The sequence below is a fragment of the Balaenoptera borealis genome, assembly GCF_965194805.1.
Source record: "Balaenoptera borealis genome assembly, contig: HAP1_SCAFFOLD_1173, whole genome shotgun sequence".
Taxonomy (NCBI): domain Eukaryota; kingdom Metazoa; phylum Chordata; class Mammalia; order Artiodactyla; family Balaenopteridae; genus Balaenoptera; species Balaenoptera borealis.
The window spans coordinates 137,310-208,445 of NW_028123040.1; the positions used below are offsets into that span (position 1 = coordinate 137,310).

General features: G+C 44.5%; 1 protein-coding gene and 1 long non-coding RNA gene across 2 annotated transcripts; one reads left to right on the top strand and one right to left on the bottom strand.

The window, feature by feature from the left end:
- Nucleotides 1-12,168: 12,168 nt before the first annotated feature.
- LOC309621921 (uncharacterized protein) lies at nucleotides 12,169-48,929 on the bottom strand (the record flags this gene model as incomplete). The annotated part of the gene is given in 9 exon segments (XM_082409205.1): nucleotides 12,169-12,315; nucleotides 12,373-12,538; nucleotides 12,544-13,092; nucleotides 30,107-30,225; nucleotides 30,283-30,448; nucleotides 30,454-31,002; nucleotides 48,043-48,161; nucleotides 48,219-48,384; nucleotides 48,390-48,929. Coding segments are annotated over 9 exon segments (2,521 nt in total), but the record flags the coding sequence as incomplete, so codon positions are not given.
- Nucleotides 48,930-53,149: 4,220 nt separating this feature from the next.
- LOC309621919 lies at nucleotides 53,150-60,744 on the top strand. Its single transcript, XR_014240332.1, has 2 exons — nucleotides 53,150-53,278; nucleotides 59,068-60,744. It is a non-coding gene; the product is annotated as an uncharacterized lncRNA (long non-coding RNA).
- Nucleotides 60,745-71,136: the final 10,392 nt, after the last annotated feature.

Genomic DNA, 71,136 nt, shown 5'->3' on the forward strand with positions numbered 1-71,136 from the left:
ATGGTAACAGCCGTACTGTTTTCTAATGGACAAAAAAAATGCCTATATTATAAGTTCTATTTCTCCTGCTTTCTGGCAGTATCATGCTCAGAGTGGAGTCCTGGCAAGGAAGTCAGGATACTTAGGTTCTGAAACCTGGTAATGATACTAACATAATGAGAGAACTTGAACAAGTCAACCCGACCTCTCTGAGCCTCAGTTTCCTTACTCACGAAATGAGACTGAGAACATCGAAGTTCTCTAAGGGCCTCCTAGTTCTAAAATGCTTCCAGTCTAGGAAATAGCATAGAAGTCAATACGAGTGCAGGCTGAAGGGAAAGACAGGGCAGGGAGAAGGTTGCTTCCAGCCTAGAGAACAATCTCTGAACCACACCACTTGGCTCTTCTGCCCGTCTGTGCCCAAGATGGGAGCACAGGCAGTTAATAGAGAAGAGTGGAAAACTGCTCAGTCCTTACAGCCATCATCAACTGTCTGATTTTGGGTTTCTCAGGAAGTAATGATAGTAGAGGTGTCCTGATAGCAAGAACCTTCAGATGATGCCGTTCCTCAAACGTAGTGAGAATTTCTCAACCTCCCTGAGTTTTTCATGACCCTCTTGTTCTTACAGAAAATTTCCAACATCCATCTCTACTTGGAACTCTAGATTCTCTGCAGCATTCTCCTCCTGTGGTGAGCAATGCAACTTCCCTAACACGAAGTGTCTGCAACTTCTCCAGAGTCTCTGCCCCTGCCGTCAGTTCGGCATCGGCTACCGGTACCCCTTTCCAGACACTCATGGGTAGTGCCTACCTTTACCAACATTCTAGCACGACTATGTTATCTGGAGTTACTGACCACAGCCAGATCTCCACTTCAGCTGCTTCCTATCCAGGTGTTCTTGAGTGGGACATCACAGCAAGCACTGAAAAGAATTCTTCTTCACTCGGAGACTTTACTCTGGCACTCACTGACCGCCACACAGCTGCCTCCTCCATGTTTCTGGCAGCCCAGTATGATAAAACTTCAGACGCCAAGAACATGGTCCCTCTACATCCATCGCTTTCTGCCAGCCTTGCTCAGGGAACACCATCTCAGATTCCAAATCAGGGGCAGAGCCGCCTGCCACTTCCCTGCCAGGAAGGGAGCCAGGTATATTACTATAACCAAGGCACACTGGGGTCTTTACTGTATGGAGAACTTGGCTCCTGCCCGCAATCCTACGGCTCGGCGTCATACACAGGAAGTCGGGCCTCTGGGCAACCAGAAATGGGAATGGGACTGAAGGAGATTCAGCCCACAAATATCCGACCACCAGCTTCCACCTCTGCAGTCTGCCACCCTGTGTCTGCTCAACGCATCACAGAAACAAGTTTTCAAGGTGAGTATAACAAACGCCAGAGAAAGTTGAAGAATGAGGTCGGCATTCAAAAATGGGGTCAAATCGACAGCTGGGAAGGGGTGTAGAGGCCGGTAGAATTTAGATCCTGAGCCTTTAATAACCACTACCTTCTCTCAGTGCTCTCTGTTTTTAGACTCTATATGAGAACACCTAGGGCTTCCCTGGTGGCGCCTGCCAATGCAGGGGACACGGGTTCGAGCCCTGGTCTGCGAAGATCCCACATGCCGTGCAGCAACTAAGCGCATGTGCCACAACGACGGAGCCTGCATTCTAGAGCCCGTGAGCCTCAACTACCGAAGCCCACGTGCCTACAGCCCATGCTCCGCAACAAGAGAAGCCACCGCGATGAGATGCCCGCACACCGCAACCGAGAGTAGCCCCCGCTAGCCGCCAACTAGAGAAAGCCCGTGCACAGCAATGAGAGACCCAGTGCAGCCAAAAAAATAAATACGTAGAATAAATAAGTTCAAACAGTAAATAAATACATAAACATAAATTACAAAAAAAAAGAACACCTAATGCAGGTGGGAAGGTGGGAGGGCCACTGCAGAGGTCATCTATGCTACATGTACAAGAACCCCGAGAGCACACCAATCGGTACCACACTTTTCACTGCTGTAGCCGATCATTCCCCCTGTACTGCCACACTGTAGCACTCCCTTCCCTCATCTACTGCTATAGTCTCTTTGGAAGGTGTTTCAGAACTCTTGTTATCAGAGTGCCAGTTGAACTGTCCTCACTTCCTTCATTTATACCAGGATTGAAGACCTTGTGGTCCGAGATCCTGTCCAGAGAGCAAGCAGGCTAAGACTCTGTCTTTGTTGATGTATTTCATCAGAAAGGGCTCTACCCCCTCTCCTAGTTCATGGTGTGAAGTGTTCTTGGCCTCTCGGGAAAGTGGGGAGAATGGAAAGGACCCTATATGAGAATGCTAGGCTCTGTAAAACATTTCAGGTTTTTAAAAATAAGACTCATTTTGTATTGGACTGACAACAGTCCTATGAAATACAAAGAAAGCCGAGAATCAGTGACAGGAAAGGATCACCAGTAAGAACTACAGCAGTCACCGCTTACCTCGTAGCATAGGGCACTGTCCGTGATCCTTAAGAAGAGTTAGTAGAAATGCCTTGCCCATCTTGCCCCTGAACCCCTTGAAAGGTACACGACTGCTGTGTTGGTGTTTAGGGGGAGCATCTCACTTACCAGGGACTGACTTCTCCCTTGATTCCTCTGTAGTGATGGAGACTTCCCCGCTGATGAAAAATTCCCTGGGATTGCAACCTCCAAGCCAGACAGCTTTCCTATGGAATGACAGAGAACTTGTCAAGGTGAAACACCAGTCTGCGGGAGAAAGGGAGGAAGAGAATGATGGAAATCGTTTCTGGGAAACTATTTTTACATTATGTGTTGTTTGTTCCCGGTAAATAAACTGAAATCTTCTTAACAGTAAAACAAAATCTAAACCACTAAAGCCAATAATACAGGAGTATAACGTTTGAAAAAAATTTCTTTGGCTGCGCAGCATGTGGGATCTTAGCTCCCCAACCAGGGATTGAACCCACGCCTGCTGCATTGGAAGCGCAGAGTCTTCACCACGGGACCACCGGGGAAGTCCCAGGACTATCACTTTTAAAGGAGAAGGTACAAACCCCTCGGTTCTATGAACTGGAGATTTTTAGTAAGAAGTCAATATATTTGTTGTTAGGCACATTTTATGTTAGGCTGTCGCCCTGCACAGGATGCAGGCGCCTTGAAAATGGAAGTCATATCCCTCTATAGTACGTCCCTCTTCTTTCTGCTTTGCAGTTTGCTGCTCCACTTGTTCAACCCCACCTAGTAATAACCTATACTTCCCTTGTTCCTGTTTTCCCATCTGGAAAACAGACAAAAGGCAACCAAACAACGCAAAGGTCTCAACAAATAAGGGATATCCAAAACCAGAGATGGCCAGAACTTCTGTACCCCTGATGAAATAGTCCTCATACAAAACCTGATAATCAAATTCCTTAATGCTAGGAATCACAGTGAAAAATAGTATCTGAACTGACTTCTGTCAGATGAGTGAGAACTAAGGTTAATTCAGTGTATCTGAAGCATAGAAAGTGAGGGCAAAAGTGGCACAAGATGGGGCTAAAGCAGAGAGGATTCTAGACCACGCAGAGTCTTAAAGGCCAACACTGTGTTTTCTATTCTCAAAACAATGCTTGTGAGCGATGTTTATGAGCAATGTTCCAACTTGCTTTGAAGGTTTTTTGTGTGAAGAATGGATTGGAAGGAAACAAGATATATGGACACCAGTTAGGACCTAATCACAACACACAGGCAAGTTCAGTATTAGGGTGTTGAGGGAGAGCTGACAGATTCCAAAGAAATTCAGGAGATGAACTGAAGCGGGCTTAATGGGGTAGGAGATGGAGGAAAGGAAGGTCTTAGGGAATTAAAGGGTTTACTGCACACATGAGCAAAGTCTCAAAATTAATCATTTGAACGTACAGAGGTAGATCTCTCAAATGACTCCGGTTAGGAAGCAACGGTACGCCCTTTAGAATTCCTAGAGACAACACAAATCAACTGTTTCGATGGAAAATTCGGCGGGACCGGTGCGTTTTTTCACTCCAACTTAGCTCCAGTTCCTATTACTCACATCTTCTGTGCCAAAACAACACAGCTGGAGGAACTGAAGGGGATTCCGTTTTGGTAATTAAGGAGTGTCCCCAACACTGACAGTCCCATCTTAAAAAGCACTCCCTCTGCATTTTACCCGAGGAGCAATGGCCAGAGCCTCCCTTTGAAAACGATGGGCAGAAATGAGAACATCACACACTGTCCCTTTCAGCTACTGTGAACTGAGCCGCGAGACGACCAATACCCCCTGGCACAGCGCGGACGGGCCAGCGCGCGGGGGCAACAGGGACAGGAGACAGCACAAGAGACGAAGCCCAGGCCCAGGGGCCAAGGCCTATTACCTTTCCGGCATGTGCAAAACATAAAACAGAAGCAATATTGTAACAAATTCATTAAAGACTTAAGAAAAAAACAAAAATCAGATGCTAAAGTGCCTACTCTAACCACTATACTATATTGCTTCTATAAAACAAGCACTAAACCTCAGATACAGAAAAAAACCCTTTTCGTGTCCTCACACCTAGGTCAAAATTACAAAGCGTTAATTCAGGAGACAGAAAGGGAAGGAATAAATCTGAATGAATCTGAGTCAGAACACAGTGCTATATAACCTTAGGCAAATTCCACAATACCCATGCCTCAACATGGCAAATTCCACAATACCCATGCCTCAACCTCCCTATCTATAAAGGAGTTAACCACACCAGCGCTAACCATTACTTGCCTCCTGGTAGCTTGTGAGTGTTAATTAATATTTGTAATAAATACACAGATCATCAGTTGAAAGAAACAAGGAAAACTACAGCGTTATTATTATTGCCTTGTTGCTAGAGCTAAACACCACAAATCAACATAAATAACTTATGTACACCAAGAATGTAGGGTTTGAATATGTACTTTGAAAGGCCATCATATAATTAGTTGTTTCACCTCTAATTGCTTTTCCTTTTTTTTTTTTTTGAATTTAAAAAAGCAATACAGGGACTTCCCTGGTGGTTCAGTGGTAAAGAATCCGTCCTGCAATGCAGGGGACGCGGGTTCGATTCCCGGTCGGGGAACTAAGATCCCACATGCCGCGGGGCAACTAAGCCCTCGCACCAAACTACTGAGCTCGCACACCTCAATGAGGTAGCCCACGTGCAGCAAACTACAGAGCCCACGCGCTCTGGAGCCTGCACGCCACAACTACAGAGCCCACGTGCCACAACTAGAGAGAGAAAACCCGCACGCCACAACTAGAGAGAAGCTCTCATGCTGCAACGAAGAGCCCGTGCGCCGCAACGACAATAAAGATCCCACATGCCTTAACGAAGGTCCCGCGTGCCGCAACTAAGACCCAATACAGCCAATCAACCAATCAATCAATCAAGTGGGGCGGGGGGAGCAATACAGGAATTTCCCTGGCAGTCCAGTGGTTAAGACTCCAAGCTCCCAATGCAGGGGGCACGGGCTCGATCCCTGATTGGGGAACCAAGATCCCACATGTGGCACAGCGTAGCCGAAAAAAAAACAAAAAAAGCAACACATACCCTACGGCATTTATCCCAGAGAACGCATGTTCGCACAAAAAAAGGTACACAAATGTCCACAGCATCTCTATCAGTAATAGTCAGGAAATGGGAAAAAAAACTCAGATGTTCTTCAATGGGCAAGTGATTAAACAAACTGAAGTACAGCCAAACCATGGAATACTACTCAGCAATTAAAAAGAAAGCGGCACTGGGACCTCTCTGGTGTTCCAGCGGTTAAGACTCTGCACTCTCAATGCAGGGGGCCCAGGTTCCATCCCTGGTCAGGGAACTAGATCCCGCATGCTGCAACTAAAGACCCGCACAGCCAAATAAATAAATAAATAAATATTTTTTTTAAAAAAGAGGAGCACTGTTGATTCATGCAATTTGGATGACTCTCCAGGGAATTACACTGATTGAAAAAGGCCAATCCAAAAGGTTGCATACTGGGAATTCCCTGGCGGTCCAGTGTTTAGCACTCAGCACTTTCACTACCTGGGCTGGGTTCAATCCTTGGTCGGGGAACTAAGATCGCACAACCGGCAGCGCAGCCAAAAAAAAATTTTTTTTACTTAAAAAAAAAAAAAGGTTACACACTATATGATTTTATTCACATAACATTCTTTTTTTTTTAATTAATTAGTTAATTTATTTTATTTTTGGCTGCGTTGGGTCTTCGTTGCTGCGTGTGGGCTTTCTCTAGTTGCGGCGAGCGGGGGCTACTCTTTGTTGCAGTGTGCGGGCTTCTCGCTGCGGTGGCTTCTCTTGTTGCAGAGCACGGGCTCTAGGCACGCGGGCTTCAGTAGTTGTGGCACGTGGGCTCAGTAGTTGTGGCTCCCGGGCTCTAAAGCGCAGGCTCAGTCGTTGTGGCGCATGGGCTTAGTTGCTCCGCGGCATGTGGGATCTTCCCGGACAAGGGATCAAACCCATGTCCCCTGCAATGGCAGGCAGATTCTTAACCGCTGCGCCACCAGGGAAGTCCCACATAACATTCTTGAAATGACAGGTTGCCAGGGACAGATAGGGCCGGGGGAGTGGGAGACGGGCCATCTTCCCCAGGGGGTATTTTCCCTTGATCATCTGCACAAAAACTTTATTGCAACTTTATCCACTGCACTATCAGATCATTATGATTTGGTGGGGAGTGGGGGAGCAGCAGTGGCTATAAAATGGCATCAGGAGAGATCCTGTGGGATGGAAATGTTCTCTATCTTGACTGTGTCAATGGCAATACCCAGGTTGTGACAGTATACTATGATTCTGTAAGATGTTACCATTGGGGAAAACTGGGTAAAGGACACACAGGAGCTATCGCACTATTATTTCTTACAACTGCATGTAAACCTACAATAATCTGGACACAAAAAGTTTAATCAGAAATGAAGGCAACACATGCCTCTTGTAACAAGTAAAACAATAGTCTGTGGTCAGTCTCTTTCTCTACCCGTCCCATTCCCTCCCTCTTGAGATAACCATGCAAACTCACTGCTCATACAAACAGGCATGCATTTAATACTTTCTGTTTACTGTATCAAAATGGGATCATACATACTACATATTACCCTGCAGCCTACCTTCTTCACCCATCATCCCTATATCATAGAGAGCTTAAAAAAAAAAAATTTTTTTTTAAGTGCCAAGCAGGATGGCAGGTATAGAAAATTTTCTGACTAGGGCAAATCTGACAAATGTTTACCGTGCTAATGTGCCATAGCTCAGCCAGGTGCATTCAGTGAGAGCACAATATGCAAGTAGCATTCTAAAGAGATCTGCAAAAAATGCAAGGTCTTCAGCAGCTCTTCGAGGATCCCATCCCCCTCTCTGCCTCCTCCATGGAACCATCCCATGGAGGTTGAACAGTTTAACTCCATTTGCCCCTCCTGCTGTTTGTGCTTTCGTTGTATACTTCTGTTCTACATCTCCACAAGACATTATTATTGTCACTTATTTACAAAATAACATATAAATATAAAGGTGTATGTACCTGGGTATATGTACATGTATATATTAGACACACACACACTTTAAGTGCTCTTTGTTCTTTCCTGCAGTTGTGTTCTTTTTTTTGGGGGGCGGGGGGGGCAAGTTTTTATATTGGTAAAGTTCTGTACTACTAGAAATATAAGATTTGAAAAGAAAAGTGAGACTTGAGGATCATCTGTGGAGCTTATCCTCATTCTCCTGCTGACGCATTATGTGTTTATAATTTGAGAACTGCAGATAAATACAAACTGGTCTTCTCCATACTTGCTCACTAAGGAATTCCTCATTTCTAGGAAACGTCTATTTCAAGGAAAGGAAACAAACAAAAACACCTAGTGCACTAGATGATTAAAAGGTACACATTTTATAGCCTGAGTTCGAGAAAAAAATTACCCAAGAAACGGCCTTTTTCCCTAGGAGCCAGCTTCTACTAGGGGAGTCTAGGGTTCTCTAGGCAAAGAAAAAAAACTTGCCAGTTTAAACAGAATAACAGAAACGTTCAGCCAATCAAATATACAGAACTCATCACTTGCAGTGAGGAATGAAAGGCCTGTATCAACAGAAACAATAAATGGCACCGGCAACGTCTGCAACAGAAAACAAACAGGAAATCCTTTAAAAAGCCAAAATTGCAAAGACAGATGAACAGGGTATGAAATTACACGCCGGGCAATGCACCTGTTAAAGGAAAAGAGGCGCACACCAAGTCTGAAGTCTTAAGAATTCGGTGTTTAACACTACTTCTGCATGCTGCCCAGCAGAAAACTCGGGTCCTGGCTTAATCCACAACGCACACTTCATTTAAGGAGGTGAACTGCTTGGTCTGACTCAGTTTCTTATTCTGTAAAATGAATGCAACACAGCTGTCGTGAGTCCCCAAAGAATTCTGCACAAACGCTTTGTAACTCCAAAGTGCTGTGCAAATCAGAGCAGCCCTTCTCTCCTTCACATTCGTTGGACTTAGAATTTCAGAAGTTTAGCTGAAAATACAGACGACTCGGAAGCAAGGGACTGAGAGTGGCCCACACAGGTGGAAAGAAATGCAGAAACTGGAGCACCTCATACAAACCGCAAGAGACCACGTTCACGTGCACACGTTATCAGTGACAGAAAACGCCACCGGTAGCAACTGTAAACCACTGAGAGGACCAGCAACGACATGTGTCCAAATCCAGCCGGCAGCACAGCCTCGTCGGCGGCAATGCCTTAAACACAGCTCCCCGCACTCCGCGGCCTAACAAGATCCACTTTTTCCAAAAAGTTTAGCAACTTGCCAAGTACACTGGCGTAGTTCACCTTTTTTAATTGCTAAGCAAACATGCAGGGGAGTTGAGACAATCAAGGGAATGTTCAGCCTTCCTCAAAAATAAGATCCAGGAAATTCACGTTTTGCTTGAACAGTTTCATGTCTAAAACTGATCACAAACCTCTGTTTGATGTTGTTTTCTCGCTGCTGGCCAATGAGCCCGGGAAAGAGAACCAATTCTTTCAAACAGGGAGGGCTCTCTGCACTCTTCAGCTAAACCAGCGAGGCTTTACCACCGTCACGTTTAAAATAATGAGGAGGATGCCTCCATAGAGTTTACCGGGCTGCGCTAATCACGAGGGGCCTCGGGCGCCCAGGGCGGATCCCAGCGCCGGTGGCCGCGGGACCGGACGCCCTCCCCGGGACCCCCCCAGGACCCCCTCCCCGGGACGCGGCCGCGGGACAGGACGCCCCCCAGAACCCCTGCCCGGGACGCAGCTGCGGGACAGGACGCCCCCCAGACCCCTGCCCGGGACGCAGCTGCGGGACAGGACGCCCCCCAGAACCCCTGCCCGGGACGCGGCCGCGGGACACGAAGCTCCCCCCTCCCCAGGAACCCCTCCCCAGAGCGCGGGCCTCGCCGCCGTCTCGCAGCACCCGCCGCGCTCACCGCGGGCCGGGAGCCCCCTCAGGCCGACTGGCCCCCGCCCGCCGCCCGGCCTCCCTCCGGCCCGCGCCGCCCGCCGCGCTCACCGCGTTTTTCTTCTGCACCATCTTGTCCATCTTCTTGGCAATGCGGACCACCTCGTCCTCCATGGCCCTGGCAGGCCTGCCCCGCGCCGGGCCGCGGGGGACGGGAAACGAGCGGAGCTGGCCGGGCGGCAGGTAAGCCCAGGCGTCGGCGAGGGCCCTCACCAGGCGTCACCGAGGCGCTTCTTCACTCACGACGACTGCGACGGCGGGGGCGGCGGCGGCGGCGGCGCTCCTCCCACGCAGGCAGCGCCAATCGAGCTCCCAGCTCGCGGCGGCGACGGCGGCGGCGCTCCTCCCACGCAGGCAGCGCCAATCGAGCTCCCAGCTCGCGGCGGCGACGGCGGCGGCGCTCCTCCCACGCAGGCAGCGCCAATCGAGCTCCCAGCTCGCGGCGGCGACGGCGGCGGCGCTCCTCCCCCGCAGGCAGCGCCAATCGAGCTCCCAGCTCGCGGCCGCGGCGGCGGCGGCGCTCCTCCCCCGCAAGCAGCGCCAATCCAGCTCGCGGCGGCGGCGGCGGCGGCGGCGCTCCTCCCCCGCAGGCAGTGCCAAGCGAGCTCCCAGCTCGCGGCGGCGGCGCTCCTCCCCCGCAGGCAGCGACAATCGAGCTCCCGGCTCGCGGCGGCGACGGCGGCGCTCCTCCCCCGCAGGGAGCGCCAGTCGAGCTCCCAGCTCGCGGCGGCGGCGGCGGCGCTCCTCCCCCGCAGGCAGCGCCAACCGAGCTCCCAGCTCGCGGCGGCGACGGCGGCGGCGCTCCTCCCACGCAGGCAGCGCCAATCGAGCTCCCAGCTCGCGGCGGCGGCGCTCCTCCCCCGCAGGCAGCGCCAATCGAGCTCCCAGCTCGTGGCGGCGGCGGCGGCGGCGGCGGCGGCGGCGCTCCTCCCCCGCAGGGCAGCGCCAATCGAGCTCCCAGTTCGCGGCGGCGGCGGCGGCGCTCCTCCCCCGCAGGCAGCGCCAAACGAGCTCCCAGCTCGCGGCGGCGGCGGCGGCGGCGCTCCTCCCCCGCAGGCAGCGCCAATCCAGCTCGCGGCGGCGGCGGCGGCGGCGGCGGCGCTCCTCCCCCGCAGGCAGTGCCAAGCGAGCTCCCAGCTCGCGGCGGCGGCGCTCCTCCCCCGCAGGCAGCGCCAAGCGAGCTCCCAGCTCGCGGCGGCGACGGCGGCGGCGCTCCTCCCCCACAGGCAGCGCCAATCGAGCTCCCAGCTCGCGGCGGCGGCGGCGGCGGCGCTCCTCCCCCGCAGGGAGCGCCAGTCGAGCTCCCAGCTCGCGGCGGCGGCGGCGGCGGCGGCGGCGGCGGCGGCGGCGGCGCTCCTCCCCCGCAGGCAGCGCCAATGGAGCTCCCAGCTCGCGGCGGCGGCGGCGGCGGCGCTCCTCCCCCGCAGGCAGCGCCAAACGAGCTCCCAGCTCGCGGCGGCGGCCGCGGCGGCGCTCCTCCCCCGCAGGCAGCGCCAATCCAGCTCGCGGCGGCGGCGGCGGCGGCGGCGCTCCTCCCCCGCAGGCAGTGCCAAGCGAGCTCCCAGCTCGCGGCGGCGGCGCTCCTCCCCCGCAGGCAGCGACAATCGAGCTCCCGGCTCGCGGCGGCGACGGCGGCGCTCCTCCCCCGCAGGGAGCGCCAGTCGAGCTCCCAGCTCGCGGCGGCGGCGGCGGCGGCGCTCCTCCCCCGCAGGGAGCGCCAATCGAGCTCCCAGCTCGCGGCGGCGGCGGCGCTCCTCCCCCGCAGGCAGCGCCAATCGCGCTCCCAGCTCTGTTCTTTTGTTTTTTTTTTTTTGAATTCTGAGATTTTTCATTTGAAGTAAATCTTAAAGCTATTAAATTCACAAATATGCTAATTTAAATACCCAATTCTATTATCTAAAACACACATTGCAAACATACAAATATCTATTCTCTCCACATGTCAGAGCCCATTCATTTCATGGTTTGGAAATGGGGAGAATAGATCCCCTTAAACTGCAAGTCAGCAGGTGTTTCTTTACAGTTAACTTTAGCAAAATTCATACAAAATATTAATGAACAATGATCTTCTTTACTTGTTAACTCACAAGGAAACACCTTCAAAACTGCATTTTGTTAAAGTTTCTGTACTAAAATGTAGAAAAACTGAACTACACAAATATTGAAAAGTTTAAAATTCCTTAATTTTTTATTCCTGGTACCACTACCACAATTTACAGGGCAATATACCTGATGTAATGAAAAGAAAAAGACAAAGCTACAACAGATAAAAGACCTCAGGAATGTACATCTAATTGACCCTCCGTTGCATGAATCAATAGCTGCACTTTTTGCAAACTGTGGCTAGGACAGTCCTGAACAAGAAGGGTTTCCTGTTTAAGCTGCAGTAACTTTTCTGACTATGGATCATCGTTCCTTCTGCGGCAGGTTTTTACAGTTCCTCTAATGCATTTGGGACGACTGTCTCAAAGTAACCTGCAGCTTTCCTGACAACTCCTCGCTCTCTCTCCTGCTAAGAACTGTAGCCCTTTTCTTCTGAGTTTTGAGAACCTTCTGCTACCATATCCACCACTTCCACCACCAGATCCATAACCACCACCATAGGGACTTCCCGAGCTTCTTCCACCAAAACTGCCCCCCTTCATGGGTCCATAATTTGATTGCTGTTGTCCACTATAATTTCCAAAATCATTATAGCTCCCACCACCACCACCATAGTTACCTCCAAAATTTCCTCCTTCATTGTAAGCATCATATCCTCCACCACCGCCACCATATCCACCATCTTGGTTTCCATATCCTGGTCCACCACCACCATAGCCTCCTCTACTACTGTAACCAGGACCACCACCATCGTTACCACCGTCGCCTCCAAATCCGTTTTATCCACCATCACCTCCTCCATAACTACCTCTGCTGCCACCACCTCCACCACCATAGCCTCCTCTTCCACCAAAGTTTCCACCACGGCCAAAGTTACCTCCACCACCTCCAAAGTTTCCTCCACGACCCATAAAGTTGCCAGATCCACCTCCACGACCTCTCTGTGATCCAGCAGATTGCATTTCTTGTTTAGAAAGGGCCTTTTTCACTTACAATTATGCCCATTAATAGTGTGGTATTTCTGAACAACAATTTTATCAACTGTATCATGATCATCAAAAGTTACAAAAGCAAATCCTCTCTTTTTTCCACTCTGCCTGTCTTCCATAACTCCTATGGTTTCAATCTTGCCATACTTTTCAAAGTAGTCTCTCGAATTACATTCTTCTGTATCTTCTTTAATACCACCAACAAAAATTTTCTTCACTGTTAGACGGGCACCAGGCTTTACAGAATCCTCTCTAGAAACAGCTCTCTTTGGTTCCACTACACGCCCATCAACCTTGTGTGGTCGAGCACACATTGCTGCATCCACCTCTTCAACCCAAGAGTAAGTCACAAAACCAAAGCCCCTGGAACGGTTTGTCTGGGGGTCTCTCATCACCACACAATCTGTAAGTGTGCCCCATTTCTCAAAATGTTCTCTTAAGCTATCGTCTGTAGTTTCAAAGCTCAGACCACCAATAAACAGTTTTCTCAACTGTTCTGGTTCCTTTGGATCATGGCCCTCCTCCCCCCGGCGGCGGCGGCGGCCGGAGTCGGGCTGGGGGCGACCGGGCGGCGGTTTTACCTCCGTTTTGAGACCGGACTCGCCTCTTCCAACTCGAGTTCAATATGGGACCGAGAGCCCAGCTCTGTTCTATGTTGGGCCATTTTACTTCAGCCCAAAAAAATTTCTTCTAGTATTCCCTAAGGTCTGCTGGGGATCAGTTTTCTTATTTTTCATTTATCTGTATTTGATTTTTTAAAATTGATTCCAATTTTCTGTTGAGATTCTCCATATTTTAATCTATTAATCCCCATCTTTTACTCTCAATATAGTCATTTTAAAGTTCTGTGCTAACTCCAGAATCTGAATTCCCTCTAAATCAATTTTTCTTGGTTTTTTTTTTTTGTTTTTTTTTTTGTCTTAAGTTTTAGTCACTTTTTCCTGCTTCAGGAATTTCATAATTTTTGATTGTGTGCTGGACGTGGTGAATAAAAAATTCATAGAGACTGAAGATGCTATTACTTTGCACCAGAGAAGATTTACCCTTTTCTCTGTTAATCAGAGTGGCTGATCATTTCAGTCATTTCAGGAATTTTACTAGGTCAGAACTGGGTTGGAGCTTTAGTTGTCTCATCCTACCTATGATTTTTCCTAATTTGTGGCCTCCCTGGATTTTTGCTGTGAGCCTGACAGGTCTTTGATTCTTCAATAAATACAGTCAGTTATTGACTTCAGTCTTTCAGATGTTTGAATTCAGCTCTTTAGGCTCTCAGTTCTCACAGCTTCAGAGTATGGCAAATGTAAGGAGAGACCAGCTATGTATTTGTTGCCGTTACACTTTCTCAGTGAAAATTTGTCTCATAAACACTGAAACATTGCAGATGACTTCACTTTTTCTGACTCAGCCCCCTTCTTGGGGATGGCACTTCTGGGTTTTTACTGTGAGTCTGGTAGGTCTCTAATTCCTCACTTTGGAAAGTTCTCTCCCTCAGGCATTAGGTATTTAGCTTCCTGCTTTATATAGGTTCAAAAACTGGCAAATGTCTTGAAGAGGAGACCTAATGATTGTCACAGGCCCCTTTATCTAGCGGGATTTGGTTTGTTAGTGCCATGACTGTGCAGGAAATTTCACTCTGCTTTCTTGGCTCAGTCCCCCATCATCCTATACCACCCTGACACTAAGGAAATGTCCTGTGGGGGAAATCGGCTTGACATTCTGCTAGATTTCACTCCATCATGCCAGCAAATGAGTTCATCAAAAGATATGGTGATTTCTCTTTTCCAGTGGAGTATGTCTCCCTACACCAAACCCCTGCTCCAAATCTCTAAATGTCCCTCTCTAGCATATTAGTTGATATTGTTTCTTGATTGCTTCCTTAGCTCGATGATCTTTTATTCAAGTTTGTTTGCTCGTTGCAGCAGGAGTGATGGCCTGTGCCTACCTAGTGCAGGCATATTATTATGGAGATATGGCTTTGGTCCCAGACACCACAATAAGGAGAATATCATAAGAAAGCAAGTCACACGAGTTGTTTGGTTTCCCAGTGCATGTACAAGTTATGTTTATGCTATACTGTAGTCTATTAAGTGTGCAATAGCATTATGTCTAAAAAAAGTACATATCTTAATTTGAAAGTAGACTTTAAGAATGCTACCCATCATCTGAGCCTTCAGCAAGCTGTAATCTTTTTGCAATAGTAACATCAAAGATCACTGATCACAGATCATGTAACAAGTATAATAGTGAAAAAGTTTGAAATATTGTGAGACTTACCAAAACATGACATAGAGACACGAAGTGAGCAAATGCTGTTGGAAAAATGGCACCACCAGTAGAGCTGCTTGACACAGGGTTGCCACAAACCTTCAATTTGTAAAAAAAAAAAAAAAAAAAAAAAAAAAAAAAAAAGCATTATCTGCAAGGTACAATAAAGTGAAGTGCAATAAAGTGAGGTATGCCTATACATCCTGCCTCAAAGCAGAAATCCTATTTAGATCACCTTTAATTTCTCTCTATGATATATCAATAGTTTTCTATTCTAATAGGGTTCTTACATTTTTTATTACACTTATTATTAGGTATATGATGTTTTGATGATAATGTAGATGGCATATTTTTTAGTTTTTAATTTTATAACTTTTCAGACACAGAAAAATGTTAGTGGAATTTTTTAATGTTTGGTCTCTTATCTGGCAACTCTTCTAAAAACTAACTGATATTCTAATAAGTTATCTGTAGATGGTTTTGGATTTTCTGTATCCTTAATTATATCAACTATGGAAAGTGACAGTATGATTTCTTCCTTTCTTAGCCTTATATTTCTGATTTCTTTTTCCTGCCTTACTGCTAATGCCATTTAATACTTTTACTAATAGGTTGAATAGAAAAGGTAAGAGTTGGCATTCTTATTTTGTTCCTAATCTTACAGTGGACGTTCTCCACATTTCACTATAAATAGGATGGTGGCTCTAAAGTTTTTTGTAGTTTCCCTTTGCTATGAGTTTTTAATCATACATAATTATTGAATTTTATCAAATGCTTTATCTGACTATACTGATATGATCATATACATTTTCTCCTTTATTTTATGGATGTGGTGCATGACATTTATTGATATTTGAATGTTAACTCACCTTGCATTTCTGGAGTAAAACAACTTGGTAGGAATTCACACACACACACACACACACACACACACACACACACACACATTCACTCACTCACACACTCTACATTTGATTGTCTAACATTTTGTGTATGATTTTTGCTTCTGTATACATAAGGGAGATGGGCCTATTTTCTTTTCTCATAATTGTCCTTTTAATTAGTGAATAGTATATAGAGGGTAGAGATTTAAAAGACCTTTTAAAAGGTCTTCTTCTTCTGTGATATAATACAATACAGTATTACTCCATTTTTTAAAAATGACCTTTTTCATTTTCAAATAATTTCAAATCTGCAGAAAAGATACAAACAGAGTTCCCTTTACCTCTCTCCCAGTTTTTCCTATTGCTAACATCTTATACTACCATAGTATATTTTTCAAAATTAAAAAGCCAACATTTATACATTACTATTAACTAAACTTAAGACTTTTTTTGGATTTCACCAGTTTTCCTGTTAATGACCTTTTTCTGTTCTAGGACCCAATCCAGTATATCACATTCCACTTAGTTAGTTGTCATGTCTCCTTAGTCTTCTCTGGTCTATGACAGTTCCTCATTCCTTCCTTGTTTTTCATGATTTTGACAGTCTTGAGGAATATTTGTCTGATATTTTGTAGAATTGTTCTCAGTCTGGGTTTGGCTGATGTTTTTCTCATGATTCGACTGGAGTTATAGGTTTTGACAAAGAATACCGCAGAAGCGAAGTAACCGTCTCATCACATCATAACAGAGAGTATGTAGTGTCTCCGTGACATCACTGGTGATGTGAAACATCATCACTTGCATAACATGGTGTTTGCTTGGTTTCTCCACTGTAAAGTTACTTTTTCTCCCATTTTATACTGTCTCTGGAATTCAATCATTAAGGCCAGCCCAGGACTGGACTTAAGGGGAAGATTAAGCTTCACCTCCACCTCCTTGGGGAGGAGATGGATGCCGGGGGGGGGCGGGGGGGAGGTTACCTACATATGGAATTCTTCTGTTGGCAAGATTTGTCTTCTCCCTCCCTCCTATTATTTATTTATTTATACACTCATTTATTTACTCCATTATGTTTTAATATGGATTCTTTATAATCTATATACATAATTACAACCTTAAAAACCTCTGGTTCCCCCACTGACATATAAACTTTTTGAGGAAAGGCTCTGTTTCTTTTTTATTTTTGTACACTCTATGCGTTTAGCATAGTCCCCTAATTTATAGTGGACTTCCAGTAATTATTTTTTAATGGATATCTTTCCACTTCAACTGAAAAGTACCCTTTCCTTATATAATAGCATTCTAAATCCAAAATAAAAGTAGATTTTAAAATAAGTAAAAGTAAACTCATGCATGATCACCCTGTAATAAGTATGTAAAAAAGCACAGGGTACTGCAGAAATAACTTAACCATTTGAGTTGGATGTGTCTCCAAAAAATATTGAAGCCACATTTGGAAAGAAATTACAGTATTTGATAAGCCAAGGATATGACCTGCTGTGTGCTTTCTCTTTTTTGTTCAGATCACCAAAGGAGATTAAGACCCCGTTTTCTCCCTTCTCTGGAAAATTATCATCTGATGCAGTCACTCAGATAACAACAGAGAGTCCAGGAAAAACCATGTTTTCATCTGAGATTTTTGTTAATGCTGAAGATCGTGGACATGATATTCCAGACCTCAGTACACAGAAGTTGGGCAAAGTTCCTGTCAAGTTTGCTTCATCATCTTCAGTCCAACAGATTACTGTTCTTCATGGCACAGATGGTAAGAGAATTTTAGGTCACATTACCAACTTTTGTGTGTCATTAACTAAGAAATTTCTTGATTGGGTCTTTCTAGTTAGAAAACCTAATTTTAATTTTAAGCATTAGGTTGTACATGATTAAAACATCTTTTATTTACATAGCTATGAAGAGAATATAATTTATTATGTTTTTACTTCAATTTCTAGTGAAGTTAACAACCTATGTGAAACTCATGCTACTTGTGGCTGACGTATTTTCAACTCATAATACTTGTCATAAGAATGCAAGTAGTTCATGAAAACATAAAAACTATAGAGGTTCAATTTTAGGGAGGTAGATAACTATTTGGCATTGTTTCTTTTACTATTGTTTTGCATGATACAGTGAACAGATAGCAAACACAATACCAGTCTATTTCTTGCTCAAGAAACGTTGAGCAGGGACCCAGGTTGACTGTGACTCTGCTTTCTTTAAAACATGGAACCTTGGATTCATCATCATAGTCAACTGGAAGGGACGAAAAGCATGGAGGAGCACATGTTGGGAGGCTTTTATGGGCTAGGCCTAGGTGTGGCCCACATCACTTTCCACTGACTAGGAATAGTTTAGCTGTGCTTTCCAGGATGAAGAAGAAATGAGTTTTGGTGAACAGCTAGCAATTTCTACCATAAGGTCTACATTTAGAGTGTTCCTATGCTATCATGACAGTGATATTTTTATAGTGCTTATACTATATAACATTCAAAATTATAGCAAGTTATTTTCTTTTTCAGACCAGTAACTGGAAAGTTAAGTTCCCATTCTACCTCCAAATGAGGGTGGGAACTTTCAATTACTAATTTTAAAGTATTCAACAGTTTGTACAAATCTATTCAAAATATATTTTAAGTTTTCCTACTTGTGCAAAAAGTTTACCTGTCTGTAGGTATAAATGGAATATGCCTAAATGTATAAAGAAAATTGCTTAGTTCCACATGTAAATTGCACTGAATTTAATTTGAATAAATACATTTATATGTTGAAATGGTTATATTTCTTTTCTTTTTTTTTTTTTTACTTTTATTTATTTTATTTTTGGCTGTGTTGGGTCTTCATCGCTGCGTGCAGCCTTTCTCTAGTTGCGGCGAGCGGGGGCTACTCTTCGTTGCGGTGCACGGGCTTCTCATTGCGGTGGCTTCTCTTGTGGTGGAGCACGGGCTCTAGGCGCGTGGGCTTCGGTGCATGGGCTCAGTAGTTGTGGCTCGCGGGCTCTAGAGCGCAGGCTCAGTAGTTGTGGCACATGGGCTTAGTTGCTCCGCGGCATGGGGGATCTTCCCGGACCAGGGCTGGCACCCGTGTCCCCTGCATTGGCAGGCGGATTCTTAACCACTGCGCTATCAGGGAAACCCGAGATGGTTATATATCTTATACATTTTTATTGTGATATAAAATTATGCCCCCCAAATGTATAGTCTAATCAATATCACACAGAACACCTTTAATGTGTCAGTTACCTATTGCCACCGTGATACTGTATAAGAACCTCGAAAATCTCAGTGCTTCGTAACAACAGACATTTGCTTTCCTCACTCATGGGCTTATGAGTCAGTTGGAGTTTGGCATCAGGATGCAAAAACGGTTTGGGTCTGTTCCACATGCCTTGTACTGAAACCCAGGCTACTCTGGGTATGCTGTTTTCATGTTGGTGGCAGAGCACAGGAGAGGAAATCCAACTGTGAAAGTGTATTTTATACCTCTTCTGACATCAAATGGATCGGTCTACATAGAGCCCACAGTTCACGGTCTTACCTTTACATACAGGTACTTGGTAGAAAGGACTCCTTTAAAAGAGAAATATTATTTGGTTTAATAATAAAAGATTTTTAACTCTGTGGATTCAGAAGTAAAATTTTAAAAAATATTTTAAAAGTATACAGAATAGGGCTTCCCTGGTGGCGCAGTGGTTAAGAATCCACCTGCCAATGCAATGCGGGGGACACGGGTTCGAGCCCTGGTCTGCGAAGATCCCACATGCCGTGGAGCAACTAAGCCCATGTGCCACAACTACTGAGCCTGCATTCTAGAGCCCGTGAGCCGCAACTACCGAAGCCCACGCGCCTAGAGCGCATGCTCCGCAACAATAGACGCCACCGCGATGAGACGCCCGCACACCGCAACCAAGAGTAGCCCCCGCTAGCCGCCAACTAGAGAAAGCCCGTGCACAGCAATGAAGACCCAGTGCAGCCAAAAAAATAAACACATAGAATAAATAAGTTCAAACAATAAATAAATAAATAAACATAAATTTAAAAAAAAAAGAACACCTAATGCAGGTGGGAAGGTGAGAGGGCCACTGTAAAGGTCATCTATGCTACATGTACAAGAACCCCGAGAGCACACCAATAGGTACCACATTTTTCACTGCTGTAGCCGATCATTCCCCCTGTACTACCACACTGTAGCACTCCCTTCCCTCATCTACTGCTATAGTCTCTTTGGAAGGTGTTTCACAACTCTTGTTATGAGAGTGCCAGTTGAACTGTCCTCACTTCCTTCATTTATACCAGGATTGAAGACCTTGTAGTCCGAGATCCTGTCCAGAGAGCAAGCAGGCTAAGACTCTGTCTTTGTTGATGTATTTCATCAGAAAGGGCTCTACCCCCTCTCCTAGTTCATGGTGTGAAGCGTTCATAGCCTCTTGGGAAAGTGGGGAGAATTGAAAGGACTCTATATGAGAATGCTAGGCTTTGTAAAACATTTCAGTTTTTTAAAAATAAGACTCATTTTCTATTGGACTGACAACAGTCCTATGAAATACAAAGAAAGCCGAGAATCAGTGACAGGAAATGATCACCAGTAAGAATTACAACAGTCACCGCTTACCTCGTAGCTTACGGCACTGTCCATGGTCCTTAAGAAGAGTTAGTAGAAATGCCTAGCCCATCTTGCCCTTGAACCCCTTAAAAGGTACACGACTGCTGTGTTGGTGTTTAGGGGGAGCATCTCACTTACCAGGGACTGACTTCTCCCTTGATCCCTCTGTAGTGATGGAGACTTCCCCGCTGATGAAAAATTCCCTGGGATTGCAACCTCCAAGCCAGACAGCTTTCCTATGGAAAGACAGAGAGCTTGTAAAGATGAAACACCAGTCTGCGGGAGAAAGGGAAGAAGAGAATGATGGAAATCGTTTCTGGGAAACTATTTTTACATTATGTTTTGTTTGTTCCTGGTAAATAAACTGAAATCTTCTTAACATTAAAACAAAATCTAAACCACTAAATTCAATAATACAGGAGTATAACTTTTGAAAAAAATTTCTTTGGCTGCGCAGCATGTGGGATCTTAGCTCCCCAACCAGGAATTGAACCCACGCCTGCTGCATTGGAAGCGCAGAGTCTTCACCACTGGACCACCAGGGAAGTCCCAGGAATATCACTTTTAAAGGAGAAGTTATAAACCCCTTGGTTATATGAACTGCAGATTTTTAGTAAGAAGTCAATATATTTGTTGTTAGGCACATTTTATGTTAGGCTGTCTCCCTGCACAGGATGCAGGCGCCTTGAGAATGGAAATCATATCCCTCTATAGTACGTCCCTCTTCTTTCTGCCTTGCAGTTTGCTGCTCCACTTGTTCAACCCCACCTAGTAATAACCTATACTTCCCTCGTTCCTGTTTTCCCATCTTGAAAACAGACAAAAGGCAACCAAACAACGCAAAGGTCTCAACAAATAAGGGATATCCAAAACCAGAGATGGCCAGAACTTCTGTATCCCTCATGAAACCTAGCCCGGTGTTCAATATGTAGGTATCATTAATACATGCGTGTTGACTGAAACAGTTTAAACTCAATTCTTCCACTTCCCAGTTTAGTTTTAGTCCTCATACAAAACGTGATAATCAACTTGCTTAATGCTAGGGATCACAGTGAAAAATAATATCTGAACTGACTTCTGTCAGATGAGTGAGAACTAAGGTTAATTCAGTGTATCTGAAGCATAGAAAGTGAGGGCACAAGTGGCACAAGATGGGGCTAGAGAAGCAGAGAGGATTCTAGACCACGCAGAGTCTTAAAGGCCAACAAACACTGTGTTTTCTATTCTCAAAACAATGTTTGTGAGCGATGTTTATGAGCAATGTTCCAACTTGCCTTGAAGGTTTTTTGTGTGAAGAATGGATTGGAAGGAAACAAGATATATGGACACTAGTTAGGACCTAATCGCAACACACAGGCAAGTTCAGTATTAGGGTGTTGAGGGAGAGCTGACAGATTCCAAAGAAATTCAGGAGATGAACTGAAGCGGGCTTAATGGGGTAGGAGATGGAGGAAAGGAAGGTCTTAGGGAATTAAAGGGTTTACTGCACACATGAGCAAAGTCTCAAAATTAATCATTTGAACGTACAGAGGTAGATCTCTCAAATGACTCCGGTTAGGAAGCAACGGTACGCCCTTTAGAATTCCTACAGACAACACAAATCAACTGTTTCGATGGAAAATTCGGCGGGACCGGTGCGTTTTTTCACTCCAACTTAGCTCCAGTTCCTATTACTCACATCTTCTGTGCCAAAACAACACAGCTGGAGGAACTGAAGGGGATTCCGTTTTGGTAATTAAGGAGTGTCCCCAACACTGACAGTCCCATCTTAAAAAGCACTCCCTCTGCATTTTACCCGAGGAGCAATGGCCAGAGCCTCCCTTTGAAAACGATGGGCAGAAATGAGACCATCACACACAGTCCCTTTCAGCTACTGTGAACTGAGCCGCGAGACGACCAATACCCCCTGGCACAGCGCGGACGGGCCAGCGCGCGGGGGCAACAGGGACAGGAGACAGCACAAGAGACGAAGCCCAGGCCCAGGGGCCAAGGCCTATTACCTTTCCGGCATGTGCAAAACATAAAACAGAAGCAATATTGTAACAAATTCATTAAAGACTTAAGAAAAAAACAAAACTCAGATGCTAAAGTGCCTACTCTAACCACTATACTATATTGCTTCTATAAAACAAGCACTAAACCTCAGATACAGAAAAAAACCCTTTTCGTGTCCTCACACCTAGGTCAAAATTACAAAGCGTTAATTCAGGAGACAGAAAGGGAAGGAATAAATCTGAATGAATCTGAGTCAGAACACAGTGCTATATAACCTTAGGCAAATTCCACAATACCCATGCCTCAACATGGCAAATTCCACAATACCCATGCCTCAACCTCCCTATCTATAAAGGAGTTAACCACACCAGCGCTAACCATTACTTGCCTCCTGGTAGCTTGTGAGTGTTAATTAATATTTGTAATAAATACACAGATCATCAGTTGAAAGAAACAAGGAAAACTACAGCGTTATTATTATTGCCTTGTTGCTAGAGCTAAACACCACAAATCAACATAAATAACTTATGTACACCAAGAATGTAGGGTTTGAATATGTACTTTGAAAGGCCATCATATAATTAGTTGTTTCACCTCTAATTGCTTTTCCTTTTTTTTTTTTTTGAATTTAAAAAAGCAATACAGGGACTTCCCTGGTGGTTCAGTGGTAAAGAATCCGTCCTGCAATGCAGGGGACGCGGGTTCGATTCCCGGTCGGGGAACTAAGATCCCACATGCCGCGGGGCAACTAAGCCCTCGCACCAAACTACTGAGCTCGCACACCTCAATGAGGTAGCCCACGTGCAGCAAACTACAGAGCCCACGCGCTCTGGAGCCTGCACGCCACAACTACAGAGCCCACGTGCCACAACTAGAGAGAGAAAACCCGCACGCCACAACTAGAGAGAAGCTCTCATGCTGCAACGAAGAGCCCGTGCGCCGCAACGACAATAAAGATCCCACATGCCTTAACGAAGGTCCCGCGTGCCGCAACTAAGACCCAATACAGCCAATCAACCAATCAATCAATCAAGTGGGGCGGGGGGAGCAATACAGGAATTTCCCTGGCAGTCCAGTGGTTAAGACTCCAAGCTCCCAATGCAGGGGGCACGGGCTCGATCCCTGATTGGGGAACCAAGATCCCACATGTGGCACAGCGTAGCCGAAAAAAAAACAAAAAAAGCAACACATACCCTACGGCATTTATCCCAGAGAACGCATGTTCGCACAAAAAAAGGTACACAAATGTCCACAGCATCTCTATCAGTAATAGTCAGGAAATGGGAAAAAAAACTCAGATGTTCTTCAATGGGCAAGTGATTAAACAAACTGAAGTACAGCCAAACCATGGAATACTACTCAGCAATTAAAAAGAAAGCGGCACTGGGACCTCTCTGGTGTTCCAGCGGTTAAGACTCTGCACTCTCAATGCAGGGGGCCCAGGTTCCATCCCTGGTCAGGGAACTAGATCCCGCATGCTGCAACTAAAGACCCGCACAGCCAAATAAATAAATAAATAAATATTTTTTTTAAAAAAGAGGAGCACTGTTGATTCATGCAATTTGGATGACTCTCCAGGGAATTACACTGATTGAAAAAGGCCAATCCAAAAGGTTGCATACTGGGAATTCCCTGGCGGTCCAGTGTTTAGCACTCAGCACTTTCACTACCTGGGCTGGGTTCAATCCTTGGTCGGGGAACTAAGATCGCACAACCGGCAGCGCAGCCAAAAAAAAATTTTTTTTACTTAAAAAAAAAAAAAGGTTACACACTATATGATTTTATTCACATAACATTCTTTTTTTTTTAATTAATTAGTTAATTTATTTTATTTTTGGCTGCGTTGGGTCTTCGTTGCTGCGTGTGGGCTTTCTCTAGTTGCGGCGAGCGGGGGCTACTCTTTGTTGCAGTGTGCGGGCTTCTCGCTGCGGTGGCTTCTCTTGTTGCAGAGCACGGGCTCTAGGCACGCGGGCTTCAGTAGTTGTGGCACGTGGGCTCAGTAGTTGTGGCTCCCGGGCTCTAAAGCGCAGGCTCAGTCGTTGTGGCGCATGGGCTTAGCTGCTCCGCGGCATGTGGGATCTTCCCGGACAAGGGATCAAACCCATGTCCCCTGCAATGGCAGGCAGATTCTTAACCGCTGCGCCACCAGGGAAGTCCCACATAACATTCTTGAAATGACAGGTTGCCAGGGACAGATAGGGCCGGGGGAGTGGGAGATGGGCCATCTTCCCCAGGGGGTATTTTCCCTTGATCATCTGCACAAAAACTTTAATTGCAACTTTATCCACTGCACTATCAGATCACTATGATTTGGTGGGGAGTGGGGGAGCAGCAGTGGCTATAAAATGGCATCAGGAGAGATCCTGTGGGATGGAAATGTTCTCTATCTTGACTGTGTCAATGGCAATACCCAGGTTGTGACAGTATACTATGATTCTGTAAGATGTTACCATTGGGGAAAACTGGGTAAAGGACACACAGGAGCTATCGCACTATTATTTCTTACAACTGCATGTAAACCTACAATAATCTGGACACAAAAAGTTTAATCAGAAATGAAGGCAACACATGCCTCTTGTAACAAGTAAAACAATAGTCTGTGGTCAGTCTCTTTCTCTACCCGTCCCATTCCCTCCCTCTTGAGATAACCATGCAAACTCACTGCTCATACAAACAGGCATGCATTTAATACTTTCTGTTTACTGTATCAAAATGGGATCATACATACTACATATTACCCTGCAGCCTACCTTCTTCACCCATCATCCCTATATCATAGAGGCTTAAAAAAAAAAAATTTTTTTTTAAGTGCCAAGCAGGATGGCAGGTATAGAAAATTTTCTGACTAGGGCAAATCTGACAAATGTTTACCGTGCTAATGTGCCATAGCTCAGCCAGGTGCATTCAGTGAGAGCACAATATGCAAGTAGCATTCTAAAGAGATCTGCAAAAAATGCAAGGTCTTCAGCAGCTCTTCGAGGATCCCATCCCCCTCTCTGCCTCCTCCATGGAACCATCCCATGGAGGTTGAACAGTTTAACTCCATTTGCCCCTCCTGCTGTTTGTGCTTTCGTTGTATACTTCTGTTCTACATCTCCACAAGACATTATTATTGTCACTTATTTACAAAATAACATATAAATATAAAGGTGTATGTACCTGGGTATATGTACATGTATATATTAGACACACACACACTTTAAGTGCTCTTTGTTCTTTCCTGCAGTTGTGTTCTTTTTTTTGGGGGGCGGGGGGGGCAAGTTTTTATATTGGTAAAGTTCTGTACTACTAGAAATATAAGATTTGAAAAGAAAAGTGAGACTTGAGGATCATCTGTGGAGCTTATCCTCATTCTCCTGCTGACGCATTATATGTTTATAATTTGAGAACTGCAGATAAATACAAACTGGTCTTCTCCATACTTGCTCACTAAGGAATTCCTCATTTCTAGGAAACGTCTATTTCAAGGAAAGGAAACAAACAAAAACACCTAGTGCACTAGATGATTAAAAGGTACACATTTTATAGCCTGAGTTCGAGAAAAAAATTACCCAAGAAACGGCCTTTTTCCCTAGGAGCCAGCTTCTACTAGGGGAGTCTAGGGTTCTCTAGGCAAAGAAAAAAAACTTGCCAGTTTAAACAGAATAACAGAAACGTTCAGCCAATCAAATATACAGAACTCATCACTTGCAGTGAGGAATGAAAGGCCTGTATCAACAGAAACAATAAATGGCACCGGCAACGTCTGCAACAGAAAACAAACAGGAAATCCTTTAAAAAGCCAAAATTGCAAAGACAGATGAACAGGGTATGAAATTACACGCCGGGCAATGCACCTGTTAAAGGAAAAGAGGCGCACACCAAGTCTGAAGTCTTAAGAATTCGGTGTTTAACACTACTTCTGCATGCTGCCCAGCAGAAAACTCGGGTCCTGGCTTAATCCACAACGCACACTTCATTTAAGGAGGTGAACTGCTTGGTCTGACTCAGTTTCTTATTCTGTAAAATGAATGCAACACAGCTGTCGTGAGTCCCCAAAGAATTCTGCACAAACGCTTTGTAACTCCAAAGTGCTGTGCAAATCAGAGCAGCCCTTCTCTCCTTCACATTCGTTGGACTTAGAATTTCAGAAGTTTAGCTGAAAATACAGACGACTCGGAAGCAAGGGACTGAGAGTGGCCCACACAGGTGGAAAGAAATGCAGAAACTGGAGCACCTCATACAAACCGCAAGAGACCACGTTCACGTGCACACGTTATCAGTGACAGAAAACGCCACCGGTAGCAACTGTAAACCACTGAGAGGACCAGCAACGACATGTGTCCAAATCCAGCCGGCAGCACAGCCTCGTCGGCGGCAATGCCTTAAACACAGCTCCCCGCACTCCGCGGCCTAACAAGATCCACTTTTTCCAAAAAGTTTAGCAACTTGCCAAGTACACTGGCGTAGTTCACCTTTTTTAATTGCTAAGCAAACATGCAGGGGAGTTGAGACAATCAAGGGAATGTTCAGCCTTCCTCAAAAATAAGATCCAGGAAATTCACGTTTTGCTTGAACAGTTTCATGTCTAAAACTGATCACAAACCTCTGTTTGATGTTGTTTTCTCGCTGCTGGCCAATGAGCCCGGGAAAGAGAACCAATTCTTTCAAACAGGGAGGGCTCTCTGCACTCTTCAGCTAAACCAGCGAGGCTTTACCACCGTCACGTTTAAAATAATGAGGAGGATGCCTCCATAGAGTTTACCGGGCTGCGCTAATCACGAGGGGCCTCGGGCGCCCAGGGCGGATCCCAGCGCCGGTGGCCGCGGGACCGGACGCCCTCCCCGGGACCCCCCCAGGACCCCCTCCCCGGGACGCGGCCGCGGGACAGGACGCCCCCCAGAACCCCTGCCCGGGACGCAGCTGCGGGACAGGACGCCCCCCAGACCCCTGCCCGGGACGCAGCTGCGGGACAGGACGCCCCCCAGAACCCCTGCCCGGGACGCGGCCGCGGGACACGAAGCTCCCCCCTCCCCAGGAACCCCTCCCCAGAGCGCGGGCCTCGCCGCCGTCTCGCAGCACCCGCCGCGCTCACCGCGGGCCGGGAGCCCCCTCAGGCCGACTGGCCCCCGCCCGCCGCCCGGCCTCCCTCCGGCCCGCGCCGCCCGCCGCGCTCACCGCGTTTTTCTTCTGCACCATCTTGTCCATCTTCTTGGCAATGCGGACCACCTCGTCCTCCATGGCCCTGGCAGGCCTGCCCCGCGCCGGGCCGCGGGGGACGGGAAACGAGCGGAGCTGGCCGGGCGGCAGGTAAGCCCAGGCGTCGGCGAGGGCCCTCACCAGGCGTCACCGAGGCGCTTCTTCACTCACGACGACTGCGACGGCGGGGGCGGCGGCGGCGGCGGCGCTCCTCCCACGCAGGCAGCGCCAATCGAGCTCCCAGCTCGCGGCGGCGACGGCGGCGGCGCTCCTCCCACGCAGGCAGCGCCAATCGAGCTCCCAGCTCGCGGCGGCGACGGCGGCGGCGCTCCTCCCACGCAGGCAGCGCCAATCGAGCTCCCAGCTCGCGGCGGCGACGGCGGCGGCGCTCCTCCCCCGCAGGCAGCGCCAATCGAGCTCCCAGCTCGCGGCCGCGGCGGCGGCGGCGCTCCTCCCCCGCAAGCAGCGCCAATCCAGCTCGCGGCGGCGGCGGCGGCGGCGGCGCTCCTCCCCCGCAGGCAGTGCCAAGCGAGCTCCCAGCTCGCGGCGGCGGCGCTCCTCCCCCGCAGGCAGCGACAATCGAGCTCCCGGCTCGCGGCGGCGACGGCGGCGCTCCTCCCCCGCAGGGAGCGCCAGTCGAGCTCCCAGCTCGCGGCGGCGGCGGCGGCGCTCCTCCCCCGCAGGCAGCGCCAACCGAGCTCCCAGCTCGCGGCGGCGACGGCGGCGGCGCTCCTCCCACGCAGGCAGCGCCAATCGAGCTCCCAGCTCGCGGCGGCGGCGCTCCTCCCCCGCAGGCAGCGCCAATCGAGCTCCCAGCTCGTGGCGGCGGCGGCGGCGGCGGCGGCGGCGGCGCTCCTCCCCCGCAGGGCAGCGCCAATCGAGCTCCCAGTTCGCGGCGGCGGCGGCGGCGCTCCTCCCCCGCAGGCAGCGCCAAACGAGCTCCCAGCTCGCGGCGGCGGCGGCGGCGGCGCTCCTCCCCCGCAGGCAGCGCCAATCCAGCTCGCGGCGGCGGCGGCGGCGGCGGCGGCGCTCCTCCCCCGCAGGCAGTGCCAAGCGAGCTCCCAGCTCGCGGCGGCGGCGCTCCTCCCCCGCAGGCAGCGCCAAGCGAGCTCCCAGCTCGCGGCGGCGACGGCGGCGGCGCTCCTCCCCCACAGGCAGCGCCAATCGAGCTCCCAGCTCGCGGCGGCGGCGGCGGCGGCGCTCCTCCCCCGCAGGGAGCGCCAGTCGAGGCGGCGGCGGCGGCGGCGGCGCTCCTCCCCCGCAGGCAGCGCCAATGGAGCTCCCAGCTCGCGGCGGCGGCGGCGGCGGCGCTCCTCCCCCGCAGGCAGCGCCAAACGAGCTCCCAGCTCGCGGCGGCGGCCGCGGCGGCGCTCCTCCCCCGCAGGCAGCGCCAATCCAGCTCGCGGCGGCGGCGGCGGCGGCGGCGCTCCTCCCCCGCAGGCAGTGCCAAGCGAGCTCCCAGCTCGCGGCGGCGGCGCTCCTCCCCCGCAGGCAGCGACAATCGAGCTCCCGGCTCGCGGCGGCGACGGCGGCGCTCCTCCCCCGCAGGGAGCGCCAGTCGAGCTCCCAGCTCGCGGCGGCGGCGGCGGCGGCGCTCCTCCCCCGCAGGGAGCGCCAATCGAGCTCCCAGCTCGCGGCGGCGGCGGCGCTCCTCCCCCGCAGGCAGCGCCAATCGCGCTCCCAGCTCTGTTCTTTTGTTTTTTTTTTTTTGAATTCTGAGATTTTTCATTTGAAGTAAATCTTAAAGCTATTAAATTCACAAATATGCTAATTTAAATACCCAATTCTATTATCTAAAACACACATTGCAAACATACAAATATCTATTCTCTCCACATGTCAGAGCCCATTCATTTCATGGTTTGGAAATGGGGAGAATAGATCCCCTTAAACTGCAAGTCAGCAGGTGTTTCTTTACAGTTAACTTTAGCAAAATTCATACAAAATATTAATGAACAATGATCTTCTTTACTTGTTAACTCACAAGGAAACACCTTCAAAACTGCATTTTGTTAAAGTTTCTGTACTAAAATGTAGAAAAACTGAACTACACAAATATTGAAAAGTTTAAAATTCCTTAATTTTTTATTCCTGGTACCACTACCACAATTTACAGGGCAATATACCTGATGTAATGAAAAGAAAAAGACAAAGCTACAACAGATAAAAGACCTCAGGAATGTACATCTAATTGACCCTCCGTTGCATGAATCAATAGCTGCACTTTTTGCAAACTGTGGCTAGGACAGTCCTGAACAAGAAGGGTTTCCTGTTTAAGCTGCAGTAACTTTTCTGACTATGGATCATCGTTCCTTCTGCGGCAGGTTTTTACAGTTCCTCTAATGCATTTGGGACGACTGTCTCAAAGTAACCTGCAGCTTTCCTGACAACTCCTCGCTCTCTCTCCTGCTAAGAACTGTAGCCCTTTTCTTCTGAGTTTTGAGAACCTTCTGCTACCATATCCACCACTTCCACCACCAGATCCATAACCACCACCATAGGGACTTCCCGAGCTTCTTCCACCAAAACTGCCCCCCTTCATGGGTCCATAATTTGATTGCTGTTGTCCACTATAATTTCCAAAATCATTATAGCTCCCACCACCACCACCATAGTTACCTCCAAAATTTCCTCCTTCATTGTAAGCATCATATCCTCCACCACCGCCACCATATCCACCATCTTGGTTTCCATATCCTGGTCCACCACCACCATAGCCTCCTCTACTACTGTAACCAGGACCACCACCATCGTTACCACCGTCGCCTCCAAATCCGTTTTATCCACCATCACCTCCTCCATAACTACCTCTGCTGCCACCACCTCCACCACCATAGCCTCCTCTTCCACCAAAGTTTCCACCACGGCCAAAGTTACCTCCACCACCTCCAAAGTTTCCTCCACGACCCATAAAGTTGCCAGATCCACCTCCACGACCTCTCTGTGATCCAGCAGATTGCATTTCTTGTTTAGAAAGGGCCTTTTTCACTTACAATTATGCCCATTAATAGTGTGGTATTTCTGAACAACAATTTTATCAACTCTATCATGATCATCAAAAGTTACAAAAGCAAATCCTCTCTTTTTTCCACTCTGCCTGTCTTCCATAACTCCTATGGTTTCAATCTTGCCATACTTTTCAAAGTAGTCTCTCGAATTACATTCTTCTGTATCTTCTTTAATACCACCAACAAAAATTTTCTTCACTGTTAGACGGGCACCAGGCTTTACAGAATCCTCTCTAGAAACAGCTCTCTTTGGTTCCACTACACGCCCATCAACCTTGTGTGGTCGAGCACACATTGCTGCATCCACCTCTTCAACCCAAGAGTAAGTCACAAAACCAAAGCCCCTGGAACGGTTTGTCTGGGGGTCTCTCATCACCACACAATCTGTAAGTGTGCCCCATTTCTCAAAATGTTCTCTTAAGCTATCGTCTGTAGTTTCAAAGCTCAGACCACCAATAAACAGTTTTCTCAACTGTTCTGGTTCCTTTGGATCATGGCCCTCCTCCCCCCGGCGGCGGCGGCGGCCGGAGTCGGGCTGGGGGCGACCGGGCGGCGGTTTTACCTCCGTTTTGAGACCGGACTCGCCTCTTCCAACTCGAGTTCAATATGGGACCGAGAGCCCAGCTCTGTTCTATGTTGGGCCATTTTACTTCAGCCCAAAAAAATTTCTTCTAGTATTCCCTAAGGTCTGCTGGGGATCAGTTTTCTTATTTTTCATTTATCTGTATTTGATTTTTTAAAATTGATTCCAATTTTCTGTTGAGATTCTCCATATTTTAATCTATTAATCCCCATCTTTTACTCTCAATATAGTCATTTTAAAGTTCTGTGCTAACTCCAGAATCTGAATTCCCTCTAAATCAATTTTTCTTGGTTTTTTTTTTTTTTTTTTTTTTTTGTCTTAAGTTTTAGTCACTTTTTCCTGCTTCAGGAATTTCATAATTTTTGATTGTGTGCTGGACGTGGTGAATAAAAAATTCATAGAGACTGAAGATGCTATTACTTTGCACCAGAGAAGATTTACCCTTTTCTCTGTTAATCAGAGTGGCTGATCATTTCAGTCATTTCAGGAATTTTACTAGGTCAGAACTGGGTTGGAGCTTTAGTTGTCTCATCCTACCTATGATTTTTCCTAATTTGTGGCCTCCCTGGATTTTTGCTGTGAGCCTGACAGGTCTTTGATTCTTCAATAAATACAGTCAGTTATTGACTTCAGTCTTTCAGATGTTTGAATTCAGCTCTTTAGGCTCTCAGTTCTCACAGCTTCAGAGTATGGCAAATGTAAGGAGAGACCAGCTATGTATTTGTTGCCGTTACACTTTCTCAGTGAAAATTTGTCTCATAAACACTGAAACATTGCAGATGACTTCACTTTTTCTGACTCAGCCCCCTTCTTGGGGATGGCACTTCTGGGTTTTTACTGTGAGTCTGGTAGGTCTCTAATTCCTCACTTTGGAAAGTTCTCTCCCTCAGGCATTAGGTATTTAGCTTCCTGCTTTATATAGGTTCAAAAACTGGCAAATGTCTTGAAGAGGAGACCTAATGATTGTCACAGGCCCCTTTATCTAGCGGGATTTGGTTTGTTAGTGCCATGACTGTGCAGGAAATTTCACTCTGCTTTCTTGGCTCAGTCCCCCATCATCCTATACCACCCTGACACTAAGGAAATGTCCTGTGGGGGAAATCGGCTTGACATTCTGCTAGATTTCACTCCATCATGCCAGCAAATGAGTTCATCAAAAGATATGGTGATTTCTCTTTTCCAGTGGAGTATGTCTCCCTACACCAAACCCCTGCTCCAAATCTCTAAATGTCCCTCTCTAGCATATTAGTTGATATTGTTTCTTGATTGCTTCCTTAGCTCGATGATCTTTTATTCAAGTTTGTTTGCTCGTTGCAGCAGGAGTGATGGCCTGTGCCTACCTAGTGCAGGCATATTATTATGGAGATATGGCTTTGGTCCCAGACACCACAATAAGGAGAATATCATAAGAAAGCAAGTCACACGAGTTGTTTGGTTTCCCAGTGCATGTAAAAGTTATGTTTATGCTATACTGTAGTCTATTAAGTGTGCAATAGCATTATGTCTAAAAAAAGTACATATCTTAATTTGAAAGTAGACTTTAAGAATGCTACCCATCATCTGAGCCTTCAGCAAGCTGTAATCTTTTTGCAATAGTAACATCAAAGATCACTGATCACAGATCATGTAACAAGTATAATAGTGAAAAAGTTTGAAATATTGTGAGACTTACCAAAACATGACATAGAGACACGAAGTGAGCAAATGCTGTTGGAAAAATGGCACCACCAGTAGAGCTGCTTGACACAGGGTTGCCACAAACCTTCAATTTGTAAAAAAAAAAAAAAAAAGCATTATCTGCAAGGTACAATAAAGTGAAGTGCAATAAAGTGAGGTATGCCTATACATCCTGCCTCAAAGCAGAAATCCTATTTAGATCACCTTTAATTTCTCTCTATGATATATCAATAGTTTTCTATTCTAATAGGGTTCTTACATTTTTTATTACACTTATTATTAGGTATATGATGTTTTGATGATAATGTAGATGGCATATTTTTTAGTTTTTAATTTTATAACTTTTCAGACACAGAAAAATGTTAGTGGAATTTTTTAATGTTTGGTCTCTTATCTGGCAACTCTTCTAAAAACTAACTGATATTCTAATAAGTTATCTGTAGATGGTTTTGGATTTTCTGTATCCTTAATTATATCAACTATGGAAAGTGACAGTATGATTTCTTCCTTTCTTAGCCTTATATTTCTGATTTCTTTTTCCTGCCTTACTGCTAATGCCATTTAATACTTTTACTAATAGGTTGAATAGAAAAGGTAAGAGTTGGCATTCTTATTTTGTTCCTAATCTTACAGTGGACGTTCTCCACATTTCACTATAAATAGGATGGTGGCTCTAAAGTTTTTTGTAGTTTCCCTTTGCTATGAGTTTTTAATCATACATAATTATTGAATTTTATCAAATGCTTTATCTGACTATACTGATATGATCATATACATTTTCTCCTTTATTTTATGGATGTGGTGCATGACATTTATTGATATTTGAATGTTAACTCACCTTGCATTTCTGGAGTAAAACAACTTGGTAGGAATTCACACACACACACACACACACACACACACACACACACACATTCACTCACTCACACACTCTACATTTGATTGTCTAACATTTTGTGTATGATTTTTGCTTCTGTATACATAAGGGAGATGGGCCTATTTTCTTTTCTCATAATTGTCCTTTTAATTAGTGAATAGTATATAGAGGGTAGAGATTTAAAAGACCTTTTAAAAGGTCTTCTTCTTCTGTGATATAATACAATACAGTATTACTCCATTTTTTAAAAATGACCTTTTTCATTTTCAAATAATTTCAAATCTGCAGAAAAGATACAAACAGAGTTCCCTTTACCTCTCTCCCAGTTTTTCCTATTGCTAACATCTTATACTACCATAGTATATTTTTCAAAATTAAAAAGCCAACATTTATACATTACTATTAACTAAACTTAAGACTTTTTTTGGATTTCACCAGTTTTCCTGTTAATGACCTTTTTCTGTTCTAGGACCCAATCCAGTATATCACATTCCACTTAGTTAGTTGTCATGTCTCCTTAGTCTTCTCTGGTCTATGACAGTTCCTCATTCCTTCCTTGTTTTTCATGATTTTGACAGTCTTGAGGAATATTTGTCTGATATTTTGTAGAATTGTTCTCAGTCTGGGTTTGGCTGATGTTTTTCTCATGATTCGACTGGAGTTATAGGTTTTGACAAAGAATACCGCAGAAGCGAAGTAACCGTCTCATCACATCATAACAGAGAGTATGTAGTGTCTCCGTGACATCACTGGTGATGTGAAACATCATCACTTGCATAACATGGTGTTTGCTTGGTTTCTCCACTGTAAAGTTACTTTTTCTCCCATTTTATACTGTCTCTGGAATTCAATCATTAAGGCCAGCCCAGGACTGGACTTAAGGGGAAGATTAAGCTTCACCTCCACCTCCTTGGGGAGGAGATGGATGCCGGGGGGGGGCGGGGGGGAGGTTACCTACATATGGAATTCTTCTGTTGGCAAGATTTGTCTTCTCCCTCCCTCCTATTATTTATTTATTTATACACTCATTTATTTACTCCATTATGTTTTAATATGGATTCTTTATAATCTATATACATAATTACAACCTTAAAAACCTCTGGTTCCCCCACTGACATATAAACTTTTTGAGGAAAGGCTCTGTTTCTTTTTTATTTTTGTACACTCTATGCGTTTAGCATAGTCCCCTAATTTATAGTGGACTTCCAGTAATTATTTTTTAATGGATATCTTTCCACTTCAACTGAAAAGTACCCTTTCCTTATATAATAGCATTCTAAATCCAAAATAAAAGTAGATTTTAAAATAAGTAAAAGTAAACTCATGCATGATCACCCTGTAATAAGTATGTAAAAAAGCACAGGGTACTGCAGAAATAACTTAACCATTTGAGTTGGATGTGTCTCCAAAAAATATTGAAGCCACATTTGGAAAGAAATTACAGTATTTGATAAGCCAAGGATATGACCTGCTGTGTGCTTTCTCTTTTTTGTTCAGATCACCAAAGGAGATTAAGACCCCGTTTTCTCCCTTCTCTGGAAAATTATCATCTGATGCAGTCACTCAGATAACAACAGAGAGTCCAGGAAAAACCATGTTTTCATCTGAGATTTTTGTTAATGCTGAAGATCGTGGACATGATATTCCAGACCTCAGTACACAGAAGTTGGGCAAAGTTCCTGTCAAGTTTGCTTCATCATCTTCAGTCCAACAGATTACTGTTCTTCATGGCACAGATGGTAAGAGAATTTTAGGTCACATTACCAACTTTTGTGTGTCATTAACTAAGAAATTTCTTGATTGGGTCTTTCTAGTTAGAAAACCTAATTTTAATTTTAAGCATTAGGTTGTACATGATTAAAACATCTTTTATTTACATAGCTATGAAGAGAATATAATTTATTATGTTTTTACTTCAATTTCTAGTGAAGTTAACAACCTATGTGAAACTCATGCTACTTGTGGCTGACGTATTTTCAACTCATAATACTTGTCATAAGAATGCAAGTAGTTCATGAAAACATAAAAACTATAGAGGTTCAATTTTAGGGAGGTAGATAACTATTTGGCATTGTTTCTTTTACTATTGTTTTGCATGATACAGTGAACAGATAGCAAACACAATACCAGTCTATTTCTTGCTCAAGAAACGTTGAGCAGGGACCCAGGTTGACTGTGACTCTGCTTTCTTTAAAACGTGGAACCTTGGATTCATCATCATAGTCAACTGGAAGGGACGAAAAGCATGGAGGAGCACATGTTGGGAGGCTTTTATGGGCTAGGCCTAGGTGTGGCCCACATCACTTTCCACTGACTAGGAATAGTTTAGCTGTGCTTTCCAGGATGAAGAAGAAATGAGTTTTGGTGAACAGCTAGCAATTTCTACCATAAGGTCTACATTTAGAGTGTTCCTATGCTATCATGACAGTGATATTTTTATAGTGCTTATACTATATAACATTCAAAATTATAGCAAGTTATTTTCTTTTTCAGACCAGTAACTGGAAAGTTAAGTTCCCATTCTACCTCCAAATGAGGGTGGGAACTTTCAATTACTAATTTTAAAGTATTCAACAGTTTGTACAAATCTATTCAAAATATATTTTAAGTTTTCCTACTTGTGCAAAAAGTTTACCTGTCTGTAGGTATAAATGGAATATGCCTAAATGTATAAAGAAAATTGCTTAGTTCCACATGTAAATTGCACTGAATTTAATTTGAATAAATACATTTATATGTTGAAATGGTTATATTTCTTTTCTTTTTTTTTTTTTTACTTTTATTTATTTTATTTTTGGCTGTGTTGGGTCTTCATCGCTGCGTGCAGCCTTTCTCTAGTTGCGGCGAGCGGGGGCTACTCTTCGTTGCGGTGCACGGGCTTCTCATTGCGGTGGCTTCTCTTGTGGTGGAGCACGGGCTCTAGGCGCGTGGGCTTCGGTGCATGGGCTCAGTAGTTGTGGCTCGCGGGCTCTAGAGCGCAGGCTCAGTAGTTGTGGCACATGGGCTTAGTTGCTCCGCGGCATGGGGGATCTTCCCGGACCAGGGCTGGCACCCGTGTCCCCTGCATTGGCAGGCGGATTCTTAACCACTGCGCTATCAGGGAAACCCGAGATGGTTATATATCTTATACATTTTTATTGTGATATAAAATTATGCCCCCCAAATGTATAGTCTAATCAATATCACACAGAACACCTTTAATGTGTCAGTTACCTATTGCCACCGTGATACTGTATAAGAACCTCGAAAATCTCAGTGCTTCGTAACAACAGACATTTGCTTTCCTCACTCATGGGCTTATGAGTCAGTTGGAGTTTGGCATCAGGATGCAAAAACGGTTTGGGTCTGTTCCACATGCCTTGTACTGAAACCCAGGCTACTCTGGGTATGCTGTTTTCATGTTGGTGGCAGAGCACAGGAGAGGAAATCCAACTGTGAAAGTGTATTTTATACCTCTTCTGACATCAAATGGATCGGTCTACATAGAGCCCACAGTTCACGGTCTTACCTTTACATACAGGTACTTGGTAGAAAGGACTCCTTTAAAAGAGAAATATTATTTGGTTTAATAATAAAAGATTTTTAACTCTGTGGATTCAGAAGTAAAATTTTAAAAAATATTTTAAAAGTATACAGAATAGGGCTTCCCTGGTGGCGCAGTGGTTAAGAATCCACCTGCCAATGCAATGCGGGGGACACGGGTTCGAGCCCTGGTCTGCGAAGATCCCACATGCCGTGGAGCAACTAAGCCCATGTGCCACAACTACTGAGCCTGCATTCTAGAGCCCGTGAGCCGCAACTACCGAAGCCCACGCGCCTAGAGCGCATGCTCCGCAACAATAGACGCCACCGCGATGAGACGCCCGCACACCGCAACCAAGAGTAGCCCCCGCTAGCCGCCAACTAGAGAAAGCCCGTGCACAGCAATGAAGACCCAGTGCAGCCAAAAAAATAAACACATAGAATAAATAAGTTCAAACAATAAATAAATAAATAAACATAAATTTAAAAAAAAAAGAACACCTAATGCAGGTGGGAAGGTGAGAGGGCCACTGTAAAGGTCATCTATGCTACATGTACAAGAACCCCGAGAGCACACCAATAGGTACCACATTTTTCACTGCTGTAGCCGATCATTCCCCCTGTACTACCACACTGTAGCACTCCCTTCCCTCATCTACTGCTATAGTCTCTTTGGAAGGTGTTTCACAACTCTTGTTATGAGAGTGCCAGTTGAACTGTCCTCACTTCCTTCATTTATACCAGGATTGAAGACCTTGTAGTCCGAGATCCTGTCCAGAGAGCAAGCAGGCTAAGACTCTGTCTTTGTTGATGTATTTCATCAGAAAGGGCTCTACCCCCTCTCCTAGTTCATGGTGTGAAGCGTTCATAGCCTCTTGGGAAAGTGGGGAGAATTGAAAGGACTCTATATGAGAATGCTAGGCTTTGTAAAACATTTCAGTTTTTTAAAAATAAGACTCATTTTCTATTGGACTGACAACAGTCCTATGAAATACAAAGAAAGCCGAGAATCAGTGACAGGAAATGATCACCAGTAAGAATTACAACAGTCACCGCTTACCTCGTAGCTTACGGCACTGTCCATGGTCCTTAAGAAGAGTTAGTAGAAATGCCTTGCCCATCTTGCCCTTGAACCCCTTAAAAGGTACACGACTGCTGTGTTGGTGTTTAGGGGGAGCATCTCACTTACCAGGGACTGACTTCTCCCTTGATCCCTCTGTAGTGATGGAGACTTCCCCGCTGATGAAAAATTCCCTGGGATTGCAACCTCCAAGCCAGACAGCTTTCCTATGGAAAGACAGAGAGCTTGTAAAGATGAAACACCAGTCTGCGGGAGAAAGGGAAGAAGAGAATGATGGAAATCGTTTCTGGGAAACTATTTTTACATTATGTTTTGTTTGTTCCTGGTAAATAAACTGAAATCTTCTTAACATTAAAACAAAATCTAAACCACTAAATTCAATAATACAGGAGTATAACTTTTGAAAAAAATTTCTTTGGCTGCGCAGCATGTGGGATCTTAGCTCCCCAACCAGGAATTGAACCCACGCCTGCTGCATTGGAAGCGCAGAGTCTTCACCACTGGACCACCAGGGAAGTCCCAGGAATATCACTTTTAAAGGAGAAGTTATAAACCCCTTGGTTATATGAACTGCAGATTTTTAGTAAGAAGTCAATATATTTTTTGTTAGGCACATTTTATGTTAGGCTGTCTCCCTGCACAGGATGCAGGCGCCTTGAGAATGGAAATCATATCCCTCTATAGTACGTCCCTCTTCTTTCTGCCTTGCAGTTTGCTGCTCCACTTGTTCAACCCCACCTAGTAATAACCTATACTTCCCTCGTTCCTGTTTTCCCATCTTGAAAACAGACAAAAGGCAACCAAACAACGCAAAGGTCTCAACAAATAAGGGATATCCAAAACCAGAGATGGCCAGAACTTCTGTATCCCTCATGAAACCTAGCCCGGTGTTCAATATGTAGGTATCATTAATACATGCGTGTTGACTGAAACAGTTTAAACTCAATTCTTCCACTTCCCAGTTTAGTTTTAGTCCTCATACAAAACGTGATAATCAACTTGCTTAATGCTAGGGATCACAGTGAAAAATAATATCTGAACTGACTTCTGTCAGATGAGTGAGAACTAAGGTTAATTCAGTGTATCTGAAGCATAGAAAGTGAGGGCACAAGTGGCACAAGATGGGGCTAGAGAAGCAGAGAGGATTCTAGACCACGCAGAGTCTTAAAGGCCAACAAACACTGTGTTTTCTATTCTCAAAACAATGTTTGTGAGCGATGTTTATGAGCAATGTTCCAACTTGCCTTGAAGGTTTTTTGTGTGAAGAATGGATTGGAAGGAAACAAGATATATGGACACTAGTTAGGACCTAATCGCAACACACAGGCAAGTTCAGTATTAGGGTGTTGAGGGAGAGCTGACAGATTCCAAAGAAATTCAGGAGATGAACTGAAGCGGGCTTAATGGGGTAGGAGATGGAGGAAAGGAAGGTCTTAGGGAATTAAAGGGTTTACTGCACACATGAGCAAAGTCTCAAAATTAATCATTTGAACGTACAGAGGTAGATCTCTCAAATGACTCCGGTTAGGAAGCAACGGTACGCCCTTTAGAATTCCTACAGACAACACAAATCAACTGTTTCGATGGAAAATTCGGCGGGACCGGTGCGTTTTTTCACTCCAACTTAGCTCCAGTTCCTATTACTCACATCTTCTGTGCCAAAACAACACAGCTGGAGGAACTGAAGGGGATTCCGTTTTGGTAATTAAGGAGTGTCCCCAACACTGACAGTCCCATCTTAAAAAGCACTCCCTCTGCATTTTACCCGAGGAGCAATGGCCAGAGCCTCCCTTTGAAAACGATGGGCAGAAATGAGACCATCACACACAGTCCCTTTCAGCTACTGTGAACTGAGCCGCGAGACGACCAATACCCCCTGGCACAGCGCGGACGGGCCAGCGCGCGGGGGCAACAGGGACAGGAGACAGCACAAGAGACGAAGCCCAGGCCCAGGGGCCAAGGCCTATTACCTTTCCGGCATGTGCAAAACATAAAACAGAAGCAATATTGTAACAAATTCATTAAAGACTTAAGAAAAAAACAAAACTCAGATGCTAAAGTGCCTACTCTAACCACTATACTATATTGCTTCTATAAAACAAGCACTAAACCTCAGATACAGAAAAAAACCCTTTTCGTGTCCTCACACCTAGGTCAAAATTACAAAGCGTTAATTCAGGAGACAGAAAGGGAAGGAATAAATCTGAATGAATCTGAGTCAGAACACAGTGCTATATAACCTTAGGCAAATTCCACAATACCCATGCCTCAACATGGCAAATTCCACAATACCCATGCCTCAACCTCCCTATCTATAAAGGAGTTAACCACACCAGCGCTAACCATTACTTGCCTCCTGGTAGCTTGTGAGTGTTAATTAATATTTGTAATAAATACACAGATCATCAGTTGAAAGAAACAAGGAAAACTACAGCGTTATTATTATTGCCTTGTTGCTAGAGCTAAACACCACAAATCAACATAAATAACTTATGTACACCAAGAATGTAGGGTTTGAATATGTACTTTGAAAGGCCATCATATAATTAGTTGTTTCACCTCTAATTGCTTTTCCTTTTTTTTTTTTTTTAATTTAAAAAAGCAATACAGGGACTTCCCTGGTGGTTCAGTGGTAAAGAATCCGTCCTGCAATGCAGGGGACGCGGGTTCGATTCCCGGTCGGGGAACTAAGATCCCACATGCCGCGGGGCAACTAAGCCCTCGCACCAAACTACTGAGCTCGCACACCTCAATGAGGTAGCCCACGTGCAGCAAACTACAGAGCCCACGCGCTCTGGAGCCTGCACGCCACAACTACAGAGCCCACGTGCCACAACTAGAGAGAGAAAACCCGCACGCCACAACTAGAGAGAAGCTCTCATGCTGCAACGAAGAGCCCGTGCGCCGCAACGACAATAAAGATCCCACATGCCTTAACGAAGGTCCCGCGTGCCGCAACTAAGACCCAATACAGCCAATCAACCAATCAATCAATCAAGTGGGGCGGGGGGAGCAATACAGGAATTTCCCTGGCAGTCCAGTGGTTAAGACTCCAAGCTCCCAATGCAGGGGGCACGGGCTCGATCCCTGATTGGGGAACCAAGATCCCACATGTGGCACAGCGTAGCCGGAAAAAAAACAAAAAAAGCAACACATACCCTACGGCATTTATCCCAGAGAACGCATGTTCGCACAAAAAAAGGTACACAAATGTCCACAGCATCTCTATCAGTAATAGTCAGGAAATGGGAAAAAAAACTCAGATGTTCTTCAATGGGCAAGTGATTAAACAAACTGAAGTACAGCCAAACCATGGAATACTACTCAGCAATTAAAAAGAAAGCGGCACTGGGACCTCTCTGGTGTTCCAGCGGTTAAGACTCTGCACTCTCAATGCAGGGGGCCCAGGTTCCATCCCTGGTCAGGGAACTAGATCCCGCATGCTGCAACTAAAGACCCGCACAGCCAAATAAATAAATAAATAAATATTTTTTTTAAAAAAGAGGAGCACTGTTGATTCATGCAATTTGGATGACTCTCCAGGGAATTACACTGATTGAAAAAGGCCAATCCAAAAGGTTGCATACTGGGAATTCCCTGGCGGTCCAGTGTTTAGCACTCAGCACTTTCACTACCTGGGCTGGGTTCAATCCTTGGTCGGGGAACTAAGATCGCACAACCGGCAGCGCAGCCAAAAAAAAATTTTTTTTACTTAAAAAAAAAAAAAGGTTACACACTATATGATTTTATTCACATAACATTCTTTTTTTTTAATTAATTAGTTAATTTATTTTATTTTTGGCTGCGTTGGGTCTTCGTTGCTGCGTGTGGGCTTTCTCTAGTTGCGGCGAGCGGGGGCTACTCTTTGTTGCAGTGTGCGGGCTTCTCGCTGCGGTGGCTTCTCTTGTTGCAGAGCACGGGCTCTAGGCACGCGGGCTTCAGTAGTTGTGGCACGTGGGCTCAGTAGTTGTGGCTCCCGGGCTCTAAAGCGCAGGCTCAGTCGTTGTGGCGCATGGGCTTAGCTGCTCCGCGGCATGTGGGATCTTCCCGGACAAGGGATCAAACCCATGTCCCCTGCAATGGCAGGCAGATTCTTAACCGCTGCGCCACCAGGGAAGTCCCACATAACATTCTTGAAATGACAGGTTGCCAGGGACAGATAGGGCCGGGGGAGTGGGAGATGGGCCATCTTCCCCAGGGGGTATTTTCCCTTGATCATCTGCACAAAAACTTTATTGCAACTTTATCCACTGCACTATCAGATCACTATGATTTGGTGGGGAGTGGGGGAGCAGCAGTGGCTATAAAATGGCATCAGGAGAGATCCTGTGGGATGGAAATGTTCTCTATCTTGACTGTGTCAATGGCAATACCCAGGTTGTGACAGTATACTATGATTCTGTAAGATGTTACCATTGGGGAAAACTGGGTAAAGGACACACAGGAGCTATCGCACTATTATTTCTTACAACTGCATGTAAACCTACAATAATCTGGACACAAAAAGTTTAATCAGAAATGAAGGCAACACATGCCTCTTGTAACAAGTAAAACAATAGTCTGTGGTCAGTCTCTTTCTCTACCCGTCCCATTCCCTCCCTCTTGAGATAACCATGCAAACTCACTGCTCATACAAACAGGCATGCATTTAATACTTTCTGTTTACTGTATCAAAATGGGATCATACATACTACATATTACCCTGCAGCCTACCTTCTTCACCCATCATCCCTATATCATAGAGAGCTTAAAAAAAGAAAATTTTTTTTTAAGTGCCAAGCAGGATGGCAGGTATAGAAAATTTTCTGACTAGGGCAAATCTGACAAATGTTTACCGTGCTAATGTGCCATAGCTCAGCCAGGTGCATTCAGTGAGAGCACAATATGCAAGTAGCATTCTAAAGAGATCTGCAAAAAATGCAAGGTCTTCAGCAGCTCTTCGAGGATCCCATCCCCCTCTCTGCCTCCTCCATGGAACCATCCCATGGAGGTTGAACAGTTTAACTCCATTTGCCCCTCCTGCTGTTTGTGCTTTCGTTGTATACTTCTGTTCTACATCTCCACAAGACATTATTATTGTCACTTATTTACAAAATAACATATAAATATAAAGGTGTATGTACCTGGGTATATGTACATGTATATATTAGACACACACACACTTTAAGTGCTCTTTGTTCTTTCCTGCAGTTGTGTTCTTTTTTTTGGGGGCGGGGGGGGCAAGTTTTTATATTGGTAAAGTTCTGTACTACTAGAAATATAAGATTTGAAAAGAAAAGTGAGACTTGAGGATCATCTGTGGAGCTTATCCTCATTCTCCTGCTGACGCATTATATGTTTATAATTTGAGAACTGCAGATAAATACAAACTGGTCTTCTCCATACTTGCTCACTAAGGAATTCCTCATTTCTAGGAAACGTCTATTTCAAGGAAAGGAAACAAACAAAAACACCTAGTGCACTAGATGATTAAAAGGTACACATTTTATAGCCTGAGTTCGAGAAAAAAATTACCCAAGAAACGGCCTTTTTCCCTAGGAGCCAGCTTCTACTAGGGGAGTCTAGGGTTCTCTAGGCAAAGAAAAAAAACTTGCCAGTTTAAACAGAATAACAGAAACGTTCAGCCAATCAAATATACAGAACTCATCACTTGCAGTGAGGAATGAAAGGCCTGTATCAACAGAAACAATAAATGGCACCGGCAACGTCTGCAACAGAAAACAAACAGGAAATCCTTTAAAAAGCCAAAATTGCAAAGACAGATGAACAGGGTATGAAATTACACGCCGGGCAATGCACCTGTTAAAGGAAAAGAGGCGCACACCAAGTCTGAAGTCTTAAGAATTCGGTGTTTAACACTACTTCTGCATGCTGCCCAGCAGAAAACTCGGGTCCTGGCTTAATCCACAACGCACACTTCATTTAAGGAGGTGAACTGCTTGGTCTGACTCAGTTTCTTATTCTGTAAAATGAATGCAACACAGCTGTCGTGAGTCCCCAAAGAATTCTGCACAAACGCTTTGTAACTCCAAAGTGCTGTGCAAATCAGAGCAGCCCTTCTCTCCTTCACATTCGTTGGACTTAGAATTTCAGAAGTTTAGCTGAAAATACAGACGACTCGGAAGCAAGGGACTGAGAGTGGCCCACACAGGTGGAAAGAAATGCAGAAACTGGAGCACCTCATACAAACCGCAAGAGACCACGTTCACGTGCACACGTTATCAGTGACAGAAAACGCCACCGGTAGCAACTGTAAACCACTGAGAGGACCAGCAACGACATGTGTCCAAATCCAGCCGGCAGCACAGCCTCGTCGGCGGCAATGCCTTAAACACAGCTCCCCGCACTCCGCGGCCTAACAAGATCCACTTTTTCCAAAAAGTTTAGCAACTTGCCAAGTACACTGGCGTAGTTCACCTTTTTTAATTGCTAAGCAAACATGCAGGGGAGTTGAGACAATCAAGGGAATGTTCAGCCTTCCTCAAAAATAAGATCCAGGAAATTCACGTTTTGCTTGAACAGTTTCATGTCTAAAACTGATCACAAACCTCTGTTTGATGTTGTTTTCTCGCTGCTGGCCAATGAGCCCGGGAAAGAGAACCAATTCTTTCAAACAGGGAGGGCTCTCTGCACTCTTCAGCTAAACCAGCGAGGCTTTACCACCGTCACGTTTAAAATAATGAGGAGGATGCCTCCATAGAGTTTACCGGGCTGCGCTAATCACGAGGGGCCTCGGGCGCCCAGGGCGGATCCCAGCGCCGGTGGCCGCGGGACCGGACCCCCTCCCCGGGACGCGGCCGCGGGACAGGACGCCCCCCAGAACCCCTGCCCGGGACGCAGCTGCGGGACAGGACGCCCCCCAGACCCCTGCCCGGGACGCAGCTGCGGGACAGGACGCCCCCCAGAACCCCTGCCCGGGACGCGGCCGCGGGACACGAAGCTCCCCCCTCCCCAGGAACCCCTCCCCAGAGCGCGGGCCTCGCCGCCGTCTCGCAGCACCCGCCGCGCTCACCGCGGGCCGGGAGCCCCCTCAGGCCGACTGGCCCCCGCCCGCCGCCCGGCCTCCCTCCGGCCCGCGCCGCCCGCCGCGCTCACCGCGTTTTTCTTCTGCACCATCTTGTCCATCTTCTTGGCAATGCGGACCACCTCGTCCTCCATGGCCCTGGCAGGCCTGCCCCGCGCCGGGCCGCGGGGGACGGGAAACGAGCGGAGCTGGCCGGGCGGCAGGTAAGCCCAGGCGTCGGCGAGGGCCCTCACCAGGCGTCACCGAGGCGCTTCTTCACTCACGACGACTGCGACGGCGGGGGCGGCGGCGGCGGCGGCGCTCCTCCCACGCAGGCAGCGCCAATCGAGCTCCCAGCTCGCGGCGGCGACGGCGGCGGCGCTCCTCCCACGCAGGCAGCGCCAATCGAGCTCCCAGCTCGCGGCGGCGACGGCGGCGGCGCTCCTCCCACGCAGGCAGCGCCAATCGAGCTCCCAGCTCGCGGCGGCGACGGCGGCGGCGCTCCTCCCCCGCAGGCAGCGCCAATCGAGCTCCCAGCTCGCGGCCGCGGCGGCGGCGGCGCTCCTCCCCCGCAAGCAGCGCCAATCCAGCTCGCGGCGGCGGCGGCGGCGGCGGCGGCGGCGCTCCTCCCCCGCAGGCAGTGCCAAGCGAGCTCCCAGCTCGCGGCGGCGGCGCTCCTCCCCCGCAGGCAGCGACAATCGAGCTCCCGGCTCGCGGCGGCGACGGCGGCGCTCCTCCCCCGCAGGGAGCGCCAGTCGAGCTCCCAGCTCGCGGCGGCGGCGGCGGCGCTCCTCCCCCGCAGGCAGCGCCAACCGAGCTCCCAGCTCGCGGCGGCGACGGCGGCGGCGCTCCTCCCACGCAGGCAGCGCCAATCGAGCTCCCAGCTCGCGGCGGCGGCGCTCCTCCCCCGCAGGCAGCGCCAATCGAGCTCCCAGCTCGTGGCGGCGGCGGCGGCGGCGGCGGCGGCGCTCCTCCCCCGCAGGGCAGCGCCAATCGAGCTCCCAGTTCGCGGCGGCGGCGGCGGCGCTCCTCCCCCGCAGGCAGCGCCAAACGAGCTCCCAGCTCGCGGCGGCGGCGGCGGCGGCGCTCCTCCCCCGCAGGCAGCGCCAATCCAGCTCGCGGCGGCGGCGGCGGCGGCGGCGCTCCTCCCCCGCAGGCAGTGCCAAGCGAGCTCCCAGCTCGCGGCGGCGGCGCTCCTCCCCCGCAGGCAGCGCCAAGCGAGCTCCCAGCTCGCGGCGGCGACGGCGGCGGCGCTCCTCCCCCACAGGCAGCGCCAATCGAGCTCCCAGCTCGCGGCGGCGGCGGCGGCGGCGCTCCTCCCCCGCAGGGAGCGCCAGTCGAGCTCGCGGCGGCGGCGGCGGCGGCGGCGGCGGCGCTCCTCCCCCGCAGGCAGCGCCAATGGAGCTCCCAGCTCGCGGCGGCGGCGGCGGCGGCGCTCCTCCCCCGCAGGCAGCGCCAATGGAGCTCCCAGCTCGCGGCGGCGGCGGCGGCGGCGCTCCTCCCCCGCAGGCAGCGCCAAACGAGCTCCCAGCTCGCGGCGGCGGCCGCGGCGGCGCTCCTCCCCCGCAGGCAGCGCCAATCCAGCTCGCGGCGGCGGCGGCGGCGGCGGCGCTCCTCCCCCGCAGGCAGTGCCAAGCGAGCTCCCAGCTCGCGGCGGCGGCGCTCCTCCCCCGCAGGCAGCGACAATCGAGCTCCCGGCTCGCGGCGGCGACGGCGGCGCTCCTCCCCCGCAGGGAGCGCCAGTCGAGCTCCCAGCTCGCGGCGGCGGCGGCGGCGGCGCTCCTCCCCCGCAGGGAGCGCCAATCGAGCTCCCAGCTCGCGGCGGCGGCGGCGCTCCTCCCCCGCAGGCAGCGCCAATCGCGCTCCCAGCTCTGTTCTTTTGTTTTTTTTTTTTTGAATTCTGAGATTTTTCATTTGAAGTAAATCTTAAAGCTATTAAATTCACAAATATGCTAATTTAAATACCCAATTCTATTATCTAAAACACACATTGCAAACATACAAATATCTATTCTCTCCACATGTCAGAGCCCATTCATTTCATGGTTTGGAAATGGGGAGAATAGATCCCCTTAAACTGCAAGTCAGCAGGTGTTTCTTTACAGTTAACTTTAGCAAAATTCATACAAAATATTAATGAACAATGATCTTCTTTACTTGTTAACTCACAAGGAAACACCTTCAAAACTGCATTTTGTTAAAGTTTCTGTACTAAAATGTAGAAAAACTGAACTACACAAATATTGAAAAGTTTAAAATTCCTTAATTTTTTATTCCTGGTACCACTACCACAATTTACAGGGCAATATACCTGATGTAATGAAAAGAAAAAGACAAAGCTACAACAGATAAAAGACCTCAGGAATGTACATCTAATTGACCCTCCGTTGCATGAATCAATAGCTGCACTTTTTGCAAACTGTGGCTAGGACAGTCCTGAACAAGAAGGGTTTCCTGTTTAAGCTGCAGTAACTTTTCTGACTATGGATCATCGTTCCTTCTGCGGCAGGTTTTTACAGTTCCTCTAATGCATTTGGGACGACTGTCTCAAAGTAACCTGCAGCTTTCCTGACAACTCCTCGCTCTCTCTCCTGCTAAGAACTGTAGCCCTTTTCTTCTGAGTTTTGAGAACCTTCTGCTACCATATCCACCACTTCCACCACCAGATCCATAACCACCACCATAGGGACTTCCCGAGCTTCTTCCACCAAAACTGCCCCCCTTCATGGGTCCATAATTTGATTGCTGTTGTCCACTATAATTTCCAAAATCATTATAGCTCCCACCACCACCACCATAGTTACCTCCAAAATTTCCTCCTTCATTGTAAGCATCATATCCTCCACCACCGCCACCATATCCACCATCTTGGTTTCCATATCCTGGTCCACCACCACCATAGCCTCCTCTACTACTGTAACCAGGACCACCACCATCGTTACCACCGTCGCCTCCAAATCCGTTTTATCCACCATCACCTCCTCCATAACTACCTCTGCTGCCACCACCTCCACCACCATAGCCTCCTCTTCCACCAAAGTTTCCACCACGGCCAAAGTTACCTCCACCACCTCCAAAGTTTCCTCCACGACCCATAAAGTTGCCAGATCCACCTCCACGACCTCTCTGTGATCCAGCAGATTGCATTTCTTGTTTAGAAAGGGCCTTTTTCACTTACAATTATGCCCATTAATAGTGTGGTATTTCTGAACAACAATTTTATCAACTGTATCATGATCATCAAAAGTTACAAAAGCAAATCCTCTCTTTTTTCCACTCTGCCTGTCTTCCATAACTCCTATGGTTTCAATCTTGCCATACTTTTCAAAGTAGTCTCTCGAATTACATTCTTCTGTATCTTCTTTAATACCACCAACAAAAATTTTCTTCACTGTTAGACGGGCACCAGGCTTTACAGAATCCTCTCTAGAAACAGCTCTCTTTGGTTCCACTACACGCCCATCAACCTTGTGTGGTCGAGCACACATTGCTGCATCCACCTCTTCAACCCAAGAGTAAGTCACAAAACCAAAGCCCCTGGAACGGTTTGTCTGGGGGTCTCTCATCACCACACAATCTGTAAGTGTGCCCCATTTCTCAAAATGTTCTCTTAAGCTATCGTCTGTAGTTTCAAAGCTCAGACCACCAATAAACAGTTTTCTCAACTGTTCTGGTTCCTTTGGATCATGGCCCTCCTCCCCCCGGCGGCGGCGGCGGCCGGAGTCGGGCTGGGGGCGACCGGGCGGCGGTTTTACCTCCGTTTTGAGACCGGACTCGCCTCTTCCAACTCGAGTTCAATATGGGACCGAGAGCCCAGCTCTGTTCTATGTTGGGCCATTTTACTTCAGCCCAAAAAAATTTCTTCTAGTATTCCCTAAGGTCTGCTGGGGATCAGTTTTCTTATTTTTCATTTATCTGTATTTGATTTTTTAAAATTGATTCCAATTTTCTGTTGAGATTCTCCATATTTTAATCTATTAATCCCCATCTTTTACTCTCAATATAGTCATTTTAAAGTTCTGTGCTAACTCCAGAATCTGAATTCCCTCTAAATCAATTTTTCTTGGTTTTTTTTTTTTTTTTTTTTTTTTGTCTTAAGTTTTAGTCACTTTTTCCTGCTTCAGGAATTTCATAATTTTTGATTGTGTGCTGGACGTGGTGAATAAAAAATTCATAGAGACTGAAGATGCTATTACTTTGCACCAGAGAAGATTTACCCTTTTCTCTGTTAATCAGAGTGGCTGATCATTTCAGTCATTTCAGGAATTTTACTAGGTCAGAACTGGGTTGGAGCTTTAGTTGTCTCATCCTACCTATGATTTTTCCTAATTTGTGGCCTCCCTGGATTTTTGCTGTGAGCCTGACAGGTCTTTGATTCTTCAATAAATACAGTCAGTTATTGACTTCAGTCTTTCAGATGTTTGAATTCAGCTCTTTAGGCTCTCAGTTCTCACAGCTTCAGAGTATGGCAAATGTAAGGAGAGACCAGCTATGTATTTGTTGCCGTTACACTTTCTCAGTGAAAATTTGTCTCATAAACACTGAAACATTGCAGATGACTTCACTTTTTCTGACTCAGCCCCCTTCTTGGGGATGGCACTTCTGGGTTTTTACTGTGAGTCTGGTAGGTCTCTAATTCCTCACTTTGGAAAGTTCTCTCCCTCAGGCATTAGGTATTTAGCTTCCTGCTTTATATAGGTTCAAAAACTGGCAAATGTCTTGAAGAGGAGACCTAATGATTGTCACAGGCCCCTTTATCTAGCGGGATTTGGTTTGTTAGTGCCATGACTGTGCAGGAAATTTCACTCTGCTTTCTTGGCTCAGTCCCCCATCATCCTATACCACCCTGACACTAAGGAAATGTCCTGTGGGGGAAATCGGCTTGACATTCTGCTAGATTTCACTCCATCATGCCAGCAAATGAGTTCATCAAAAGATATGGTGATTTCTCTTTTCCAGTGGAGTATGTCTCCCTACACCAAACCCCTGCTCCAAATCTCTAAATGTCCCTCTCTAGCATATTAGTTGATATTGTTTCTTGATTGCTTCCTTAGCTCGATGATCTTTTATTCAAGTTTGTTTGCTCGTTGCAGCAGGAGTGATGGCCTGTGCCTACCTAGTGCAGGCATATTATTATGGAGATATGGCTTTGGTCCCAGACACCACAATAAGGAGAATATCATAAGAAAGCAAGTCACACGAGTTGTTTGGTTTCCCAGTGCATGTAAAAGTTATGTTTATGCTATACTGTAGTCTATTAAGTGTGCAATAGCATTATGTCTAAAAAAAGTACATATCTTAATTTGAAAGTAGACTTTAAGAATGCTACCCATCATCTGAGCCTTCAGCAAGCTGTAATCTTTTTGCAATAGTAACATCAAAGATCACTGATCACAGATCATGTAACAAGTATAATAGTGAAAAAGTTTGAAATATTGTGAGACTTACCAAAACATGACATAGAGACACGAAGTGAGCAAATGCTGTTGGAAAAATGGCACCACCAGTAGAGCTGCTTGACACAGGGTTGCCACAAACCTTCAATTTGTAAAAAAAAAAAAAAAAGCATTATCTGCAAGGTACAATAAAGTGAAGTGCAATAAAGTGAGGTATGCCTATACATCCTGCCTCAAAGCAGAAATCCTATTTAGATCACCTTTAATTTCTCTCTATGATATATCAATAGTTTTCTATTCTAATAGGGTTCTTACATTTTTTATTACACTTATTATTAGGTATATGATGTTTTGATGATAATGTAGATGGCATATTTTTTAGTTTTTAATTTTATAACTTTTCAGACACAGAAAAATGTTAGTGGAATTTTTTAATGTTTGGTCTCTTATCTGGCAACTCTTCTAAAAACTAACTGATATTCTAATAAGTTATCTGTAGATGGTTTTGGATTTTCTGTATCCTTAATTATATCAACTATGGAAAGTGACAGTATGATTTCTTCCTTTCTTAGCCTTATATTTCTGATTTCTTTTTCCTGCCTTACTGCTAATGCCATTTAATACTTTTACTAATAGGTTGAATAGAAAAGGTAAGAGTTGGCATTCTTATTTTGTTCCTAATCTTACAGTGGACGTTCTCCACATTTCACTATAAATAGGATGGTGGCTCTAAAGTTTTTTGTAGTTTCCCTTTGCTATGAGTTTTTAATCATACATAATTATTGAATTTTATCAAATGCTTTATCTGACTATACTGATATGATCATATACATTTTCTCCTTTATTTTATGGATGTGGTGCATGACATTTATTGATATTTGAATGTTAACTCACCTTGCATTTCTGGAGTAAAACAACTTGGTAGGAATTCACACACACACACACACACACACACACACACACACACACATTCACTCACTCACACACTCTACATTTGATTGTCTAACATTTTGTGTATGATTTTTGCTTCTGTATACATAAGGGAGATGGGCCTATTTTCTTTTCTCATAATTGTCCTTTTAATTAGTGAATAGTATATAGAGGGTAGAGATTTAAAAGACCTTTTAAAAGGTCTTCTTCTTCTGTGATATAATACAATACAGTATTACTCCATTTTTTAAAAATGACCTTTTTCATTTTCAAATAATTTCAAATCTGCAGAAAAGATACAAACAGAGTTCCCTTTACCTCTCTCCCAGTTTTTCCTATTGCTAACATCTTATACTACCATAGTATATTTTTCAAAATTAAAAAGCCAACATTTATACATTACTATTAACTAAACTTAAGACTTTTTTTGGATTTCACCAGTTTTCCTGTTAATGACCTTTTTCTGTTCTAGGACCCAATCCAGTATATCACATTCCACTTAGTTAGTTGTCATGTCTCCTTAGTCTTCTCTGGTCTATGACAGTTCCTCATTCCTTCCTTGTTTTTCATGATTTTGACAGTCTTGAGGAATATTTGTCTGATATTTTGTAGAATTGTTCTCAGTCTGGGTTTGGCTGATGTTTTTCTCATGATTCGACTGGAGTTATAGGTTTTGACAAAGAATACCGCAGAAGCGAAGTAACCGTCTCATCACATCATAACAGAGAGTATGTAGTGTCTCCGTGACATCACTGGTGATGTGAAACATCATCACTTGCATAACATGGTGTTTGCTTGGTTTCTCCACTGTAAAGTTACTTTTTCTCCCATTTTATACTGTCTCTGGAATTCAATCATTAAGGCCAGCCCAGGACTGGACTTAAGGGGAAGATTAAGCTTCACCTCCACCTCCTTGGGGAGGAGATGGATGCCGGGGGGGGGCGGGGGGGAGGTTACCTACATATGGAATTCTTCTGTTGGCAAGATTTGTCTTCTCCCTCCCTCCTATTATTTATTTATTTATACACTCATTTATTTACTCCATTATGTTTTAATATGGATTCTTTATAATCTATATACATAATTACAACCTTAAAAACCTCTGGTTCCCCCACTGACATATAAACTTTTTGAGGAAAGGCTCTGTTTCTTTTTTATTTTTGTACACTCTATGCGTTTAGCATAGTCCCCTAATTTATAGTGGACTTCCAGTAATTATTTTTTAATGGATATCTTTCCACTTCAACTGAAAAGTACCCTTTCCTTATATAATAGCATTCTAAATCCAAAATAAAAGTAGATTTTAAAATAAGTAAAAGTAAACTCATGCATGATCACCCTGTAATAAGTATGTAAAAAAGCACAGGGTACTGCAGAAATAACTTAACCATTTGAGTTGGATGTGTCTCCAAAAAATATTGAAGCCACATTTGGAAAGAAATTACAGTATTTGATAAGCCAAGGATATGACCTGCTGTGTGCTTTCTCTTTTTTGTTCAGATCACCAAAGGAGATTAAGACCCCGTTTTCTCCCTTCTCTGGAAAATTATCATCTGATGCAGTCACTCAGATAACAACAGAGAGTCCAGGAAAAACCATGTTTTCATCTGAGATTTTTGTTAATGCTGAAGATCGTGGACATGATATTCCAGACCTCAGTACACAGAAGTTGGGCAAAGTTCCTGTCAAGTTTGCTTCATCATCTTCAGTCCAACAGATTACTGTTCTTCATGGCACAGATGGTAAGAGAATTTTAGGTCACATTACCAACTTTTGTGTGTCATTAACTAAGAAATTTCTTGATTGGGTCTTTCTAGTTAGAAAACCTAATTTTAATTTTAAGCATTAGGTTGTACATGATTAAAACATCTTTTATTTACATAGCTATGAAGAGAATATAATTTATTATGTTTTTACTTCAATTTCTAGTGAAGTTAACAACCTATGTGAAACTCATGCTACTTGTGGCTGACGTATTTTCAACTCATAATACTTGTCATAAGAATGCAAGTAGTTCATGAAAACATAAAAACTATAGAGGTTCAATTTTAGGGAGGTAGATAACTATTTGGCATTGTTTCTTTTACTATTGTTTTGCATGATACAGTGAACAGATAGCAAACACAATACCAGTCTATTTCTTGCTCAAGAAACGTTGAGCAGGGACCCAGGTTGACTGTGACTCTGCTTTCTTTAAAACGTGGAACCTTGGATTCATCATCATAGTCAACTGGAAGGGACGAAAAGCATGGAGGAGCACATGTTGGGAGGCTTTTATGGGCTAGGCCTAGGTGTGGCCCACATCACTTTCCACTGACTAGGAATAGTTTAGCTGTGCTTTCCAGGATGAAGAAGAAATGAGTTTTGGTGAACAGCTAGCAATTTCTACCATAAGGTCTACATTTAGAGTGTTCCTATGCTATCATGACAGTGATATTTTTATAGTGCTTATACTATATAACATTCAAAATTATAGCAAGTTATTTTCTTTTTCAGACCAGTAACTGGAAAGTTAAGTTCCCATTCTACCTCCAAATGAGGGTGGGAACTTTCAATTACTAATTTTAAAGTATTCAACAGTTTGTACAAATCTATTCAAAATATATTTTAAGTTTTCCTACTTGTGCAAAAAGTTTACCTGTCTGTAGGTATAAATGGAATATGCCTAAATGTATAAAGAAAATTGCTTAGTTCCACATGTAAATTGCACTGAATTTAATTTGAATAAATACATTTATATGTTGAAATGGTTATATTTCTTTTCTTTTTTTTTTTTTTACTTTTATTTATTTTATTTTTGGCTGTGTTGGGTCTTCATCGCTGCGTGCAGCCTTTCTCTAGTTGCGGCGAGCGGGGGCTACTCTTCGTTGCGGTGCACGGGCTTCTCATTGCGGTGGCTTCTCTTGTGGTGGAGCACGGGCTCTAGGCGCGTGGGCTTCGGTGCATGGGCTCAGTAGTTGTGGCTCGCGGGCTCTAGAGCGCAGGCTCAGTAGTTGTGGCACATGGGCTTAGTTGCTCCGCGGCATGGGGGATCTTCCCGGACCAGGGCTGGCACCCGTGTCCCCTGCATTGGCAGGCGGATTCTTAACCACTGCGCTATCAGGGAAACCCGAGATGGTTATATATCTTATACATTTTTATTGTGATATAAAATTATGCCCCCCAAATGTATAGTCTAATCAATATCACACAGAACACCTTTAATGTGTCAGTTACCTATTGCCACCGTGATACTGTATAAGAACCTCGAAAATCTCAGTGCTTCGTAACAACAGACATTTGCTTTCCTCACTCATGGGCTTATGAGTCAGTTGGAGTTTGGCATCAGGATGCAAAAACGGTTTGGGTCTGTTCCACATGCCTTGTACTGAAACCCAGGCTACTCTGGGTATGCTGTTTTCATGTTGGTGGCAGAGCACAGGAGAGGAAATCCAACTGTGAAAGTGTATTTTATACCTCTTCTGACATCAAATGGATCGGTCTACATAGAGCCCACAGTTCACGGTCTTACCTTTACATACAGGTACTTGGTAGAAAAGACTCCTTTAAAAGAGAAATATTATTTGGTTTAATAATAAAAGATTTTTAACTCTGTGGATTCAGAAGTAAAATTTTAAAAATATTTTAAAAGTATACAGAATAGCATGTTGAATTTATGACTATGTGTCCACTGCTCTGAATTAACAAATTAAGAGTAATATGCTATATGTTTATATTTAGTTCCATTTGCAAGTTTTTTGAAGGAATAAAGTTTATGGTTGGACTTTCTTCTTTACCCTTCTGCAGTCCTTTCTTTCTCTCCCAGGAACAACCATTATTTGCTGAATAGTCGCTTCTTCCCCCAGAGATAGGCAGTCCAAAGTAACTTTAAGACTTCTGCATCCAAACAGAAAGTTGTTGAGAATTTCAAAAAGCCACTTATCTTGCCTCTGAATTCTCCATCTCCACATGGTAGCCATTCTTGCCCTGGGTCCATTGTAATTCTGCCCAATTGTTGTTGTCCATTTTCTGCAAACTTTGAACTAAATGGTAAATTTAACCATCACCACCAAGCTTTATATACACTGGTGGAGGAAGAAAACTACTAAGTCAATATTCTAACAATAATGACTACAGCAACGTCCAAAGAGAAGTAGAGGCTACAGCCTATTTTTCCTGTTATTTAAATTCTTCCAGCCTCTATACATTTCTTCATTCTCCTTGAATTCAGCCAGGTTCTCATTGGCTGGGGCTTTGCCTGATAGGTTGGTACAAGTATTCCTAAGTAGTCTAAGGCTTTGCTAGCCCTGCATAGGTTTAAGGTCATTTTTTGTTAATTTCTATGACCAGGCTTGGTAAAGTGGTCCCCTAGGTGTAAGCCATACTCCTACTGACTTTCTTCTTTTAAGGTAACCTTATTTCTCCCTGATAGTTAAGGTCAATTGTAGTTTTAGTCAACACTATGGCATCCTATTCCCTGTATTGTTTCAGTGACATAAAGAATGTAAAATGACTAGATGGCTCCTGTCTCCCGGTAGAAGTGCCCCTCCCTTATTTCTAAGATCTTCCATCAAACAAAGCAGAGTCACAGAGATAGAAAGCAAAAGATTTTAAAGGCTTCTGCCTTTGTTCCTAAATATATGCATTCTGTCTGTAGGATAGGCAAGTGCCATATGTGGTTCTGAGCACATGCCGTATTTGGCAAGCTAGCATTCCAGCCTCAGAAAGTGATGCCTCCCAGCTTGTGCCATGACAGTTATCAGTAAATTGTTCACTCGCTTTTTTGTTTTTGAGTTTACCATAGCTGTGGGTGATCAGGCTTGTGAGGAGAACAGTGACTCCCTTTAGGCATCAGCCTGTTGTCTCATTTCCTTCACTATGAAGTCAGTTCCTTGGTTGGAAGCAGGGTACTAGTAATATGGATTCCATGTCAAATCATCAGAATGATGGAGTGGTCAAGGATGGTAACACAATTCTAAGTAATATAAAAGTTGTTATTGCGTCCAGAATGAAGGAGATCTCATTCTACTCTGGGACTATCAGACTCTGTCTAGAGTATTTTGATTTTTATAAACTAGACATGGGCAACTAGGAGTCCATCTAGAGGTGATTACAGGATGCAAGAGAAGACCATGGTCCATAAGGATAAACTGAAGAAGCTGTTGTGTTTAATCAGGAGAAGTGGTAGCTATCTACAAAATTCTATTTGAATGAGCAGTACAACCCCATGAATACTGAGGAGTAACCTAAACAAGAATTTTATAGGACTCATGTGATGGCAATACTAATCCTTTGTGTAGGCATAGAAAAGGAGAGTAGACTAAAAGGAGGGATGGGATATTTCTGAATGGGAAAATTGAATATTTAAAGATGTCATTTATTCCCAAATGAATTTAAACTCTAATGTAATTCTACTCAAAATTCTAATGGAATTGTTCTTTTGAACTTGTTTAATTGATCTTAAGTTTTTTCCGGAAGACTAATAAAGAAAATACTGGAAAAGAAGAGTAATGGGGAGGATAAATTTTAGCAGCAGCCGGTGGAGTGTTTTAATGGGATGCCTGGAAGTTGCAGACATTATTCTCACCCTTGACCTATGGGCCCAGACTTAGTCATATGTCCATACATGTCTGCAAGGGAGATTGGGAAATACAGTGTACAGATGAGCAGTATGTACCCAGCTAAATATCAAAATGCTGTTACAGAGAGAGAGAGAGTTTCTACCACATCATGAAAGAAAAACAAGTGTATAGAAAAAGATTTCAGGGACTTCCCTGGTGGCGCAGTGGTTAAGAATCCACCTGCCAGTGCAGGGGACACGGGTTCGAGCCCTGGTCCGGGAAGATCCCACATGCCGCAGAGCAACTAAGCCCGTGTGCCACAACTACTGAGCCTGTGCTCTAGAGCCTGCGAGCCACAACTACTGAGCCCATGCTCCACAACTACTGAAGCCTGCGTGCCTAGAGCCTGTGCTCCACAACAAGAGAAGCCACTGCAGTGAGAAGAGTGAGAAGCTCGCGCACCACAACGAACAGTAGCCCCCCCACACCGCAACTAGAGAAAGCCCGCGTGCAGCAATGAAGACCCAATGAAGCAAAAAAATAAGAAGAAGAAGAAAAAGATTTCATCTTCTATAATAATCAAATTACTACCATGTCACAGACATTTTAGAAAGAATTTTAGCAGTTAGTATTTAAAAAAAAGAAACTTTATAAATGACATAATTTTTCACTCTGAAATCAGAAAACTTATGTGAAATGGGGCAGCAGGGGAGAATGGGTATGCTATAAACAGGAAGTCTTTATTACAGAATTCTTTATTATTGAAAATTTAATCCAGCCTAAATTTTTAACATTATGAGAAGGGTTAAATACACTTAATGTGTAGTAGAATGATAAAAAATGTGACGATAGGAAATAAAATGAATATTTTATTATCAATGTAAAGTAGAAAAACTGAATTCCACATTATACATACTATACACAACTATGTAAACAAATAAGAAATACAGAGGAAAGACCTGTAGAAATACATTAAAATATTAATAATAGTTATCTTTGAGTGGTAAGACTTTGTCTTTTTTATTTCTGTGTATTTTTTTAATATTGAGAAGTTATACTTTTTTAATGGGAAACTTATTTTGAAAATCTGCCACATAGAAGAGAATTAGATTTACTTTCTATGACTCTGGAGGGAGAACCTTCAAAGATCAGTAGTAGGGGTTAACAACGACCAGGTTTGGGTTCAATATAAGATAAAGTGTTTCTTAGTTAGAGCCATCTAAATATGGAATAGATTGCTAGGAAGTCGTCTTCTCAATGAATCCTACCCTTACCACTCTATTTAAACTGCATCCTGCTGCAATTTCCCAAATACTTCTAATCTTCCTCAGCATTTTCTAATTTTTGGGGGGGGAGTGGCTGTTTTGGGTCTTTGTTGCTGCACACGGGCTTTCCCTAGCTGTGGTGAGTAGGGGCTACTCTTCGTTGTGGTGCATGGGTTTCTTATTGTGGTGGCTTCTCCTGTTGCAGAGCGTGGGCTCTAGGCGCACAGGCTTCAGTAGTTGCAGCACGAGGGCTCAGTACTCGCAGCACAAGGGCCCTAGAGCACGTGGGCTTCAGTAGTTGCGGCACATGGGCTCAGTAGTTGTGGCGCTCGGGCTCTAGGGCGGGCGGGCTTTGGTAGTTGTGGCACGCAGGCTCAGTAGTTGTGGTGCACAGGCTTAGTTGCTCCACAGCATGTGAGATCTTCCCAGACCAGGTATCGAACCCCTGTCCCCTGCATTGGCAGGCAGATTCTTAACCCACTGCACCACCAGGGAAGTCCCAGTATTTTCTAATTTTTTATGTCACTAATAATTTATAAAAATACTAGATGATTTACTTATTTAGTATGCTAATTGTTTACTGTCTATCTCCCTCTTCTAGAATGCTAGTTTACTGATACATTCCAAGAATCTTGACCACTGCTTGGCACATTAAAGGTGCTTAATATTTGTTCAGTTAATTAATAAATGTTTTCTTATTAATTATTCTGATCTTTATGTCCTTAGGCCAGCCTTTACTGTTGCCATATAAGCCTTCTGGTAGTACAAAGATGTACTATGTTCCCCAATTAAGACAAATTCCTTCATCTCTGGATTCCAAGTCAGACACCACCATTGAGAGCTCACACTCAGGTATTATGCAGAAATTATTCAAAATTTTATTTTTTGAAATTTTATTTGTGGATTGGCTGTTTAATTCTGGATGACATATGAAAGCTCAGTGCTCTTTAATCTTTAAGTGAAACATGGAGATTTTCATGACACAGGCTCTGGTTCAGATAGGTGAGTTATTTGGTCAGATGTATTGTGTACACTCAAACATTTGATAAATATTTGAAGAAAATTGTATGAACAGTTACTTGTTTGGGTTAGTGGACTCCATCTAGGACAAAGGTTTCCAAGTTTTCTCTGTTCACAGTCACCTTAGTGTTTGGGTGATTTCTTTTCTCATCATCGTGGGGATATAAATCATCAGCAGCATATAAATACATGAAGTATTTTTTCAGACACTAAGCTATTATGTTATTAGGGTATAAAAATACTTAGCGTTTTGATCTTACAGCTTAATAAGCAAAAATATTTTTCGTTTTGTGTTTGAAAGAAAACATTTTACTTTGTTCAGAAATATGCATAATTACTTGCTAACGAGATATGTGTGGCTATTAGGGCACAGTTTCTCAAACCTTGAGATGAGATTGGACACAACCACCCTCATTTATTGCTTTTGTTACAGAAACCGTCAAAAATCCAACTCTGCAGAGATACAGACAGCAGCATTGAAAGGAATGTAGCAGTATCTAATGTTGAAACTTTAAACTATCTTTAGCGATTAGTTTTTGTCCTGTACACCAGATATTACATATCACTCTTTCTCTAGAATTTTAAAATATCCCACAACATCCCTGTGAGATCACCACAATAGAACTGCAGATTTAGAAAATGAATAGCATCCTGTGGAGGAACTGAATAAATATTTTCTGTGGAAAATTATAAGGATACAGAGTTGGTATGGTGCGGGGTTTTGATTGTTGGGATAACATATTGATTGGTCCACAGGAGTTGACTTGGTTCAGTTTAGATATAAATTGTTCATGATTTGTCAATAGACATCTTTATAGGTGTAGAAATTAAAAAGAAAGTAGTTGTCCCTGGTCTTACGCAGATTTTCTGTTAATTTTAAGAGGACCCAACTAGTATCTAATGGTAACTGAGTTAAAGCCCCGATATAATTGCTCCTGATTTCCCACTGTGATGCCACTGAAAAAAAGAACCACAAAATGCTCATATGTTAGGATTGATTATGAAGCCTATAACCAGGAACTGGAAGAAATTTTCACTACCTGCATGGCTATGATTTTAAAAACTCACTTAGTGGCTACGAGACATAAAACAAGCTTACTTAATTGATTGTAGGTAGGAAAATCTTTTATCTCAGTCTCACTTTCAGCCCCCTAGTTCAGAAGACAGAATGTACCAATAGAAGTCTAATCAGGTGTTCCAGTATTTTTTGAGGCCTCCTGTGTACTTCTATTCATTTACATCCTAACTCTTCCCTTTGGAGACATTAACTTTGAGAAAAATTGGACAGTAGTGGGAAGAGGAAATGACTCAGGGATGGTACACTGTATCCTGAGAAATACTGTCCGTATAAATAAAGTACTGAATGCATCAGTTAGACAAGAAGAGATCTGTTGGCTATATATACTTGAGGTTGTCATTTATCATGTTCTGCATCTATTCTGAGAGTGAGGGAGTTGACAGTAGAAAATAATAGTTTCTTAGACCAGTAGAGCTGATCTAGATGAAAGCCTAGGAATTGTTCTGATAGATAGTGTCTATTAGTATGTTGTGATTCTATAGATACTAGAAAGATCCAACTAGAGTTTGGGGCCAAGGGCAAGTCATAAACCATTGCAGATATTTGGACCAAATAATTTCTCCTCAGTTGAGAATGAGTAAACAATTGAACTCATAAAATTCTTTTAGAGACAAAAACAAAGGGACTTCCCTGGTGGCGCAGTGGTTAAGAATCCGCCTGCCAATACAGAGGACACGGGTTCCAGCCCTGGTCCGGGAAGATCCCACATGCCACAGAGCAACTAAGCCTGTGCGCCACAACTACTGAGCCTGCGCTTTAGAGCCTGCGAGCCACGACTACTGAAGCCCGCATGCCTAGAGCCCGTGCTCCACAACAAGAGAAGCCACTGCAATGAGAAGCCCGCGCACTGCAACGAAATGTAGCCCCCGCTCGCCGCAACTAGAGGAAGCCCGTGCACAGCACCGAAGACCCTACACAGGCAAAAATAAAAATAAATAAATTAAAAACAAAACAAAAACAAAAAAACAAGGCAAAGGTAACCTCGCAAAGAAAGAGATAGATGTTAGAGATTTACTCATTAGGTCAAGTAACACTCTGAAGTAGTAACAGGATTTCATTTATATCTGACAGTAAGTTCTGTGAAGATAGGTACTATGTCTTTTTTTTTGTAAGCCATTTTATACCTCATACCAATATATAATATAGATGTTATTTTTATATTCATTTAAAGACATTTAAATATTTTGTGTACTAGTACTGTCAATAGGAGCAAAAAGCCATGGGGAGAGAACTGGTTGGGATTTTTAAAACAAAGTGAGGAGTTAATAGCAGAAAAAAATGGTGGAGTAAAGACCTCCAACATTTTGCCCTGTGATAAAAGCAACAGAATTTTGGCAAAACTTTATGGAAAACTTTTCCAAAACTCGAAATTAACCAAAGGCTTGTAGCTTTTGTAGTAAGCATTTATTCAAGAAAAATGGCTGAACCTTGATAAGAATAGTAAGCTTGTGGCATTTTACCTTGCCCTATTCTCATTGCCACACTCAGCTCAGTGATAACCTTGAAAAATATCAGCCTGCATTCCCAGGACTGGAGGGAGCAGAACAGAGCTGGACCTCTTTCACAATTTCATTCCCAAAGAATTGTCAGTATTTGATCTGTCTGATGGCTCTCTGGAAGACTCCACTCAAAAGGCTTATCTTTATTTGACCTTACCCAGAGCTATCCAGTGCGTATGAGCCTCTGTGTCTATGTGTGAGGTGTTTGTCAAAAAACACTTACAGGCAAGTGTTTTATTTTAGTTTCTTAAATATTTATTTATTTTATTTATTTATTTTGGCTGCGCCGGGTCTTAGTTGCACCACTCAGGATCTTCGTTGCGGCATGCGGACTCCTTAGTTGCAGGACCTAGTTCCCTGACCAGGGATCGATCCCGGGGCCCCTGCATTGGGAGCCCGGAGTCTTACCCCCTAGACCACCAGGGAAGTCCCCAGGCAACTGTTTTAATGTCACAATGCAGGAGGCAGTGGATAACACTTTAGACAAACAATAGACTAACCAAAAGCTTTAACGGAAAAACTGAGGATGAGATGTCCATAGATATTTTGAAAAGCATTGATATATTCCTAGGACTCTAGAAGACCACAAGTGTGCACAGGCCTGAGTGCATGCTCAGGAAAGATCTGAGAGGGGCCTACCCTTTACCTTTGGCTGCCCTTGAGGCTCTGGGCAAGAAGAAAGGGAAGGCTAAGGCAGAATTGATAACTCCCTGCCCTCAGCATTGATGGCTATGTGCACGTAGTCCCTCGGCAAAGACTGGGAGATTTATTGTTTCTAGATGTTTAAGGATACCTCCATCTAGGCATTAGCTGACCACTAAGCTAGTTGAGTGGCAGCTTCAGTAGACTTCATAGAATTTGTTCAGAAAAGTTACTTAAAAAAAAAACAGCGTAAAGCAACAGCAGGAAACTGTAGGGAGGTAGTAGACTCTGATTTCCAGGGTTGTCACATTATATTTTTTAAGATGTCGAGTTTTCAACAAAAAGTTACAAGATATGGAAATTCAAAGTAAAAACAAAATATATGGACCATACAAAAGTTTAGAAACTGTCTGTGAGGAACCTCAGACATTGGACTTACTAAATGAAGATGTTAAAATAGCTATTTAAAATATGTTCAAAGAACTAAATGAAACCATGTCTAAAGAAGTATAGGGAGAGGGGCAAGATGGCGGAAGAGTAAGACGAGGAGATCACCTTCCTTCCCACAGATACAGTAGAAATACATCTACACGTGGAACTGCTCCTACAGAACACCCACTGAACGCTGGCAGAAGACGTCAGAACTCCCAAAAGGCAAGAGACTCCCCACGTACTTGGGTAGGGCAAAAGAAAAAAGAAAAAACAGAGACAAAAGAATAGGGACAGGACCTGCACCAGTGGGAGGGAGCTGTGAAGGAGGAAAGGTTTCCACACACTAGGAAGCCCCTTCACGGGCAGAGACTGTGGGTGGCAGAGGGGGGAAGCTTCGGAGCCACGGAGGAGAGCGCAGCCACAGGGGTGCGGAGGGCAAAGCGGAGAGATTCCCGCACGGAGGAGCGGTGCTGAGTGGCACTCACCAGCCCGAGAGGCTTGTCTGCTCAGCCGCTGGGGCGGGTGGGGGCTGGGAGCTGAGGCTCGGGCTTCGGTGCTAGCCGAGAGGGAGTCCGGGAAAAAGTCTGCAGCTGCCAAAGAGGCAAGAGACTTTTTCTTGCCTCTTTGTTTCGTGGCGCGCAAGGAGAGGGGATTCAGAGCGCCGCCTAAACGAGCTCCAGAGACGGGCGCGAGCCGCGGCTATAAGCGCGGACCCCAGAGGCGGGCGCGAGCCGTGGCTAACAGCGCGGACCCCAGAGACGGGCGTGAGCCGCGGTTATCAGCGTGGACCCCAGAGACGGGCGGGAGACGCTAAGGCTGCTGCTGCCGCCACCAAGAAGCCTGTGTGCGAGCACAGGTCACTCTACACACCGCCCCTCCCGGGAGCCTGTGCAGCTCGCCACTGCCAGGGTCCCGTGATCCAGGGACAACTTCGCCGGGAGAACGCACGGCGCGCCTCAGGCTGCTGCAACGTCACGCCGGCCTCTGCTGCCGCAGGCTTGCCCCGCCTCCTCCATACCGCTCCCTCCCCCCGGCCTGAGTGAGCCAGAGCTCCCGAAGCAGCTGCTTCTTTAACCCCGTCCTGTCTGGGCGGGGAACAGACGCCCTCAGGCGACCTACACGCAGAGGCGGGTCCAAATCCAAAGCTGAACTCCGGGAGCTGTACGAACAAAGAAGAGAAAGGGAAGTCTCTCCCAGCAGCCTCAGAAGCAGTGGGTTAAAGCTCCACAAACAACTTGATGTGCCTGCATCTGTTGAATACCTGAATAGACAACGAATCATCCCAAATTCAAGAGGTGGACTTTGGGAGCAGAATATATTAATTTTTCCCCTTTTCCTTTTTTTGTGAGTGTATATGTGTATGCTTCTGGGTGAGATTTTGTCTGTATAGCTTTGCTTTCACCATTAGTCCTAGGGTTAGGTCCGTCCATGTTTTTTTTCTTTGTTTTTTTGTTCACTCAAAAAAATTTTTTTTCCTAATAAATGTTTTCTTAATATTTTTTCCCTTATTTTCTATTTTTAGAAATTAAAAAAAAATTTTAATAAGTTTTTTCATATTTTTTATTTTAAAAAATTAAACATTTTTTCTTAATAAATTTTTTTCTTAATAATTTTTTTCTTATTTTTTACTACAAAAAATTAATAAATCTATTTTTAAAAATTAAAAAAAATTTTTTTTCTGAATACATTTATTCTTAATTTTTTTTCTTATTTTTTATTATAATAGCTTTATTTTATTTTATTTTATCCTCTTTCTTTCTTTCTTTCTATTTTTTTCTCCTTTTTATTCTGAGCCATGTGGACGAAAGGCTCTTGGTGCTCCAGCCAGGCATCAGGGCTGTGCCTCTGAGGTGGGAGAGCCAACTTCAGGACACTGGTCCACAAGAGACCTCCCTTCTCCACGTAACATCAAACGGTGAAAATCTCTCAGAGACCTCCATCTCAACATCAAGACCCAGCTTAACTCAACGACCAGCAAGCTACAGTGCTGGACACCCTATGCCAAACAACTAGCAAGACAGGAATACAGCCCCATCCATTAGCAGAGAGGCTGCCTAAAATCATAATAAGGCCACAGACACCCCAAAACACACCACCAGACGTGGACGTGCCCACCAGAAAGACAAAATCCAACCTCATCCACCAGAACACAGGCACTAGTCCCCTCCACCAGGAAGCCTACACAACCCACTGAACCAACCTTAGCCACTGGGGACAGATACCAAAAGCAACGGGAACTACGAACCTGCAGCCTGTGAAAAGGAGACCCCAAACACAGTAAGATAAGCAAAATGAGAAGACAAAAAACCACACAGCAGGTGAAGGAGCAGGGTCAAAACACACCAGACCTAACAGATGAAGAGGAAATAGGCAGTCTACCTGAAAAAGAATTCAGAATAATGATAGTAAAGATGATCCAAAATCTTGGAAATAGAATAGACAAAATGCAAGAAACATTTAACAAGGACGTAGAAGAACTAGAGAGGAACCAAGCAACGATGAAAAACACAATAAATGAAATTAAAAATACTCTAGACGGGATCAATAGCAGAATAACTGAGGCAGAAGAACGGATAAGTGACCTGGAAGATAAAATAGTGGAAATAACTACTGCAGAGCAGAATAAAGAAAAAAGAATGAAAAGAACTGAGGACAGTCTCAGAGACCTCTGGGACAACATTAAACGCACCAACATTCGAATTATAGGGGTCCCAGAAGAAGAAGAGAAAAAGAAAGGGACTGAGAAAATATTTGAAGAGATTATAGTTGAAAACTTCCCTAATATGGGAAAGGAAATAGTTAATCAAGTCCTGGAAGCACAGAGAGTCCCATACAGGATAAATCCAAGGAGAAACATGCCAAGACACATATTAATCAAACTATCAAAAATTAAATATAAAGAAAGCATATTAAGAGCAGCAAGGGAAAAACAACAAATAACACACAAGGGAATCCCCATAAGGTTAACATCTGATCTTTCAGCAGAAACTCTGCAAGCCAGAAGGGAGTGGCAGGATATACTTAAAGTCATGAAGGAGAAAAACCTACAACCAAGGTTACTCTACCCAGCAAGGATCTCATTCAGATTCGATGGAGAAATGAAAACCTTTACAGACAAGCAAAAGCTGAGAGAGTTCAGCACCACCAAACCAGCTTTACAACAAATGCTAAAGGAACTTCTCTAGGCAAGAAACACAAGAGAAGGAAAACACCTACAATAACAAACATAAACTATTTAAGAAAATGGGAATAGGAACATACATATCAATAATTACCTTAAATATAAATGGATTAAATGCTCCCACCAAAAGACACAGACTGGCTGAATGGATACAAAAGCAAGACCCATATATATGCTGTCTACAAGAGACCCACTTCAGACCTAGAGACACATACAGACTGAAAGTGAGGGGATGGAAAAAGATATTCCATGCAAATGGAAATCAAAAGAAAGCTGGAGTAGCAATTCTCATATCAGACAAAATAGACTTTAAAATAAAGACTATTACAAGAGACAAAGAAGGACACTATATAATGATCAAGGGATCGATCCAAGAAGAAGATATAACAATTGTAAACATTTATGCACCCAACATAGGAGCACCTCAGTACATAAGGCAAATACTAACAGCCATAAAAGGGGAAATCGACAGCAACACAATCATAGTAGGGGACTTTAACACCCCACTTTCACCAATGGACAGATCATCCAAAATGAAAATAAATAAGGAAACACGAGCTTTAAATGATACATTAAACAAGATGGACTTAATTGATATTTATAGGACATTCCACCCAAAAACAACAGAATACACATTTTTCTCAAGTGCTCATGGAACATTCTCCAGGATAGATCATATCTTGGGTCACAAAACAAGCCTTGGTAAATTTAAGAAAATTGAAATCGTATCAAGTATCTTTTCTGACCACAACGCTATGAGACTAGATATCAATTACAGGAAAAGGTCTGTAAAAAATACAAACACATGGAGGCTACACAATACACTACTTATTAACGAAGTGATCACTGAAGAAATCAAAGGGGAAATCAAAAAATACCTAGAAACAAATGACAATGGAGACACGACGACCCAAAACCTATGGGACGCAGCAAAAGCAGTGCTAAGAGGGAAGTTTATAGCAATAGAAGCCTACATCAAGAAACAGGAAACATCTCGAATAAACAACCTAACCTTGCACCTAAAGCAATTAGAGAAAGAAGAACAAAAAAACCCCAAAGCTAGCAGAAGGAAAGAAATCATAAAGATCAGATCAGAAATAAATGAAAAAGAAATGAAGGAAACAATAGCAAAAATCAATGAAACTAAAAGCTGGTTCTTCAAGAAGATAAACAAAATTGATAAACCATTAGCCAGACTCATCAAGAGAAAAAGGGAGAAGACTCAAATCAATAGAATTAGAAATGAAAAAGGAGAAGTAACCACTGACACTGCAGAAATACAAACGATCATGAGAGATTACTACAAGCAACTCTATGCCAATAAAATGGACAACCTGGAAGAAATGGACAGATGCTTAGAAATGCACAACCCACCGAGACTGAACCAGGAAGAAATAGAAAATATGAACAGACCGATCACAAGCACTGAAATTGAAACTGTGATTAAAAATCTTCCAACAAACAAAAGCCCAGGACCAGATGGCTTCACAGGCGAATTCTATCAAACATTTAGAGAAGAGCTAACACCTATCCTTCTCAAACTCTTCCAAAATATTGCAGAGGGAGGAACACTCCCCAACTCATTCTACGAGGCCACCATCACCCTGATACCAAAACCAGACAAAGATGTCACAAAGAAAGAAAACTACAGGCCAATATCACTGATGAACACAGATGCAAAAATCCTCAACAAAATACTAGCAAACAGAATCCAACAGCACATTAAAAGGATCATACACCATGATCAAGTGGGGTTTATTCCAGGAATGCAAGGATTCTTCAATATACGCAAATCAATCAACGTGAATACATCATATTAACAAATTGAAGGAGAAAAACCATATGATCATCTCAATAGATGCAGAGAAAGCTTTCGACAAAATTCAACACCCATTTATGATAAAAGCCCTGCAGAAAGTAGGCATAGAGGGAACTTTCCTCAACATAATAAAGGCCATATATGACAAACCCACAGCCAACATTGTCCTCAATGGTGAGAAACTGAAACCATTTCCACTAAGATCAGGAACAAGACAAGGTTGCCCACTCTCACCACTATTATTCAACATAGTTTTGGAAGTTTTAGCCACAGCAATCAGAGAAGAAAAAGAAATAAAAGGAATCCAAATCGGAAAAGAAGAAGTAAAGCTGTCACTGTTTGCAGATGACATGATACTATACATAGAGAATCCTAAAACTGGCACCAGAAAACTACTAGAGCTAATCAATGAATTTGGTAAAGTAGCAGGATACAAAATTAATGCACAGAAATCTCTTGCCTTCCTATATACTAATGATGAAAAATCTGAAAGTGAAATTAAGAGAACACTCCCGTTTACCATTGCAACAAAAAGAATAAAATATCTAGGAATAAACCTACCTAAGGAGACAAAAGACCTGTATGCCGAAAATTATAGGACACTGATGAAAGAAATTAAAGATGATACAAATAGATGGAGAGATATACCATGTTCTTGGATTGGAAGAATCAACATTGTGAAAATGACTCTACTACCCAAAGAAATCTACAGATTCAATGCAATCCCTATCAAACTACCACTGGCATTTTTCACAGAACTAGAACCAAAAATTTCACAATTTCTATGGAGAACAAAAGACCCCGAATAGCCAAAGCAATCTTGAGAACGAAAAATGGAGCTGGAGGAATCAGGCTCCCTGACTTCAGACTATATTACAAAGCTACAGGAATCAAGACAGTTTGGTACTGGCACAAAAACAGAAATATAGATCAATGGAACAGGATAGAAAGCCCAGAGATAAACCCACGCACATATGGTCACCTTATCTTTGATAAAGGAGGCAAGCATATACAGTGGAGAAAAGACAGCCTCTTTAATAAGTGGTGCTGGGAAAATTGGACAGGTACATGTAAAAGTATGAAATTAGAACACTCCCTGACACCATACACAAAAATAAACTCAAAATGGATTAAAGACCTAAGTGTAAGGCCAGACACTATCAAACTCTTAGAGGAAAACATAGGCAGAACACTCTATGACATAAATCACAGCAAGATCCTTTTTGACCCAGATCCTAGAGAAATGGAAATAAGAACACAAATAAACAAATGGGACCTAATGAAACTTAAAAGCTTTTGCACAGCAAAGGAAACCATAAACAAGACCAAAAGACAACCCTCAGAATGGGAGAAAATATTTGCAAATGAAGCAACTGACAAAGGATTAATCTCCGAGATTTACAAGCAGCTCATGCAGCTCAATAACAAAAAAACAAACAACCCAATCCAAAAATGGGCAGAAGACCTAAATAGACATTTCTCCAAAGAAGATATACAGATGGCCAACAGACACATGAAAGCATGCTCAACATCATTAATCATTAGAGAAATGCAAATCAAAACTACAATGAGGTATCATCTCACACCGGTCAGAATGGCCATCATCAAAAAATCTAGAAACAATAAATGCTGGAGAGGGTGTGGAGAAAAGGGAGCACTCTTGCACTGTTGGTGGGAATGTAAATTGATACAGCCACTATGGAGGACAGTATGGAGGTTCCTTAAAAAACTACAAATAGAACTACCATACGACCCAGCAATCCCACTTCTGGGCATATACCCTGAGAAAACCATAATTCAAAAAGAGTCATGTACCAAAATGTTCATTGCAGCTCTATTTACAATAGCCAGGACATGGAAGCAACCTAAGTGTCCATCATCGGATGAATGGATAAAGAAGATGTGGCACATATATACAGTGGAATATTACTCAGCCATAAAAAGAAATGAAATGGAGGTATTTGTAATGAGGTGGATGGAGTTAGAGTCTGTCATACAGAGTGAAGTAAGTCAGAAAGAGAAAAAAAAATACAGTATGCTAACACATATATATGGAATCTAAGGGAAAAAAAAAGGGCCATGAAGAACCTAGTGGCAAGATGGGAATAAAGACACAGACCTACTAAAGAATGGACTTGAGGATATGGGGAGGGGGAGGGGTGAGATGCGACAGGATGAGAGAGTGTCATGGACATATATACACTACCAAATGTAAAATAGATAGCTAGTGGGAAGCAGCCGCATAGCACAGGGAGATCAGCACGGTGCTTTGTGACCACCTTGGGGGGGGGTGGGATGGGGAGGGTGGGAGGGAGGGAGATGCAGAAGGGAGGAGATATGGAAACGTGTGTATATCTGTAGCTGATTCACTTTGTTATAAAGCAGAAACTAACACACAATTGTGAAGCAATTATACTTCAATAAAGATGTTTAAAAAAAAAAAAAAGAAGTATAAGAACAGTGTCTTACCAAATAGAGAATATCAATAAAGAGAAATTACAAAAAAGAACCAAATAGAAGATCTGTAGTTGAAAAGTACAATAACTAAAATAAAAAATTGACTGGAGAAAGCTCAGTATCAGATTTGAACAGGCAGAAGTATGAGTCAGTGAACTTGAAGATAGGCCAATTGAGATTATCCAGTGTGAGAAACAGAAAGAAAAAAGAATGAAGAGAAATTAACAGAATCTCAGAGTCCTATGGGACACCTTCAAGCATCCTATTATACACATAATGGGAGTTCCAGATGAAGAGACAGAAAAAGAGACTGAAGGAGTATTTGGAGAAATAATGGCCTAAAATTTCACAAATTTGATGACTGCTGTTAATCTGCACATCCCAAAAGCTCAAGGAAGTCCAAGCATGATACAGTCAAAGAGAGCCACATCTACATACATCATAAACCATCAAATGACAAAGACAGTGTTAAAGCAGCAAGAGCGGAGTTATCATGTACAAAGAATCTTCAATAAAACTAATTGCTGATTTTTCATCAGAAACCATAGAGGCCAGAAGGCATTGCAATGACATATGCAAAGAGCTGAGGAAAAGAACCTGCCTACCAAGTATTCTGTACCTAGCAAAACTACCCTTCAGAAATGAAGGAGAGATGAAGACATTCTCA